This window comes from Electrona antarctica (genome assembly GCF_951216825.1).
Source record: "Electrona antarctica genome assembly, chromosome: 5".
In the NCBI taxonomy this organism is placed as follows: Eukaryota; Metazoa; Chordata; class Actinopteri; order Myctophiformes; family Myctophidae; genus Electrona; species Electrona antarctica.
Window position 1 is genome coordinate 57,857,356 of NC_136810.1, and position 72,089 is coordinate 57,929,444.

Sequence of the window (72,089 nt, forward strand, 5' to 3'; positions counted from 1 at the left end):
GACCGGATCCAAAACTTTCGGGGCCGGGTCCGGGCCGGGTCCGGGCCGGGTGCGGCCAATTAGAATGTTTTCGGATCCGGATCGGTTCTGTTCTGATATCACCGGGTCCGTTTCGGACCGGGTCCAATTTTATGGACCCGTGCTGCCCTCTAATGTAAACGTCTGTGTCCTCATACCAATAAAGCTCCCTTGGATTGAATTGATAAGTCCTGGAAAAGACACGCTGTGATTGGCCAGTAGTCACTTGAGTGCGTGGCAGCGACGCAGCGTGCCTTCCGCACTTCCGCTTGACTTCCTCCTCCCGCTCAAGGAAGTTTAGAGAAGGAAGTGTCATGGTCACGTGACTGTGCTGCGCCGCCATGACACTTTCATGGGAGCCAAATCTCGCACCGGAAGTTACATGCATACAAAGCAGTGAATGGAGCAAGCTTGACCAGCTCATAACAAACATTATTTATGAACCATTGAGACCTATAGTCATATAATCAGGCTCAGGCATATAAAAGAAGACATATCACAGTTGGTTTTCTAATCACTTGCTTTTCGATGTGCACAGAGTGCACAGTAGGCCTACATTATTTTATTTGAGGATTTACAGCAGCAGGTATCGTTTCTGTTCCGGGGGTATCGCGAGATTTGGCTGCCAGACAGGAAACGGTGGACAGTCTCGCGATACTTGGCATGTTCAGAAACGTACTTTTTGCTCTTTAGATACCTCTATAAAATTAGTGTACACATCGCAAAGCAACACAGCAGACAATAATGTGCTACATGTCTTCCGTTATTTGCCAGAAGCGATTACTTTACAAAAGATCTCATTCAGAAATAGTGTTTGTTCATGAGCTGGTCACTGATGAGCTCTCATTGACTCTAGTGCATTCTGCCGAACTTCCGGGTGCAGTTTGGCTCTCATGGTGCGACGAATCTGCCGTCTGGAATTGCGTGATAGCGAAAATGACGTTGGTGCCCTTACCTCCATTTCATATACCTTGCTCCAAGGTCGGTTGATAGAATATTGCCCCATAAGTGTGTAGCCTAAAATGCGCTTATAAAGTTTTGCTAAACGCCGGCCAAAGCCTCCAGAAAAAGCACACAAACAAACACACGTACAGCACCAACATGACATTGGGGGGTTTTATGAAAATACCTTTTTACTAACTACAGTCACCATTATAATAAGTTTACATTCAGCCTCAAGGACGAAAACACGAGAGCACAGAGAACAAGCTGCTTTAAATGGGGAGGCAGAAAACCCACAGTAGAGCATAATGATGTATGTAATTATATTCCTACGCCGCGGCAGACCGAGCGTGCTCAACTGAAAGAATATGATTAATTGCACCTCTCAATTTCAATTCATCACTTTTCTGTGTGCACCTCTCAGCCTGCACGCTGTGTACACTTTTTTTGTTTTCTGGGGTTTCAAATGAGTACAATTATAGTTGTATAAAGCGCTACAGTATTATACACATGTTCTTTTCGAATATCCCTATTTCAAACAGACAGTTTCTGAATATATTACAGTGAACATTATATTTACAGTCATATTACGTCAGAGTCCATGCTGTATAACTTCAGGTGGGGACACTTAGGGCTCCATTTTCGTCACCGCTAAACCCCTTATGTTTGTTTTACTATTTTGCAAAACATTTTTGAATAGTTAAAATGGCCAGTCTACAACCTCACAACGTGTCAATGTAGATTGGCTAGTTGAACTTTAGTTTAGGGATAAGGGGTTTAGCGGTGACGAAAATGGAGCCCTATGGCCTATACCACTTAAACTCTCTTCTAGACTTTAGAGAAACAGACCTGAGTTGGCTCGATCTGTACTTGGTCTGCTGTTCCTTCTACACCAAATCCCCTTGCAAGAAATAGCAGATCTATAGAACGCTTGTATAGATCTGCTAGTTCTGGTGAATGTTCCTCGCCAAAATAGGGGGGTGTTGGGGTTTAAGGGGTTAAAGGTTCCATGACATTCAATTTCATTATTTTATATTTTTCTTTGAGATTTGATGACCTCAACTACGCCCACACGACCTGAACGTTGAACATTCAGTGGATTTTCTGTGGTTTTCTTTCTCTGTGTGTTCTGAAGCCTTTTGAGCTTCAATGAAAACAGGCAAAATCCCTCAACAGTGACATCTGCTGGCACATTGTTATGTCATACAGAATGTGGTATTTGTGGACTCTTACATCACAGTCCACAGGCAAATCAGAGCACTTGTTTGAGCCAGAAAACCCCAGACCACAGAAAATGTACTGAATGTTAAAAGTTCAGGTTTGTTGCGTGCAATTGAGCTCAGAAAACCTAAAAGAAAAGAGAAATGACAAAAACGTTGTATTTTTATGTCACAATCCCTTTAAAAGATATACGCCCTATATAATATTAATGCTAAGAGGACATTCCATTTGCCTTGGACTTGACACGGTGGTTTTTCTGAGCCAACGTATCCTTTTAAAGGGGAAAACCACCCATTTTCAACATTTTACTATGTCATTAATATACCTTAGAGCTGTTGTGTGGAAATAATAAAAAAGGTCCCCCCATTCTGTGTTTCCTAGAACTGTAATTATGAAAAAAATCATTAACATGGTGAAACACATCTTGATGACATCATCAAGATGTGTTTCACCATGTTAATGATTTTTTTCAGACCTCTAGTTCTAGGAAACACAGAATGGGGGAACCTTTTTATTATTTCCACACAACAGCTATAAGGTATATTAATGACATAGTAAAATGTTGAAAATGAGTGGAATGCCCCTTTAACCTACAACGTCACACGGTTTGAAGCTGCAATCCGGGAACGTTTAAGGATTTTCAAGCGCAACGTCCTTGGGGTTCTCCTGTATGGGGCAGAGCCGTGGAAAGTGACACTTGCAGGCCATCTGTCACAACAAGCTGGAAGACGTGTTTCAGACAAGATATCTTAGAGCAGGGGTTCTCAACGTTTTTGGCCGGGGACCCCCGGAAATGCTTTGGCAATGTCTCGGGACCTCCGCCCCGCCCCCCTCCCCACCCCCAATACAAATTGCCCGCTACAATAACCATAATAATAGTGAAAATACATCATGAATAAATACTGAAACCAGATATAATCATTAAGGAAAGTTTATGCATGTACTATGTGTACTATGTAAACTCTTAATTTCTCTTTTCCAGCCATTTAGTTGCAATTTTTATTTTTTTGAAAAAAAATTGGGGACCCCCCAAAATTATTTGGCGACCCCCCGGGGGGTCGCGACCCACGGGTTGAGAACCCCTGTCTTAGAAGGATACTTGGTCGTGTTTGCAGAAGTGCAAGGGTAGCCATGAAATGGACACAGCCGGGGGAGATGAAAGAGACTGGCAGACCCAAAGAGACCTGGAGAAGGAAATTAAAGAGCTTGGATGGACCTGGGTAATGGTAGTATGGTAATGGTATAGTATGTTACTACAATATGACTAGTACATCTGTATGGTAGAGTGTGTTAATACAATATGACTTATCCAATCTGTATGGTAGAGTGCGCTCGTACTAGTATGTACAGCGGCTTGAGGTGCTCTCCCTACTCTTTCATCGAGAGTCATTCATTTAGAGCAGGGGTGGGCAACTTTGACGATGGAGAGGGCCACTATTTTTCGTAGCAAAAATAGCCGATCTACAAGCTCAAAATGCGACGCGTTTTGAGCTTGTAGATCGGCTATTTTTGCTATATTCGAATTGAAATCTCGAATAATCTTTTGCTATCTTTGAATTGGAATCCTGAAAATTAACATTTGTATGTCATTTCAAATGCCTTTAATTATACTTGTGTTGAAGCAATGAGCTACTAATTTAGAATGAAGTAATTACAGCGGGTCATGTTTGCATCTTGTGGAATTGTAACGGCTGAAACCAATATGATATCAGTATTCTGACATTAACCTCAGGGCCACATTAAGTTAAGGTGGGGGCCGCATGTGCAGTGGCGTGCACAGACATTTAGAGGGGCAGGTGCTCAAGGAAAAAAAAGGGCACCTTGTGCAGCGCGTGGAACCGGCCAGTTGCCTAAATAGTGTGAGATTTATAGATTCTGGGGACTAAATAATATATTAGAAGCTTTTTTAAAAGAATTGATCAATGTCACCATGGTCCACATACTGTACAGTGTACACTGTACAACAAAAAATAAAAAATACGTTTGTTTTTGTTTTTTTCCAAAAGAGCACATTGCCAAAAGGGCAGGGGGATGTGCTAGAGCACCCCCTAGTGTCTATCTGTGCACGCCACTGCGCATGTGCGCCCCCGGGCCGCCAGTTGCCCACCCCTGATTTAGAGCCTGGCGTCTGGTAGGACAAAATAAGCACCGTAGGGAGCGCCGGTACTAACTTGTTCTCTCACGTGGGGAAACTGGGGGTTCGATTCCAGGTTGGGACAGTAAAAAAAACAAAAAAAACCTAAAAGGTCACGGATGGCAGCTTCTAAACAAAGTGAGTGGTAAAGGCACGCTCTCTCTGTCTCTCTCGTTGGCGAACAACCGACAGCTGTGCTTTTTCTAGTCGGCTCACTTCACACAGTGTGATTTCCCCGGCGACATCAGCACTATAGTCAGTCAACTCACCGGTGGTGGAGTCATAAAAGCACGCACGCACGCACGCACGCACGCACGCACGCACGCACGCACGCACGCACGCACGCACGCACGCACGCACGCACGCACACCCCCCCCCACCCCCCGTATACAGCTGGGCTGCAAATAAACGCCAAATAAACAGGCCTTTATGAATATCAACTATGTCATAAGCGAAGAGCCGACAGCTGTTGTCACGCCGACATATCCCTCATTAACACGGTTCTTATGAGCTCGGCGCGCGGAATCCATAATGAATGATTATATACGGCGCCGGGAGGAGATCTCCCCGGAGTGGACGGCGAGTGACTAATATGTTAATCAATATATCTGTTTTGCTAACGCGGGGATGAGAGTGATGCGAGGTCAGCCTTTGTCAATCTTCATAAAACACACAATGGGATCCGTGTGTGACCTGTTCGACAGTATACGATATATATTTCAATTATCAACGTCCGTTTCCATTTCTGTACATTATCTTATATAAAAGCTGCCATTGTTTTATGGAAACCTTAACTCAATGGGATCAGCATTTTTTTTCCCCAAACTGGATGTAGGAATGGGAATTAAAAAAAGACTAATAACAGTGAGAGATATACATCATTTTAACTATACAGTAAAATCCAGAGTGTTGATTTAAAGTCTTGAGTGCGTACGAGTGGAACCAAATGTACCCATAATAATCACAAGGGTCCTTTGGTTCCACTCGTACGCTCTCGGAGTCAACTGAACACCCATGACTTTACTGTGCAGCGAGACAGGCTGTGATTTGGACGCAGGGGTCATAATTGAGTCCGTAGGCGGACACATGTGTTTAGATTTTACTTTTTACACATGCACCGTTACAATGTTCTAATTTTGACCATAAGACCCAATTACTGAATGACTCCAGGGGCTCCATTTTCGTCACCGCTAAACCCCTTATCCCTAAACTTCTTTGCCTTTTTTTTTTTTTACTATTTTGAAAAACATTTTTGAATAGTTAAACTAGCCAATCTACATTGACACTTGTGAGCTTGTAGACTGGCCATTTTAACTAAAGAAAAAAAAAGGCAAATAAGTTTAGGGATAAGGGGTTTATCACAAATGTGCACAAATGGAACAAATGGAACACGAGTGCACAAATGGAACCAAATGGACCCTTACGGGTCCTTTTGGTTCCATTTGAACACTCAGAGTTACAGACCTGTTATTCAGGGCTATGTCTATCTCTTTATGTGTTTCTGGTCATATTATTGTCGGCTCATTTTTGTATGTCCGTCGGTGGCATACCGGGGATTCATGGCGATGACCGCTGGGCTGGTGACCCATGCTGTCCGATATGAAGATGGTGTCCAGTGCAGGTCACGATGCCAGGGGTCAGCGATGACCGCTGGGCTGGTGACCCATGTGAAGATGGTGTCACGATGCCAGCGGTCAGCGATGACCGCTGGGCTGGTGACCCATGCTGTCCGATATGAAGATGGTGTCCAGTGCAGGTCACGATGCCAGCGGTCAGTGATGACCGCTGGGCTGGTGACCCATGTGAAGATGGTGTCACGATGCCAGCGGTCAGCGATGACCCCTGGGCTGGTGACCGATATGCTGTCCGATGGTGTCCAGTGCAGGTCACGATGCCAGCGGTCAGCGATGACCGCTGGGCTGGTGACCGATATGCTGTCCGATATGAAGATGGTGTCCAGTGCAGGTCACGATGCCAGCGGTCAGCGATGACCGCTGGGCTGGTGACCGATATGCTGTCCGATATGAAGATGGTGTCCAGTGCAGGTCACGATGCCAGCGGTCAGCGATGACCTCTGGACTGGTGACCGATATGCTGTCCGATGGTGTCCAGTGCAGGTCACGATGCCAGGGGTCAGCGATGACCGCTGGGCTGGTGACCCATGTGAAGATGGTGTCACGATGCCAGCGGTCAGCGATGACCGCTGGGCTGGTGACCGATATGCTGTCCGATATGAAGATGGTGTCCAGTGCAGGTCACGATGCCAGCGGTCAGAGGTTCGTCACTGGCTTCTTGAAGCACCGTCCGTCGCCGATCGCAGGTGTCTGATGAGTCTAAAGAGAGGAGGGCAGACCTTTTAAAGGAGCATTCAGTGATTTGAGTGATTTGGAAAACCACCCAGTCCGCCCCGGTAACAAAATGTGCACATGCATGCTCTACAGTGGGGGGGAAGTGCAACAGGCCAACAGCATGTGCACCAAGGCCCGCCCCCACTCGATCATGATTGGAGGAAGGCCTCTCTCATCCTGATTGGATGAAGGCTTTGCCACCCACCACCAAAACTGAAACTAGGGTTTTTTGACCCCAGGGGCTCACTGGGGACAGGGAGGAACTACTTATATGGTCAGCACACTCTATAGTAGGGAGGATTATCCAGAAAAAAATAAAAAAATAAGTGATATTTAGATTAAGTCAAATCACTGAATATACCTTTTAAAGAGTGTCGCACAAAAGAAGTGAAAATGGAAGGAGAAAAAAAAGGCTACAACGAGACACGAGACGGGCATGTGGCTAGAAGGACACTCGTAGCCTAACCTGGAATAAACAGTTGTTTCATGACTCTGACCGAATGACTCTGATATTCCTATAGGGGGGGGCGTTCTTAATCGTGCTGTCGGGGTGCGATGCGATAAAAAAAATAATCACAAATAATATTCGAAACTCGGGTGGATCATCAACACCACGGACAGTGCCACCATTGTCAGAGATAACAGCCACAGAAGATCCTAAACTTTGAATGGGACCCTATGGCCTCACTCACACCTACAGTATACATCTAGCATACAACAATGTTGCATGGTAGATGTAAACAAAGTAAGTGTCATGGCCACCCCAATGCATGTCACATGGTTTGACAACATTTTTGTTGTACGGCTTTCGGCTGTGTTTCGACTGCCCCCCTCCCCCTCATATAACAAAAATGTTGTGTCAAACCATGTGACTCCAATTGGAAATGAATTGCGAGCTTGCAACAGTCAAACAAGTCTCATGCATCAGCTATACAACAATCTGTTGTGCAGGTGTGAGTGAAGCCTAAGGCGTCCTGTTGCTGGGGGGGGGGGGGGGTATGCAAGGCGTTGCCTAGCAACTGGGCCAGTGTTAAAAGCAGATTTTCGGGGCGCCCGCTGGTCTAGCGGTCCGGGCACATGCCACATATAGGCTCTGGCCTGACAGCGTGTCGGGTGTTCGAGTCCCGTTCATAACAACCTTTGCTGCATGTCTCTCCCCCTCTCTCACTCCCTATTTCCTGCTATCAATAAAGGCAGAAAAGCAAAAAAAACAAAATCTTAAAAAACAAAATCTTAAAAAACAAAAGCTGATTTTCGGCGAAACACACACACATCAGCATGCGCGCGCAGGCCGGCAGCACAAGAACCTCACCTCTCATAAGATGCAATGGAAAAGTTCTAACTGCACTCACGTGTAAAAAATGCCCCATCAAACTTTCAGATGCTGTTTTTCTCTCAGTGTGGAGGAAGAATGATTAGGATTTTTATTGTGATCTCTCACTCTTGAAATGTATATAATCCATTGGTTTCTGTTATGTGTGAACAATAATAGCAATTCAAAGCAGTTTTCCTCAAAACCACACCTCCAGTCGCTGTCATAAGAACGGGAGGTGCGCTCATGATCACGGCAGCAGAGCCTGTTTGTGCACGGCTGCACGTGCACCTGCAGCCCATCAAGTATAATTTATGCTTCGGCAAATATGGACACTAGCAACGATATGGTGAATCCACAGTCGCCATTGTCAGCATGACAATCAAACACATATCCTGCCCAATAAAACAAGTCTAATAACAGATAAATGAATACGATAATAAAGTGCAACATAGGTAAAAACCGCTATGCTAAAGGTCTAGTCTTGTCTACCGTCAATGTACCTGAAGTCGCCCAATCACATGTCATCCTCCAGGTCAGAATGGTGGTTGTTTATCTGAGAGAGAGAGAGAGAGAGAGAGAGCGAGAGAGAGAGAGACAGAGAGAGAGACAGAGAGAGAGACAGAGAGAGAGCAGACAGCAGAGTTAAATGCAGATCTGTGTGTGTGTGTGTGTGTGTGTGTGTGCGTGCGTGCGTGCGTGCGTGCGTGCGTGCGAGAGTTTGTGACCAATTAAGTCAGCCGTCCAATCAGCCAGCCTTCATAAACACAATATAGCTCATCAGAGCTCCAGCTGCATTCATCTCCCCGCTCATTTCCCCCTGGTCACTAAAGTGATCAACTGGTCAATATCACAGCTTCCGCCTCCCCTGTCAGCAAGAGGCTGTTGGCACCATGGATATAGAGCGCCGGAGGCCTGACGTTGTGCACTCGCTCATCCCCAGCTGGTTCCAAAGGGGTTCGCGGAAGTTTTTCTCTGTGGAGAATAACACTGGGCCATCTTATTGTCTCATATATGAATTGTGGTCCAAAATACTGTATTGGCGAGGGAGGTGTCTCTGTATCGTTTATGACAGTCAGTCACTCATATTTGATACACTCTGTTTCTAGCGTAACTAATTCGGCAGCAGTAACATTAGCGTTTTCTCTCAGTCAGTTAATTCTTCATCCATCTTATGCACCATGTCTCTCTGTCTGTCTGTCTATGTACGTACGTGTGTACGGCTGTAACTCGAGAACCGTTCGCCCCACGACTTCAAATTCGACACACACGTTCCACACCCCCACAGGGAGTGCAGTGCCCGGTGTCGAGTCGGTCGGACCCACGGTTGTCCAGAACCGCCACAAAAGGCCTCTGCCCGGACTCTGGACAGGGCCCCTGCCCAGGCTCCATACAGTATATGGAGCTGGCCTGTTCTGACATCACAACACTCCATATTTGGGCATTAACACTCCATATTTGGTCATGCCAGACACAGAACTCCCTATTTATAGATAGCCCATGTCAGAAATGCAAATAAACAGCTTACATTTGGTAAAAGTGGGAGAAAAAAATGGCAATGTGCAAGTTCAGATCGACAGACAGACAGACAGACAGACAGACAGACAGACAGACAGACAGACAGACAGACAGACAGACAGACAGACAGACAGACAGACAGACAGACAGACAGACAGACAGACAGACAGACAGAGGCTTCCTCGTGTTATAGTAGGGTTCAATAAGGAAAATAAGAAAACTAAAACAAAACAACTTTCTGGTGTTTGACACGTTTTTCCTCGGTCTGTTCCCCGGTATATTATAACCTATTCATGAGTTTGAAATGTAGCCCTACACCTGCCATGTTGAGGACCAACACAAGTGTTTCAATTTGTCCGAACATGTAGTCTGATTGGCGTAGAAATAATTGATTCGTTTGCAACGCCTGTTTGTCCCCAACACGGCAGCTGTTGGGACTATACACTCATGGATATCCATACTTTAAAAATCCAGTTCAAAATGAGGAAAGTTTTTGCTTTAACACCGCAAATTTTAACATTCTGTGTGTACAGAATGCAAGACTTTCTCTTTTAGAGTAACTATAGGATGCAACTTAACCCATTCTGGACGGGAAATTAAGGATTGTGTTATACTTTAGCTATTGAAAAATAGCAGACCTACAAGCTCATAGCGCGGCACCGAGTGCCACGCTACGAGCTTGTAGATCTGCTATTTTTTTGAAAAATCTTGAAAATGTGGCGCAAATCTTTGAATATATATTCTTTCAGAGCAAACGTTTTTAACTCAAATCTTTGCTTCTGGGGGTGTTCCTGCCTGGAACAACATATTTTCAGATGGGGGTCGGCGGCCAATTACATATAATTTGAGGGGTCCTTGACATGAAATATTGAGCACCACCGATATAGGAACATAGGGCTTTTCAGAAAACTGAAGAATTTGTTTTTAATATCGACGTCAGGCCTAAATGGGTTAACACTGTAGATACTTGCTGTCTGGTACACTTCTCCTCCCACATCCTCTTTCAACAATGCGAAGAAGGAGGAGGTTGTAAGCAGAACAATGAGGGTGTCTTCTGGAAAACAAAGCCCCCCCCCCCCCCTCTCTTCACGGAGCCCACACACTGTGGTGGCATATTTAATAAACGTCGTCGGTTTGGCAGGGCCAAGCACTTATTATGTCAACCCAGGTATAGGGAAAACCGGCGGCTAATTATATGCAATTACGTCCCCTGTAAAGTGACGGTGGCACAAGAACGAGCTATATAGTCCCCTGTTATTCTGCTGAAGATGTGATAATAATCATGACTAATCACGACCGCTCGCTCTCCCAAGCAGGCCCAACACAACTCCTTATCATTCAGCCAAAGATAGAACTTTTGTGCCGAAACATCTTGCCTGTTGTTGTTGTGCGCAACAGAGGAAATCTCCTTTAACCACATGCACCCCTATAGAGCGTTGCAGTCCCGCCTCCTACCCTGGACCAGGAAATGAAACCCAATGCATTATTCTCATAGACATTTCTTAAAGTATTTATTTAAAGACGGTTACGCCGCGGACAAAGCCAACTCGAGTCGTGACAACTCATGACAACACAAACAATATTTTGGACCAAACAAATAATTACAAAGAAGAAAAACAACAAAAAAAGTGTTGTAACCTGCCGTTTTTTTCTTCTTTCTAATTATTTGTTTGGTCCAAAATATTGTTTGTGTTGTCATGAGTTGTCACGACTCTGCGCAAAAGGACAGTTAACCCATTTTGGGCGGGAACCCCTTTTGGTGTTTTAAACATTATGTTATAATTTAGCTATTGAAAAATAGCAGATCTACAAGCTCATAGCGCGCCACTCGCGAGCTTGTAGGTCTGCTATTTTTGGAAAAATAAATACATTTTGAGGTCAGGCCTAAATGGGTCAAATGATAAGGGACAATATCGGTGGCACCCAACTGTATACCTACTAGAATTTCGCCGCCCTTCGGGCGGCGAATCCTAGTTCCGTGGGCAGCGCAATGGGAAGAAGGAAATAGCGGGATTTGACAGACTCCACTCCAGTATTGTGCCCTTGACATGTAGTAACGGATGGGTATTATTATTATTTGTTGTATTTTCACATCAAAGGAAATTAATGTAAATGAAAATAAGCAGACATGAAACTGCTGTTGACTGTTTTTGTTTGCTTACAATAAATTACTGTTTTTGGAAACCAAAAGCTGTAGAGAATGGAGCAGAACATACTGTAGTATATTGTTTGGGGGACCTTGACTGCATTATAGTAGGGCTACATTATTTTGGATTGCGGATTGCAGTGACCCCACATTGTTTGTTCGGGAACAATATTTGTAGTTACAATGAGGGCTACATGAGCCGAAGGGAGAGAAACACTTCGCCTCTCTCCAGTCCGTGCATATGGTGCTGGTACGGATCGCATCGCTGACTGACATAAACACACCGTTACAATTCAGAGGCACTTCAATAAGAAAACTCAACTAATAACGCTTGTGTGTGTTAATCTGCCCGATGCTGACGTTAGTATATAATGTTTAGATTGTTTTCCTGGCTGAATAACAACGGATCGCATCGCTGACTGACATAAACACTCCAATTCAGAGTCACCCCGCACGCACACACACACAGAATCCATGCGCCTCGGTGCGTCGCAGTTGTCATGTTTCCATGAATTAAACGGGTCGCGCAATTGTCGTGTTTACATTCAGGCCCGCGGGAAGTACTTTACACTCACAGGGGCTGAGCGTCTAGTAGGGGGTGCGCGCGCGCAGCGCGCGCCGCAAAAATGCGCGTGCACGCGCATCATGCACGCGCATTTTAGCGCATTTTCACTCGCAAACGTGGCCTTTACTTTCCCTCTCCACACGCAAGTTATATGAACGAACTGACACAGGCAATTAACCAGGATAAGGTGCCAATACTGTGATACAGCATATTTATTTATCTTTTTTTTTTCTTCCCCTCCTGTTCGAGGGGGGGCTGTGCCTGGGGGGAGGGGGTGCTACAGCCCCCCCAGCACCCCTACTTCCCTCAGCCATGTTTACATTAATGAAACTGGTGGTGCAATTGTCGTGTTTGCATGAATTAAACGGTGTATTTATGTAATCGCGCCGCTGTCCATCCAAGTCCGAATCAGTGTGTGTGTGTCTGTGTGGGACTGTGTGTGTTGTGGAAGACGGGGAACAATGTTGCCAGGGTCGTGAATTGTAAGCGAGTTGTAGTGTGTGTAAGTAGCGTGGTGAAAGGCTTTGTTTCTGGGTCTGTTTGCTTGTTTCTGGGCCTGTTTTGATAGACCTGGCAACAGTGGCCCGTGTGTGTGTGTGTGTGTGTAGTGTTGTGTTCGTGTTGTTCTTCTAATGTGTGTGTGTGTAGCGTGTAACTTCCGGTGTTGCAGAAACATAAAAGCTCTCGTGGGTCACGTGGTTGGCTTTGAGCCAATGGGAGAGGGGATGTAGTGTTGCCAGGTCCGCGTATTGTAAGCGAGTGGTAGTGTGTGTAAGTAGCGTGTTGAATGGCATTGTTTCTGTGCTTGTTTTCATAGACGTGGCAACAAATTAGGCGGGGGTGTCGGTGCTTGTGGCGTGTTTGTGTTTATTATTGATATTGATGTTGTTTGTGAGTCTGGACGGGAGCCGGCTTTAGTGGCAGTGCGATGACAATTTTTACGCGGATGGTGTTCAGTGTGGGCGTGCTGCGCGACATGAGGAGATAGCCGTGGATCGACGCGGAGGGTAAGTGTGTGACGTGTTAGTGTGTTTAGTGGGTTATTGCAGTGTGTGTTGCAGTGTGTCAGACACTCTTGGAGTGACGTAGTAGCTGGTGGCTTTTGTTCCTGGGTTGGGAACAGCGTTTTGGGCACACCTTTTCAATTGTATAATAGATATATGTTCCAGTGTTGTTTTCGTCGACTAAAACTAAGACGAAGAATGTTCATCGACTATACCTTTTTTCCACTGACGAAAACTAAATGGAAACTAAATGAAAACTACTGTATAAGCTATGATGACTAAAACTAAGACTGAATATACTGACAATTTCATCAACAAATACAAACTAGACTAAAAGGTTAGGAAGGGAGTCAAGGGACTAGTGGACAAAAGATCCAGTAGGTCATTTTACACTTGGTTGCATGCTGAAAATAGCCAATCTACAATCTGTAGATTTGGCTATTTGGCTAGATTGGCTATTTTTACCGGTCATTACGATGGCATCAAGGCCCGCCAGAATACATTTTAGTTGACTAAATCAACTGTAGATTTAGTCGACTAAAATCTTATGACATTTAGTCGACTAAAACTAGACTAACACTAAAACATTCCGGGTGACTGACATGTGACTAAAACTAAATGAAAACTATTCAAGAGACTATATACAGTATGACAAAAAAATAAAATCAAAATTTGCTGCCAAAAACAACACCGCTATGTTCCCCACCCCGCAAAAAAAGGTTATTTGTTCCCCACTTAAAACAATGAACCCGGGGAACATAGGGACAGTGAAGTACATACGTACACTTGAGGTATTTGTACTTAAATCGACTATTTCCAATTTCCAATACTATTACTTCTACACCATTATACATCTCGGAGCCAAAATTTTAACTTTTACTAAGAATTTGAAAACTTTAGTTACTTAAAAGTTTGGAGATTTTAGAAAACATACACTGACTAACCACTTCAGCCCTACATACATTTCGGCCATTTGAAAATAGCAGATTCTCAAGCTTTGCATGCAGCAAAAAAAAAAAGAACGGGGCCCAATATAGACCTCGGAGGGACTGTCGTTCAACAAAGAAGCTATGTTTAACCCATTTTGGGCGGGAAGCCCTTTTGGTGTTTTAAATCATTATGTTATACTTTAGCTATTGGCTATTTAGCTATTTTTTTTAAATCGTGAAAATGTAGTGCAAATCTTTGAATATATATATTCTTTCAGAGCGAACGTTTTTAACTCATATTATTTGCTTCTGGAGGGTCCCTGGAACAAACATATTTTCAGATGGGGGTCGGCGGCCAAATACATATAATTTTTGGGGTCCTTGACATGAAACAGTTTGGGAACCACTGACATAGAAACATGGGATTTTCTAAAAACGGTCATGATTTAGAAGGCATTTGTAGAATCGAACTTAGGTCTAAATGGGTTAAGTGGTATAAAGAATACCCATTCATCAGTTACATTTTTGTATAGTGTTCCAGTTCCAATTGTGTCGGCTGTTGTTTTTTATTCTTTTTTTTTTTTTATCACTTCCAATTCCACTTGTTTCCACATGTTTTCATGTAAGTTGGTATAATTTCTATTGTACAGGCCTATGAGTTTCACTGTTTGGGGATTCAAAACCTTGCTCAGTGCCATATTCAGCATGGCTGTTGGACACCATTAGTGAAATATATGCTATAATTAATGTTTACTTATTTTATAATTGTATTTATTATTGTTTCCTATGGTTATGACTGACGACAACATCAAGAGTCGAGTGACAAAATCCATACATATGTTCTATTCCTCAGCTTGTTCCCTGCAAGCATAGAGGTTCCTCAAGTGGGGAAAACTAAGTGGTGCTGATACATTAGTTCTCCAATAGATGGTGCTAGAGTCCTGCTAGAGTCCTACAATCCCCAGACAGAGAAACACTTTCCAGAACAATTTCTGTCAAGGTTCACTTAACTGCGTAAGCCCCATTTGACAAAAAATAGCAACAACAACAATAGCAAACAACAAACAAACAAACACAACGTGTCATATCATGACAACATTGCGAGATTATAGATCTGCTATTTTCACTATCTATGCTTTAACCCATTTAGGCCCGAGACCAGATTAAAAAAAAAACGTCTTCTAAATTATGACAGTTTTCTGAAACACCTGTGTGTCAGTGGTTCTCAAACTATTTCATGTCAAGGACCCGTAATTGGCCGCCGACCCCCATCTGAAAATATGTTGTTCGGGGGACCCACAAGAAGCAAAGATTTGAGTTAAAAATGTTCGCTCTGAAAGAATATAATATTCAAAGATTTGCGCCACATTTTCACGATTTTTCAAAAATATCAGATCTACAAGCTCGTAGCGTGGCACTCGGTGCCGCGTTACGAGCTTGTAGATCTGCTATTTTTCAATGCTGTCGGGAGGAAACCTCATAAGCTCCATTTTTGAGGTTTTTGATTTTGTTTTGGCATAAATCAGTGCTATTGAACACGCCTTACGTCTGTGTGTTGTTTCGAAAATATTGAACCAATGGAAAGTAGTAAAAAGCGCTTTGGACAAAACCTCTTAACTCCATTGGACCCTCAGAATGTCTGCTAAAGCAACTAACTCCACCACCTCTCCCCCTCTCATGGAAGTCATTGAAAATATAGAAAGTCACAACACCAACTTTGATGAGGCTGTATTGCTTTGTTTTAAAAATATAAGGTTTTCTTCATTTCCTGAAAAATGAACATTTTGGAGTTATGAGGTTTCCTCCCGAGAGCAGAGATATAACACAATGTTTAACCCATTTTTGGGCGGGAACGCCTTTTGGTGTTAGCATTATGTCATGCTTTAGCTATTGAAAAATAGCAGATCTACAAGCTCATAGCGCGCCACTCGGTGGCGCGCTATGAGCTTGTAGATCTGCTATTTTTGAAAAATCGAAGAACGACTGACATAGAAACGTAGCTTTTTCAGAAAACTGTCAGGATGTAGAAGACATTTTTAGAACCTGATCTCAGGTCAAAATGGGTTAAAACACCAAAAAGGGGTTCCCGTCTGAATGGGTTAATTTATCCTTGCTCCAAAAATAGAGACTCCAGTAAATTTAAAGGTATATTCAGTGATTTCGCTTCATTCAAATATCACTTATTTTTTCTTTTTATTTGGATAATCCTTCCTACTATAGAGTGTGCTGACCATATAAGGAGTTCCTCCCTGTCCCCAGTGAGCCCCTGGGGTCAAAAAACCCTAGTTTCAGTTTTGGTGGCGGGTGGCAAAGCCTTCATCCAATCAGGATGAGAGGGGCCTTCCTCCAATCATGTGTGGGGGTGGGACTTGGTGCACATGCTGTTGCACTTCCCCCCACTGTAGAGCGTGTGCATGTGCACATTGTGTTACCGGGGCGGACTGGGTGGTTTTCCAAATCATCCAAATCACTGAATGCTCCTTTAAGCACGAAGGCACGCAAAAAAAAGCAACTATAGAATTGTAGTGCTAATAATGGTGGAACCTATACTAATCATCATTATTGTGTTGCTGCATGCATGCAGTAGGTATTGGATTGGATGCTTGCAGGGCATTATAGCAGTGGATGGTTTAGCAGTTCACTGTGTCCTATTACAGTAACGGTAATGCTGATGGTAGTTGCTCACCGTTTCAAGGTGCTAATGGAAGCAGTTATTTGATGATGATGATGGTGGTGGTGCTGCAGCTGAACAGTGGTAATTATTTACCCTCCGACACAGCTTTAAGTCGACAGTGCACGGTGGCAATAGTTATATAGTATTTGCCCCATAATGGTGGTTTTCCCGTCAATTCTTTGTGTGTGTGTGTGTGTGTGTGTGTGTGTGTGTGTGTGTGTGTGCATGCGTGCGTGGCTTTAAAATTCTAAACTTTCCCAGGCCAGGTCAAAAAATTATGACGGGAGCTAGAAGGCTTTATTTTTGTGGTGGTTAACCTATATGGTGGTTTTGGTGGTTAACCTACAGTATATGGTGGTTTTAAAGAAAACTAGAAAACTAAAAAAAAAAAAAAAAAAAACTAGAAAACTAAGAAACTAGAAAACTATAAAAATAAAATAAAATAAACACACACGCACGCACACATACACACTAAAAAATAACTTAAAAAAAAACGTAACTTAAAAAAACTTAACTTAAAAAAAAAATCTTAAAAAAAAATCAGAGAACTTAAAAAAAACCTTAAAGCGGCGTTCGCTTCCCGTGTTCACGCATCTTACTTGTTGTAATGTACAGATTACTGTTGGATGACTATTTCTATGCTGTTGTTGTTGTCCTTTGCTTACTGTAAGTCGCTCCGACTTAAGAGCATCTTGCTAAATGCCTACATTGTTCATTGTAATGGCGCCGGTATAGTTACCCGCTGATGACTGTAGTGGTGGTGGTAGTAATAATGGTGATATCGCGGCTGGTCGTCATCGTCGCTACACGCCTCCCCCGGCTCGGGGCTGTCTCTCTGTCTGTGAGACAGGTGGCTGACGGGAGAGGTGTCCAGGCTGCAGAGCGAACCACGGCGGTAGGGCGGCGAGTCCTCCGCCGCCAGGCTGCCCTCTCTGGTGGGAGGAGGCGACTCTGGGGGGGAGGAGAGAGAGGCGCATGCTGTCAGTGGCGTGCACAGATAGACACTAGGGGGTGCTAGAGCACCCCCTGCCCTTTTGGCAATGTGCCCTTTTGAAAAAAAAAAGAGAAAAAAAAAACTTTTTTTCTTCTTTTTTTTTGATTTTTCAAAAATAGCAGACCTACAAGCTCATAGCGCGCCACTCGGTGGCGCGCTATGAGCTTGTAGATCTGCTATTTTTCAATAGCTAAAGCATAACATAATGCTAACACCAAAAGGGGTTCCCGCCCAAAATGGATTAAGGCAACCGGCCGGTTCCACGCGCTGCACAAGGTGCCCTTTTTTAACTTGAGCACCTGCCCCTCTAAATGTCTGTGCACGCCACTGCATGCTGTAGTGTCGTGTCGGTCATGAGCGACTTTGACCTACTACAGCCAGGAAACTTCATTGCACAATGAATCTCCTCATGGGAAACAATTGTGGTACGTGACCTATGACCTCTGTTCTTTAGATCTCCCACCATTTTGAATTATACCCAGTAGGGTAAAGTGTGTACGTGAGAAATGAAGCCTCCAGGGGTCATTGAGTATTGCACTTTCATGAAAATGATTCCCCCTCTCTCCCTCCACCTCAACTCCAACCCCACACTGGGTCGGTCAGAGAGATTAGACTAGAGGGACATTGTTGAGAAATGAACCAGGGCTGCAATGGTGGATACAGCACAAAACCAAGCAGCAGGTGTCACCACAGGTGCTCCGGGCCTTTGAATTTCAGGCCTGTTATTAAGCTCAGCTGTCAATAAACTGAAATAACATACTTGACCATTGACATAGCAGAGTCACAATTAGAAGAATTTTCAGAAGCATTCAACCAAGCCATTTAATGGTACTATGCCCGGCATGCTCGTTCAAAGCACAGCTAGACGTCTACTTCAACCAATCAGATTGCTTCCCTGAAACGACCGCTCCCGCTGTAATGGGTTCACAAATGGATACATAATTACAATACTTGAACCTATTCAGTGTCACTCAGCTTATTGCTGTCCAGAGTGTTCAGAATTCAGATCCACCACAGGGGAGCAGTTAGAAGGACAAAGGTAAGGTCCGCACAAACCTTAAAGACATAGGGAAATAGAAAAAATATGTTTTTCACACTTTTAGAGCATATCCGTGGTCGTCATAGGCCTAATACTGTGGTGTATTTGTATGTCCATAAAAAGACAATTTGAATTACTTCCTTTGAATAAAAATGTATCTTGATTTCATACACCTGTTTGATTCCCATTTGCTCGTCCACATATGACGTAAATTCTCCTTTCACTGTCGATGGCAAATGTGACACGTGACGAAAAGATGTATATAGGAGGGGCTATTTTCTGAGATTTGTTTGTGTTTCGGACATTAAGGGGTTAATAATTACAAATGCTCAAGGGATATCACTGGTCACCCTCTTGAATTCTTAAGATGTGACCCCAAGCTATAAGAATCAGTTGAGAAAAAAAACAACTTTATCTGACGAAACCACGCTCACCCCCACGGCTCGCGGACTATGATCCAAAACTACATCGTCCATGACTGTATAGTTGTCGTTACAGTTGTGTAACTTGACATTAAAAAGTTTGGGAACCACTGTGTGGCAGGGGGCGGGATCAATGTGTCTGTGAGTGGGGTGACAGGGCTGGCTCTGCCAGCTCACAGGCGCACCTGCAGCACATTGTGTCAATTAAATGAAGGACAACTGCTGTGTATATAACGGAGCTAATGTGCTTGTGTTCTCTGTTGCAGTGAGGGGCTGGGTCCAGACAGGGAGCCACACAAAACTCCACATTCCTGCCTGTTATGGCTGCATGTTTAATGTCACACAGTGACTGTTTAGTTCATGTTATAGGATAAAGCAATAAGCCACAAGAGGTCTCAGGTTACCGTGTATTTTAGAATGGCTGAGAGGCATAGGTAGCCCTCTCAGCCATTTTAAAATCCACAGTAAGCTGGGACCTCGCGTGGCTTATTGCTTTTCTAAAACGGTTACAAACATATAGCACTATTAACCTAATAAAACTATTAAATTCACAAAAGTAGCTACGCTTTGCGACCCACGTACACTTCCTTGTTTTGCTCGGCAAGTAGGCCATGTGACGGTTGAATTGCACTTGATGTCTTTACGGGGCCACCTGGAGCCACACATTCACAGTCATATGAGTGCGGGCGGTGCTTACACGCCCGCACGGCCAGCGTGTGTAAGGCAATCAAGTGCTCCCCTTCCCCAGTTCAGCTAGCTACAGAGCTGCGGGATCAGCTGGAAATGATATAAAGTGATTGAAGGTGTGGATTATCGTGGATTTTACAACGGTAACCAGCCAATCAGAATCAAGTATTGGGACTAACCGTTTTAGAATTCACGTTAAGGTCGCTCTGTGACTTGTTACATTTTAGTTTTGGCTCCTGTTGATGACTGAGGTTTGTTTAAAGGTGTAGTGAAATGAAAAATACGTTTTTCACACTTTTAGACCATATCCGTGGTCATCATATGTGACCAGATTTGACTGAGAGACTGCCATCGCGCAAATTCCAGCTTTTCACCAGAGGAGAAAAACCTTTTTTTATTTTTTTTCCCCAAAATGAGTTTATAGCACAGGCAGACTCATCACATACTAGAGCATGTCTGAAATAAGTATCAGAGCTGAAATCGACATGTAAATATGAAATAAATGCCCAAACATGTAGCTAGGTGTAATGTTGGAGACCACAGAAGTGAACCTTTCAAGCCTGTTTTCTCAACTCACTGTTTTCTGCAAGACATTACTCTATAAGCCATATCTCCAAAACTGGTGGGTCAAACTGAACAACCAATATGTCAATTTAAAGCTATGATTCCCTGCTTTCATATGACATGAAAAAACGAAAATTCAAAAAAATCCAATGGCAGTCCCTCAGTCAAATTTAGTCACATATGGTCATACCTAACAATGGATGCCAAAAAAATGGGAAAATTCTCATTTGTGTGTTTTTATATCAAACGTCCATAAAAAATATATTTTGTATTACTTCCTGAAAACGAAAACGTGCTGCGTGATGACGTGTCGAGGCCAACATCGATAAAAGCCAATAAAAATGAAGCTCACCAGTTTAATTCCCCATATCTCCGCATCCGTCCAGCACAGGCTGCACAGCTGCTACTGATTACAGAAATCTTCCGTTTTTATTCCCATTCAAGATAACATCCAGAGAGTGTATTACTCGGTTTCAACTTAATCATCACGCTAAAAATGTATCTGAAAACATTATAGGGTAGAAATAAGCCACATTAAGAGTAAACTGGTAAAGCTGGACGACTATCTGATTTGTAAACAAACATCCACAGATTCCACACGCTGTCCTGCGTAGCATAGCTACCCGTCCCTAGCTACCGTCCCATCGCCTGAAGGGATGCGACGCTCTGATTGGTTCAGAAACTTCATAGCGGTGTTTCAACTTGAGACTTCAAAATAAAATGTCCACCATTTCCGTTTCACTACGCCTTTAATGACCAATTCCCTGGCTTGAGAGGAATAAACAGCCTACTTGAGAACAGCTGCCTGGGTTGTGACCAGCTTGGTCACACACTGATAGTCAGTGATCGTTATCGCGTGCTTGATGTGAAAGGCTCTTAGAAAACCTTTTAAAACAACCATTGTTCTTTTTTTAAGATTTATTTTTGGGCTTTTATGCCTTCATTGATAGGACAGCAGACTGACAGGAAATGGGGAGAAAGAGAAGAGAGAGAGAGAGAGAGAGTGACACGCAGCGAAGGTCATCGGGATTCAAACCCGTGACATGCACTCTGGCATGTGGGGACATCTGGCCCAAAAGTATTTGGTAATACAAGTACACACACGCACACGACACACACACACACACACACAGGACGACAACAAGATAACTCCTCCGCGTGCCAAGGGATCGCTTCCGAGAGGCCATAAGCCCTGTTTTTATCGCTGTTTACCTCTTTGTCATAATGCACGCTCCGCCGACGCCAATGTTTGTCACTGAAATATGACTCGCTGATGCAACACGATGGCAGATCGGATCCGCTAGGTAAACAGAACCTCACCCCACCCTCTGCATAACCACATTTATTGTTTGGGTTTTACAGCAGCACGGCCAGTTTGCTCAGTTTATTTGACGACAATTTAAAGCGGATTATTTTCAAGGTGGAATTAGTACTCACTCACATTGTGTTGTAGACCCGAGTAAAGTATCGCTACTGCAATGTAGATAATTGCGGGTGCAGTACTTAGTTTAGACAGTATTTGGTTTAAACTAGTCATTGGTTAGACCAGTCTAAACTAAGTATGCACCCCATGTAGATATACTCTGTTACAGGGGTGCATACTTAGTTTAGACTAGTCATTGGTTAGACATGGGTTAAGGTTAGGTTTAGGTGTGCTGCCCCGTGGGAGGTTAGGTTTAGGGTGAGGGTTTGAGATAGGTTGTAGTTGTAGGACTAATGACTGGTCTAACTCTAACCAATGACTAGTCTAAACCAAAAACTGTCTAAACTAAGTACTGCACCCCTGTTACAAGCAGATAAGTCCCAAATTCAAAAGGTACTTGAGTAAAAGTAGGCCTATACAAAGTACACGACTGCACCAGAAGCCGGCGTCTCTACCTGTGCGGTCCTTCCTCTGTCTGTCCATCTTGTCCACACAGTCCAGCAGTCCATCGATCTGCACCTTTATCACCGTCAGCTCTCTCTTGATGGCCAGCAACTCTGCCATCTTCACTGGAGAGAGAGAGAGAGAGAGAGAGAGAGAGAGAGAGATTCATGTTATGGGAAAGTTATGTACTTGCCTATGGTTAAATCGAATGTATACATTTAACAACATCCTCTTCCATTCATTCATTTTCATATGCTTTATGTCTCGTTCTGACTTCCTTTTCAGAAATGCAGACTTGTCTGATATGTACTGACTGTATGTTGACCACATTAAATCTGGCATTGCTATGTTTGGGTTAAATTTGTCAAAATTTCACACAACATTTGTCCAAAAAAAAACATTGGGGGGAAAAGATGGCCCAGCACGTTCATGAGAGCTCCGTTGAATTGAATACAAATTCTGTGACGTAGATGCAGTGGTCCTAATAGACCCCCAGGTGTTTTGTATGCGTCTAGTTAACATTACTCTAATAGACCCCCAGGTGTTTTGTATGCGTCTATGGAGTTAACATTACTCTAATAGACCCCCAGGTGTTTTGTATGCGTCTATGGAGTTAACATTACTCTAATAGACCCCCAGGTGTATTGTATGTGTCTATGGAGTTAACATTACTCTAATAGACCCCCAGGTGTTTTGTATTCGTCTATGGAGTTAACATTACTCTAATAGACCCCCATGTGTTTTGTATGCGTCTATGGAGTTAACATTACTCTAGTCTCTCAAGACAGCGATGGGATTCTCAGATTGACATTACTCTAATAGACCCCCAGGTGTTTTGTGTGTGTCTATGGAGTTAACATTACTCTAATTATCTAATAGACCCCCAGGTGTTTTGTATGCCTCTTATCGCGTTAACATTACTCTCATAGACCCCCAGGTGTGGTTATACTATTCAAATCATGTCTTCCCACATGTGTATTTTTGGTTTCTTCCTGAAAGCCTTTGAGTCAAATGAAGGCCCAATCGAAATACACCACTTTAGTGACATCGTAAATTCTTAATCATAAGCCCTCCCCTGACCTACTTAACATAGTACCTGATGATTATGTTTTCGGAGAGAGAAATCACTGCACTCCTTTCTTTAAAAAAAAAAAATACCCTGACTTCGCTCAAACAGCAGACTGCAAATCCATTTATATATGTATTGCTCGCTGCAACAGGGATGACTGCATCAGGGTAATTCATATCAATTCAGGAGGGCAGATGTGAGTGACAGTTTATATGCCACATTTCAAATGACTTCTTAGACATTCAAATACCTTCCTGTGATTGCCTAAAAACCCTGCTTGGCAGCTCATCATGTCCTCTGTGACAAACGGCACCCATAAGACACCGAATAGTGTGCAAGAACAAGCCGTGGGAATGATTTGGTCTCCGTCCACAGGAAAGGAAAACCTCATTATGATTCAAATACAAAAATAGCTAAAAGATCTACGTACGTAGGCCTACAAGCTCAAAACGTGCCGCTTCGCACGCTGCATTTCGCACCACATCTGCTACTTGACGCTATGACGTAGTAGAATTATTAAGTAGGGCGTTGATTTACGAAAGAACTAAAAGAATGTACGCTTGTGTTCCCTTCCTTTCTGCCTGGGCGTCAAATCAGAACCTAGAATAACTGAAAGGTACCTACAGGTTTTTATGCTCAGCCACACCCTTAGTCCAACCCCCAGATTCTTAGCCACACCCCTAGAACAGACCAACAGAACTGGACTGTATAGTATGTAGATTTTTCTGCCCGACAGCGACGATTTGCAACTGCTATGTGACAGGACTGGCAAGATATCCATAAGGGGCTGAGTCCACACAAAGCATTTTTTTGTTTTTGTTTTAGCTTTGGATATATCATGTCCAAAGTCCAGAGCTCGATAGAGGGTAGCACAGTCCAAGGAAAATGTCCAAATTGCTGGACCCGGTCAGAAATGGACCTGTGGATTTAATTGGACCCGGCTCGAAGCGGGACTGTGACAAACTGGACCGGGTCCGAAACGGACCGAGGATCATTCAAATGCATTATTAGACCCATGTCCGACTGGGTCTCTCTAGACCCACACTGCTGGGTCTCTCTCTAGGCCCACACTGGACCCAACGTTTCCCCGTGGTGAGGTTCAGACCAGCCGCGTGTGTCCGTCACCTTCACCCCGCACCAAACAGAGCTAGATAACGACCACAAACAAGATGACGGGTGCATATCTTTGGTCCGACGTATACTCTGTCCGACACGCGTGTGTCTTAACTTTATTTTGGGCGGGAACCCCTTTTGGTGTTTTAAATATTGTTATAATTTAGCTATTGAAAAATAGCAGATCTACAAGCTCATAGCGCGCCACCGAGTGGCGCGCTACGAGCTTGTAGATCTGCTATTTTTGAAAAATCGTGAAAATATTTATTTCAGAAAACTGGAGGATTTAGAAGAATTATTTAAAATGTTGAGGTCAGGCCTAAATGGGTTAACCCGGCCACGCATGTGGGAGCCACGGGCGAGTCTTAACCCGGCCACGCATGTGTCTTAACTGAAACCGATCCGACCCGTGCCCGAGGGACAGGTCAATGTTTTGGACCCGGCTCGGTTCTTGGTTTTGGAGCTCGGGTCTTTGGGTTCGGGGCAGACCTGTGCTACACTCTACTAGTTAGGCACTGAGCCAGACTTCATTGATTGTGGCCGTGTCTCTCCAAGCCTTTGCGTAGCAAAGTGACTCAGATGAGTGGCGTTCCTTCCCCCAAAACGTTTTCTGCTGGTTAAAAAAGCTGGTTGCAAAAATAACGAGATGCACGGTGCTATGAAGGATGAGGAGCGCTGCCTCCAGCACATCTTTACCATAGAAATTATGCACGCTGGGACGACGTGTGGAGCATTCTCCCGGTTGTTTTAGGGAAGGCCGGACTGAATTCTTGTGTTGAGCTGATCTAAGTGAGCGAGAGGGGTTGTAGTATAGGGTTGGATCACGTCCTGAAGGCATGATGGGTGTGCGTCCATTCACCACAACACCACTCCCACCCTTTCCTTGAACTCCTGCCATCTGGTAGGAGGTTCAAGAGCCTAGGAGGAAGCACCTCCAGCAGGCAGGCTGTCCAACAGTTTCTCCCCCCAAAACCATCAGGACAGACTGAATGCTCGCCACATATTGCCCCCAAGGCCAACATCCTGAGAGATGGACAGCAGTTTACACATATGCACTTTGAATGCATCAGCACTGTCTCCTGCCAATGTTGTCTGCTCCTTTTTACCCTTTAATGTTTTTAAATGTGAAGCATCATGAGCCATGGAGAACGGCATTTTGCTCCCCTGTATGCCCAGTGTATATTGTGGAAGTGACAATAAAATCTGATTGATTGATTGATTGATTGAATACTGTACTGTACTTCGTACTGTACCTTCTCATTCGCTTCAGAGTTCGACCCTGAAAACGTACTTCACTCCTAAAAGCTCCTCGACCTCGGCGGGCTATAGGCAAAGGCAATCTAATTTCCTTTCCGATGGGGGTGGCAGTAAAAACTATTAAGGCTTGTAATAAACTAGTCTAAACAATTCTTATTTGCCATGCGCTATTAACTTGCTATAATTGCGGGCCCTGATAGGCTCGGATGGGTTATAGCGGGGAGACGGGCCCCGCGGTGGAGAGGCTGTTAATGAAGAGACCATCTGCTGCTTCTACCGTGCATGCGGGCCCCCCGGGGGCCTCTGTCGCTGCCTGCTACTATACCCACCAAGACAAGAACATCACACGGCCACGAGACCACCATGCAGTCGTCACGAGACCTCCCCGCACGCACGCACGCACGCACGCACGCACGTACACGCACGCACGCACGCACGCACGCACGCACGCACGCACGCACGCACGCACGCACGCACGCACGCACGCACGCACGCACGCACGCACTCATCTTAAGACATTGATTGTTTGTGAATGGATCTCATGTGCCCTCATCCCAAATCCTGCTGTATCTTTCATGTCATGTTGACTTGAGCCCACTTGTCCCGTGCCCTCTCTGCCCAGTTTAGCCTTAAAGGGGCATTCCACTCATTTTCAACATTTTACTATGTCATTAATATACCTTAGAGCTGCTGTGTGGAAATAATTAAAAAAAGTCCCCCCATTCTGTGTTTCCTAGAACTGGAGATCTGAAAAAAATCATTAACATGGTGAAACGCATCTTGATGACATCATCAAGATGTGTTTCACCATGTTAATGATTCTTTTCATACTTACAGTTCTAGGAAACACAGAATGGGGGGACTTTTTTATTATTTCCACACAGCAGCTCTAAGGTATATTAATGTCATAGTAAAATGTTAAAAATGAGTGGAATGCCCCTTTAAGTGGCGCCCCACGTGATCTTTTCTCTCTGTGAATAACAGGTTTTGGGACGCAGGCTCCGTTAATCTTTTGCCTTTCTAATAACAACAGCTGTGACACTCACCATTTGTAAAAATCTACCAGTCACCATTAGTAAATCTCCCATGCTGCAGATGTCGCTATTATTCACTTTTGCAAACCTCTGACCCCAAAATAGAATACTTCCTGATGTCAAAAGGTTGTTTTGAACGCTGTACTATTTAATGCTGCCACTTATGTCATGTCAGTGGAAGACCTCTTCGATGTTGTTTTGGACGTACATTCCTTCTCCCCCGAAAATATAATTGTCAATATATAATCATTTGAAAACGTTGGCGTATGGACTCCTTTCATTGTGTGGTGTAAAAGCTTCTTCTTGGTTTTTCCCAGCCTTAAGGTAACTGTACTCTGGTATACTTTTCCCCTTCTCTCATTTTAAGTATTGTAGTCTCTCTCTAAAAGTATTTCTTTGTCACTTGAAGTGGTGTATTTTTCGAGTGGGACTTTTGACTCAAAGGCTTTCATCTTTCAGCAAGAACCCAAAAATACACAAGACAAGACATTATTTGAATATTACAACAAACACCGGGGGAGGGGGGGGGGGGGCTATTAGAGTAACGTTAACTCCATAGACACATCCAAAACGACACAGTATACCATACATGGGCAATTGGCGGCCCGCGGCCCCCACCTTCACTTAATGTGGCCCTCAGATAAATTTCGGAATACTGATATGTCATTGATTTCAGCTGTTGCAATTCCAAACATGCAAACATGACCCGCTTTAATTACTTAGTCTAAATTAGTAGCTTGCTGAGTTATTGTCTTTTTTATGTCCAATATATTTGTATTTAGTTAAAATTACTTTGCAGGTTCCAAATTAAAAATAGCAAAAAAATGATTCAGGATTTCAATTAAAATATAGCAAAAATAGCCCAGTTCAAAACTATAAACGGCTATTTTTGCTACGACATGCATGCAATATGTGGCCCTCTGGAGTGAGTATGGAAATATAATGGCCCTCTCCATCGTCAAAGTTGCACCACCCCTATGCTGTATATCACCTCTAATACTAAGCATGTGTTGTATGGAGAATATAGGTTGCTACCTTCAGGAAGGAGATACGGTGTACCAGCATACAATAAGGTCAGACTAAAGAGGTCCTTTGTCATCCAATCGACTTTGAGGCTTAATCAGGAGTTGTAGTAGCCACGGGGTAATCTAAGCGGTGGACATTGCTCTTGTCTTCATGTCTTTATGTATGTAAATTGTCTTGTTCTTTGTGTTTATGTCAAATGTGTGTATACGTGTTCTGCATACGTGGCTGCATACGTGAACTGACAATAAAGTACTACATCATATATCGTATACTGTACGACGTACACTTAGCCTGTGCGGCGGGTCCCGTGCGCGCGGCGTCGCTGCGCCTGCTGGCTGGCCTGTTGCTGCTCGGCCTCAGGGCCGCCGTGGAGGACGAGGAGGAGGAGGAGGAGGAGGATGAGCGCACGCGTTTCACAGGACTGCTCTCCGCTGCAGGGACCGACATCACGGAGGCTGGAACGCGCTGGTAGTCCAACACCCTGGAGGAAACGCACGCACGCACACACACACGCACACTTTATGTATGGTAATTACTACTGACACCTCGCTATACAGTGACAGCAGGCTATAAGTGTGCCCGAATGGCGTGCGTTTATACCTCGACTGTTAATTTAACTGTTAATGTGGTCCTGGAATGACTTGCAGGCAACAACAAAAAAAACGTATAAAACCTTATTTTACTGAAATTGTATTCGTGGTGAAAAAAGGACCCGAGTTTGGCTCTGTGTACATGGTCCTGTGCCAAATCTCTGCGCCGAAAATAGCAGATCTACATGCTGCTCACAAGAGTTGTGAGCTTCCATGTGAGCAATTGTTTTTTTGGGCCAGGTTTTTCGCCACGGGTTCAAATTAAGTGGTCAAAATGTGATTTGACTGCATGTGTGTTTTATATACCTGGAAATCAACACAGCTTTTGTCTTGTCTGCCCCCTAAATGATTGGAACTGTAGGTGCCAAAATCCCCAAAACGCGTTTAAAAAAAAGATCAGTCCACTTCCAAAGTACATTTTCTTAATTTATTAAAACTAAGAAATGTTTCCAAAGGGAACAAAAACGGTAAAATAATTGTTTCTGGTCTAACCTCAATGCTGTCTTTCCACTTAGAACCAAACTTGTACTGCCATGAAGTCACTGTGACCCTGGCTCATTTATACAGGCCTGTTCTCAATTAACACAGCTGCTCTAAATATCTTGATTAAAGCAGATCCCTGCACAGATCAATTATGCCCAGCTCTACTACTGGGCATAGTTGAACAAACACTGGACAATACAAACCTATTATAAAACATTAATTTACAAACAAAATTGCAAATATACAATTCTCACAATTCACAGGTACAGTATGTGTTTTCAGATACACTCCCACACAAACCTTTCCATTGAGTATATAGCTTCGAACCAGCTTCCGTCGACTATAATACTATGACAAAAAATGTCCGTCGACTACCTTTTTTCACTGATGAAAACTAAATGAAAACTAAGCTACGGTGACTAAAACTAAGACTAAATATAATTGACAATTTCATCAACAAATACAAAACTAGACTAAAATGTTAGGAAGGGACTAGTGGAGAAGAGATCCAGTATAATTCATTTTACACTTGGTTGCATGCTGAAAATAGCAGATCTAAATGGTAAATGGTGCATTTATATAGCGCCTTTATCCAAGGCGCTTTACAGAGATTGTGCATTACATTCACCCATTCACACACACATTCATCCACTGATGGCAGCGGAAACCATGCAAGGCACCAATTACCTGCACATCAGGAGCAATCAGGGGTTCAGTGTCTTGCTCAAGGACACTTCGACACTGACTCTGGGGGAGCCAGGGTTCGAACTGGCGACCTTGCGGTTGCCATCCAGCCACTCTACCCCTGAGCCACCGCCCGCCGATCTACAAGCGCACAACGCGCCGCACGGAACGGCATCAAGGCCCACCAAAACACATTTCAGTCGACTAAATCAACTGTAGATTTGGTCGACTAAAATCGTATGATATTTAGTCGACTAAAACATTCCAGGTGACTAAAATCTGACTAAAACTAAATTAAATAGTAAAACATGGCAAATTAGTTTAGGGGTAAGGGTTAAAGGGGTGGTGCAAGATATAGCCCTATGACTAAAACTAAAATCTAAATTTGCTGTCGAAATCAACGCTGCTTCGGGCAGCTGGTGATGTTTTAATGAGGTGCCGGGAGGGGGGGTGGGGGGGGGGGGGGGTTGTCAGAGAGACCTTTGTGCTCGGCGGGGCTCTGCACACAGAGTCCACTCGCCCCGGCGTGTAATTACTCTGTTCGGCTCCCAGATGAGTCGGTCGGGGCCGGAGCGGACTAGCGGAGCGGCGCTTTTCAAGGAGACACTTAAGCCATTCTGGACGGGAACCCCCATATTTGGTGTATTAAGCGTTATTTTATACTTTAGCTATTGAAAAATAGCAGATCCACAAGCTCATAGTGCGGCACCGAGTGCCGCGCTACGAGCTTGTAGGTCTGCTATATTTTTGAAAAATCTTGAATATGTGACGCAAATCGTTTTTAACTCAATTTGTTTGCTTCTGGGGGGGAGGGGGGGGGGGGTGTCCTGGAACAACATATTTTTAGATGGGGGTCGGCGGGCCAATTACATATCATTTCTGGGGTCCTTGACATGAAATACTTTGAGCACCACTGATCTGCTGTATAGAATTTCCAGAAAACTGATGATTTTGAAGACATTTTTTAATTTGATGTCAGGTCCTAAATGGATTAACAGAACACCTGCCTGTAGCCATGGAGCTGCCGCTATAAAGGTTATGCATGCCAATCAAATGAAATGGAGGGGGGGGGGGGGGGGGGGGGGCATTTTATAAATATAAAATCTTTGTAGAGCAATATGAGAGCTAATCCAATTACGATTGACCCTGGAAGTCCCCCCGAATTCTAAATAGGCCTGAAGAGGAAACGTGGGGGACATTTTGTACTTGGCTTTGGACCAAGCGGCTAACAGTAACACACCCCCCCCTCCCACACACACACACACACACACACACACACACACCCCCGGCTGTTGTGTGCGAGGGCTGAGGTTAACTAGGTTGAAGACAGGGGTATCAGTCATCCTCCAGCGCCGTCCCATCTATCTTTTCCAAGAGCAACGCATCACTTCTGATATAGCACTGATACGGGCCCCGACAGGGAGTGTGTGCGCGCGCGCGTGTGTGTGTGTGTGTGTGTGTGTGTGTGTGTGTGTGTGTGTGTGTGTGTGTGTGTGTGTGTGTGTGTGTGTGTGTGTGTGTGTGTGTGTGTGGTATGGATGCCTGATCTATTATGTAGTTGCGTGGCCGGCGTGTATAGTGTATATGTATACGATTGAGCATGAGTGCGTTTATGTTTATGCTTCCAGTGCAAATTAACGCACACACGCGCACACAGACACACGTGCACACACACACACACACACACACACACACACACACACACACACACACACACACACACACACACAGACGTGCACACGCATCACGCTCCATTCTCCGTCTGCTCCAGATGGTGAGTGTGATAGACAGTGAAGTCTGACAGAGGGAGACAGTGTTCTGCTCCTATCAGCTCCTAGGCCTCTCTCTCTATCACCTCCACATCAAATTGGACCTGTCACTCAGGCCCTCCAACTCACCACCACACCGCACGCAGCAAAAGGAGAGTTCCTTGTATCAGAAGATTGTCTCCCAGTGGAAAACATGATATAGTCACTGTCGGGCAATAACCTATTATCTCAAAAACTTTACTTGGTTTGTGTTTATTTATTTATTTATTTTTGTGATCCAGAGCCATAGAGTTCAGACTTGGATGGTTAGAGCGGCGCGATTACATACAAAGTCAATGCAAAGACGAGAATTGCGCAAATGGGCGCGGCGCGACCTGGCGCAGCACAAACTGAACGAACCGAGGCCAATATATATATATATATACTCAGGTCTGAACGCAGCTTAAGACAGAGTTCTGACAACTCGGTTCACTTCATGGGGCCAGTCCCTTCTACATAGACTTCTATTGGTGAAGATTATTGCGTCCTGGACCGGAAGTTGGCAGAAATGCACTCAGGCTCAGGCAACAGCCCAGCTTTAATGATCATTGATCTTAAATCCCTTTATTTTAGATTGTTTTTTTTAGTAATAGTACAACATAAACATTACACAGACTTTAGTTGTTAACTTGTTACTGTACAATACTTTAAAAGCATGTTGCACACATGCCTAAAATTGCTCTTATTTGCGCCGCCCTCGTTGAAAACAATGTATTTCCAACTCCAGCTTGTCTCAGTTCAGGCTGCATGGACAGCGTTCGAGCGCTCAGTTTGCTGCCCCCTCAATACCGTAACTCTTGAGCATGTGACATCGTTGAAAACAAGTGTATAGTCCAGGAAGGAAGTGAGGTTTTTAGGTTTTTGAAATCCAATGTTTAAGCCAGTCCACTTACCGAATTAAAAAAACATGGAATCCAAACAGTATATTGACCCCAACCTGGCTGTGTCCGTCTCCCAAATAATCATTGTTTTTTTGTTGCATGGCGGTCTGGGAGCACTGTGCTTAAATGTTTTTTTTTTTATTCTATGATTTATATCCCACGATTTTGTAACCCATTTTTCACCCCTGTGTCAATTATCTAATGTGATCCTGGGCTCTCCACACCCTCCGCCAACCTAGTCCCCATATATGGGGGACATGGGGAGAGCAACGGACTTGAACTCATGCTTCCTTCATGCATGAGTGTCCAAGTTGCTCCTTTTACACCTGACAGGGGGGAGTCTCCCCTGGTTGGACGTAGCGCGTGGAAGGAACACGTTATTCCTACCAGTTCCTTTCCCCTCCATCAGGCGCCCCGGCTGGCCAGGGGGAGGCAGTTTAGAGACCAGGATTACTGCATGTTTCTTGTGAGGGTACCTACCCTAGGGGACACGGGGAGAACATGCAAACTCCACACAGAAAGGCCCTTTCGCCAAACCCCGCCTCGGGTATGGGCGCTGATGACGCGGAGGAGAGGGCACGCCGCCAGCGCCCACAGCGTCCCGAGCGGGAATCGAACCCAGGACCTTCTAGCTGTGAGGCGACAGCACTACCGACTGTGCCACCGTGCCCCCATGCTTAAATGTTATTGAAGGAAAGGCTTTATAATGAAAGTCCTCCCGGATGACTCGCTTGACTCTATACGTGACAACGAGTCTCACAAGACATTTAGAGCCGTCGGAACACAAAGCAGGGCTGAATAAAGGTTAATTACGGATGGCGATGCGCGGAACCTTCCCCTCTGGGAGCGTGCTGTTGTTGTTGTTTTGGAAAGGGAGGCAGCAGAACAGAAAGACTAAGGCTGAGCTCACACCTTTCATGCAATTCTCTGTGCTCGTTGGGTGTTGTGTCATGGCCGCCCAGCGGCCCAATGCATTTCCAATGGAGGTCACATGGTTTGACCCAACATTGTGTTGTGTGAGGGGGAGGGGCGCAGTCGTGCTACCCTCCCCCTCACACAACACAATGTTGGGTCAAACCATGTGACCTCCATTGGAAATGCATTGGGCCGCTGGGCGGCCATGACACAACACCCAACGAGCACAGAGAATTGCATTAACCGTGTGAGTGCACCCTAAGAGGTCTGGATTCATACAAATGGATGAAAGGAGCAGTGGTGTAAAGCAGTGGTTCCCCAAAGTGGGGTCCGGGGACCCCCAGGGGTCCTTGAAGGAGTTCCAGGGGGTCCACAGCTAAATGATAAGTTTGGAACCAAATGGACCCTTATGGGTCTGCAATTTTACAATATAAATCTGGGGGTCCCAGAGATATAGAAATGCCATTAAATGGGGGTCTGTAGACTAATATGCATGTCAAACTGGGGGGTCCTTGAAATTAAAATTGGTTGAAAAATCACTGCATAAAAACCTTCTCGTGGGGGGGGGGGGGTCCCTGGCATATCTCTTCAAATGGGGGTCCGCGGGCTAATTAGTGTCAATTTGGGGGTCCTTGACATGAAAAAGTTTGGGAACCACTGATGTAAAATAACCAAGTACATTTACTCAAGTACTGTACTTAAGTACAATTTTGATATATTTGTACTTTATATTACTTATATTTCCAATGTCCAGTACTTTTACTTCAACTCCACTACTCACTACTATCTCAGAGCCAACATTTGTACTTTTACTCCACTACAATTATTTGAAAACTTTAGTTACTAGTTACTGTACTGTGGAGATTTTAATTTTGATTACAAAACATACAGTAACCACTTCAACTCTATATACAGCTCCATCTCAACAAATTAGAATATTCTGCTTATTTAAGTTAAGTTTATTTTCTTCCGTAATACAATTCAAAAAGTGAAACTTTCATATATTCTCAATTCATTGCACATCAAGTGAAATATTTAAAACCTTTTTTTTGTTTTAATCTTGATGATTATGGCTCATGAAAATATAAAAATCCTATCTCATTAGTAATAATTTACGAGACCACTAAAAATGATTGTTTTAATCCAGAAATGTCAACCATCTGAAATGTATATTAATGTATGCAGAGAATCTAGGTTGTATTGTCAAGAGGAAGGTTTGAGACATATACTGTAAGACTGAACAAAACAAATGCATTTACGGCTGTTATCAAAGCAAACCTGGGCTTCCATAACACCACAACGTTGCCACAGGCGGATCACCTCCATGCCACGCCCCATTGATGAAATAATGTGTTCAGAAGCAGCCCAGACCAAGTATTGACTGCATACATTAATATAGGAGTGGACTTGGTGGGACGTAGGAGAAGAACAAAAGACAAATCAAATAGAATATAAAATCTTAAAATAAACTTTAGATTTTTCTACATTTAATTTGTGTACGCAAAAAAAGAGTATAGGCCCGCTATGTATTGATAGATTACTTTATTAACAGGCTTTGGGCCAAGCACCTCTAGGGCCCCTATAGGCTTGTTTCCATTGTGGTCCTCTGGAATCGGTCAGAATTGTGCACCCCTAAAAAAAATGCATTTTCAGAAAGCCATCAGCAAAAGATCAGGAAAGCGCGAACAGTTGGAATGGCCCAACTGTGTATATATATACAGTTGGAGGCCATCGATATTGTCCTTTTCTTTTTGCTGAGGTTTGCGTGATCTGCGCAAAAGGACAGTTAACCCATTTTGGGCGGGAACCCCTTTTGGTGTTTTAAACATTATGTTATAATTTAGCTATTGAAAAATAGCAGATCTACAAGCTCATAGCACGCCACCGAGTGGCGCGCTACGAGCTTGTAGGTCTGCTATTTTTGAAAAATCGTGAAAATATTTATTTCAGAAAACTGGAGGATTTAGAAGGATTTTTAAAAATGTTGAGGTCAGGCCTAAATGGGTCAAATGATAAGGGACAATATCGGTGGCACCCAACTGTATATATATACACCTATACAGAAGGCATATTCACACAGAGACAACCCTCCAGCTCCAGCACTGAGTATATCTGTGAAGATGTGGTGCTGAATAATGCATATGATCAGAACTGTGTGAGGGGGGGGACGGGGGTGGGGGACGGGGTGGGTGGGGACGGAGGTGGGGGGACGGAGGTGTGGGGGGGGGGGGCTTCTCATTCTCTGGTGACAAAAGGCAACTCCATGAAGGAGACGGTGTTAGCGAGAGCGCTACTGTACCTCGCTAAGCTTATAATCCTCTGCTGAGCAGATAAACTGCCAATAAATATTTACCCACAGCTATAGGGAGTCCGTTCGTTCATTGACATCGTGGCTGTGCTCAAGGAGAAACGCTGTGTGTGTGCTGTCGGGCAGAAACCTCGTATCTCCACGTTCAGTGAGTTTGTTCAAGCTAGACCTGTACGTGCCCGTCGCAGTCGGCCACCGGCCTACTTGGGAACGATGCAACTTGGGAACCTGATGATATACGTTGTCATAGCACCCGTTTTAACTGTCAGCCGGTGTCCCACATGGAGATCTGTGTATGTGCCTGTGTGTGAAGACTGCAAACTGAAAAGTGTACCACTGGCAGAGCCTCAATTAGCTGAGGCAGAGGCTGGGAATTGCACAGGTGAAAGGAGTTGGCCTCATTAGGTCCACTGGCAGAGCCTGGCCCAGGTGAAAGGAGTTGGCCTCATTAGGCCCACTGGCAGAGCCTGGCCCAGGTGAAAGGAGTTGGCCTCATTAGGTCCACTGGCAGAGCCTGGCCCAGGTGAAAGGAGTTGGCCTCATTAGGCCCACTGGCAGAGCCTGGCCCAGGTGAAAGGAGTTGGCCTCATTAGGCCCACTGGCAGAGCCTGGCCCAGGTGAAAGGAGTTGGCCTCATTAGGTCCACTGGCAGAGCCTGGCCCAGGTGAAAGGAGTTGGCCTCATTAGGCCCACTGGCAGACCCTGGCCCAGGTGAAAGGAGTTGGCCTCATTAGGCCCTCTGGCAGAGCCTGACCAGAGCCTTTTGTGGTGGTTCTGGAGAACCGTGGGTCCGACCGACTCTGGGCCATAGGCTACTATACCGCACTCTGTCGCATCATGCAAGAGTGTCACGCAAATGCATAGCGAAACACTTAAGTCAGCGGTTCCCAAACTTTTTCATATCAAGGACCCCCAAATTGACACTAATTAGCCCGCGGACCCCCATTTGAAGATATATGCCAGGGACCCCCTATAAGAGAACATTTCCACGGCTCTAGCAGTGATTCTCCACCCGTTTAATCGCAAGGACCCCCCAGTGTGACATGCATTAGTCCACGGACCCCCATTTGATGGCATTTCTGTCTCTGGGGACCCCCCATTTATATTGTAAAATCAACGTTAATTTAACTCTGAGAGTGTACGTTTAACTCAAATCTTTGCCTCATGGAGGTCAACTGGCACAACATGGTTTTGAGATGGGGGTCCGCAGCCAAATATATATACATCATCGTGGGGGTCCTTGACATGAAAACGTGATATAGACTGTCTTGGATATAGGAGGTTTCCACCAGAGACGTTTATTATTGTGTATAATCTGTTTTTTTTTCTGCGAGGCTGCGGCTTTACAGGAACGCCCACTGATGGAGATACGGTTCAAAATGGAAATTCGGTTCGTTCTCCACGAGACAATAAAACACTATAGATTGTGGAAAGAAATTAAACTTTGTCCTCTTTTCGACGTGAGGGTCAAATGTTTGGTTGAGTCTACAGCGGACAAACAGTCCTTTTGCAGTTGCAAGGTGTTCAGAGGCAAAACATATTAAAAACAGGACAAGAAAGCGCAAAGTAAATGGGGGAAAAAAAACCCAAACAATTTATTTGGGGCGCTTTGTGTCCCAAAAAACATAAAAGGCAGAAATATAAAAGTAATCATGTGGCATCCTCCCAGCTTTTATATTTTGTTCCTTGTATGCCTGTGGGACACAAAGGACGCTAATAAATTGTGTGTTTGGTGCAATAACTGGTGGCTTGCTTATTCCGTCTTTTTTGTTTGTTTGTACTTTTGAGTTTCCATTCCAGTCTCCAGTAGGCTACTGTAGTGTATTATCCCATTTCGAATAAAAAAAACATTCGCTCTGAAAGAATATATATTCAAAGATTTGTGCCGCATTTTTACGATTTTACAAAAATCTATTTTTCTAGCTATTAGCTACTTTAGCTATTTTTCAATAGCTAAAGTATAGCATAATGCTTAGTTAAAACACCAAAAGGGGTTCCCGCCCAAAATGGGTTAAACTACAAACTCCATGTCGGTTTCACCCAATACAAACCTATTCATTCACCAGCTACAAAAATGTGGATGGATGTGGAACCTTGTGTGTGCAAAACCTTACGTTTCAAGAAACTAGACCATGTGCCCGTCTGGCCTGCACCGGCCTAATGCCGGAACAATGCAAGTTGAGAACCATACAGTAGTATGCAATACCCTTTGTCACAGCACCCGCTTCAACCATCTGTCTGTGTCCTTTTTGTGCCCATAATGAGATCTCTGTATCTGACCGTCTGCCTGATGTGTCTGAAGAGTGCAAGACTGTTAACCGTTTCCGTCCGTAGGACGGCTCCACACGTCCTAGGGAACCCAATCGACGCGTTCATATAGGACGTGTGTACACGTCCTAGCGCATTCTCAATGATATCAGGCCAGAGAAGAATATTCTGAATTGTTTCCTTTTTTTAAATTTTTGACTGAGACTCTAAGGCACCCGTAGCTTCGCTCTGCCTTCATATTAGCTTACCGTTCGGTTAGCTGTTAGCGCGGCAGAAAGAATGCCTCGTCTCTCCTAATCCAGGGCGCTCTCCGTGGTTTTGATCTGATGGATATACTACGCGCTTCATTTCTGACTTCAACGTGCCTCTCGTTCAAAATATGAATGCTTTGGAGCTTCTAGCGATATAATAGACTCGAGACCAAGGTAAGTAAGTAAGTAAGTAGCCTTGCCGAGCCATGAGGCCCATAGGGCAGGAGCCTATCTCCTGTTTCTGTAGCGTGAGGCAGCTTGATGTACAAGTACACCCCCTGGACATGACGCTAGTATGTCGCAGGGACTTACCCCCAATCCAACCCTTGATGCTGAGTGTCAAGCAGGGAGCCACTGGGTCCCATTTTTTAGAGTCTTTGGTATGACCCGGCCGGGGATTGAACCCCGACCTCCCAGTCTCAGGGCGGACACTCTAACCACAAGGCCACTGAGCTGGTGAGACCAAGGTAAGCTAACAAAATATTTCTCCGGTTGTCTTCCGGATTGTTTCCCGGGGGGGGGGGGGAGCGGCCATGTCTTTCCGGCACCCCAGTGCTTCTATTTTGAAGGAATCCCGGCACTGATTGTGTTAAAAGTGGACAGCTGTCCACTTTTCACAGTCTTGCACTCTTCAGACACTCTTCAGACACTCTTCAGACACTATAGGTTAAGCAATCAAAATGGCAGGTGTAGGGTTGCCATGGCAATCAATTGACTGAGGCAGAGGCTAGGAATTGACCGACTCAAGGGGCCGGGCACTGCACTCCCTGCGGTGGTGTGTGTCAAATTTGAAGTCGGTGGGGCGAACGATTCTCGAGTTACGTGGATTACACACACACACTTTACTTGCTTACTTTATAGATAGATGGGAAAAAAAGATGTCCAATGTAGATATAATTTATAGTCACACAAAGCTCGGGTGAAATATTTATAAAACACACAATCCCACAAAACTTTCGATTTTCAAACACGGCACGAATAGAAACTAAATATCATTTGGTCAGCTGACTGCCCAGTGGCGTGCACAGATAGACACTAGGGGGTGCTAGAGCACCCCCTGCCCTTTTGGCAATGTGCCCTTTTAAAAAAAAAAAAAAAAAGAAACTTTTTTTTTTCTTTTTCTTTTTTGATTTTTCAAAAATAGCAGACCTACAAGCTCATAGCGCGCCACTCGGTGGCGCGCTATGAGCTTGTAGATCTGCTATTTTTCAATAGCTAAAGCATAACATAATGCTAACATCAAAAGGGGTTCCCGCCCAAAATAGATTAAGGCAACCGGCCGGTTCCACGCGCTGCACAAGGTGCCCTTTTTTAACTTGAGCACCTGCCCCTCTAAATGTCTGTGCACGCCACTGTGACTGCCACATCAGTGAATGACATGTGGGGTCTTGCAAACACTGTATACACACATAGTAATGCAGTGTATCAACCTCTCAAGTATATCTGAGTGAACTAACTCCGCAAGCTACGCAACGTATCATTTAAAATATCAAAATGACCCTACAGAATCTAGACAATACATCATTCCTCCATAAACATGCATTCAATCAAGAATAGGATTCTAGGGTAGGTACCCTCTGGCCAGCCGGGGCGCCTGATGGAGGGGAAAGGAACTGGTGTTCCTTCCACACGCTATACGTCCAACCGGGGAAACTCCCCCCCCTGTCAGGTGAAAAGAAACGGCTTGGACTCCTCAAGCATAGAAGGAATTACAGCCCAGGATTACATTAGACAATCGACACTGGGTGGAAAAGATGGGTTACAAAAATCGTGGGATTATAATCATTAAAATAGAATTAGAATATATATAGAACAGCATGAAACAGAAGGGGGGAGACGAGAGGGAGGGGGTGAGATGAGCGGGAGACCGAATGCAATGCTTATCTAAGGTGGCGGAGCCGGCTGCTCGCTGGAAACATGCTCGTTTTTCATGCTGTCAGCCTCTTTCTGTTGCCTCTCCTCTCCTCTCCTCTCCTCTCCTCTCCTCTCCTCTCCTCTCCTCTCCTCTCCTCTCCTCTCCTCTCCTCTCCTCTCCCCTCCCCTCTCCCCTCCCCTCCCCTCCTCTCCTCTCCTCTCCTCTCCTCTCCTCTCCTCTCCTCTCCTCTCCTCTCCTCTCCTCTCCTCTCCTCTCCTCTCCCCTCCCCTCTCCCCTCCCCTCCCCTCCTCTCCTCTCCTCTCCTCTCCTCTCCTCTCCTCTCCTCTCCTCTCCTCTCCTCTCCTCTCCTCTCCTCTCCTCTCCTCTCCTCTCCTCTCCTCTCCTCTCCTCTCCTCTCCTCAGGCTCAAGCCCCGCTCATGCTTTGTCAGAAATACTAGACCTACAGTAGAGGGCGCTCTCACACATGCACGACACAGCCAACGCGTCTGAGACCCACGCCGGAGCGCGGGCGGTTTTTGTTGTGTACTGTAGTTTGTTTGACTTGCGTTGCCACCGTTGGCTTGCTGCAAAGAAACCTGTTACAAGCCAAAATGGCTGCCAGTATCTATACTTTGACTCAAGTATGTGGGTTGACTATACTTTGTCCACCACTGCCGCCCGCCCACCCACTCCGAGCTGTGCTTTCGCGCGGCGGTGCGGAGGGAATCGGAGGTCGCCGGCGCCGCACCGTCAGCCAATCAGGGGGCGGAGCGCGGCCCAGCGGGCTGTGAAATCACCACCGGCGTTTGTCGACAGACACCGCGGCGCCCTATCTCGGGTCAGCCAAATACACTGTGTGGGTCAATAGACTGCAACAGAAATGGAAGCAGAACCCAGACAGGCCCCCCGGCCGGCCTGTGGGAGGCTATACGGCAAGGCCTCCTCGCCGCTCACTTTATGTGATAGAAGCTGAAAGGTCTTAGGGGACAGTATCGGAGGCATCCGGAATGGATGCTGGTCATCTTACAATAACCCATTTTGACCTGGGAACGATTCTATAAAATGTCTTCTAAATCCTGACAGTTTTCTGAAAAAGCTATGTTTCTATGTCAGTCGTTCGTTTTCAAAAATAGCAGACCTACAAGCTCGTAGCGCGCCACTCGGTGGCGCGCTATGAGCTTGTAGATCTGCTATTTTTCAATAGCTAAAGCATAACATAATGCTTACACCAAAAGGGGTTCCCGGATAAATGCACCCTACGTGTGTACGTGTGTACGACTGTGAATCCACGTAACTCGAGAACCCTTCGCCTCACCGACTTCAAATTCGACACACACGCACAGGGAGTGCAGTGTCCAGCCTTGAGTCGGTCGGATACACGGTTCTCCAGAACCTTTTCGCAGTCAGTTTGCACTCTTCAGACACAGGCGGACAGACATACACAGTGCAGTCAGAGTTCTCCATATTATGGGCACAAAAGGTAGACGGATGGTTAAAACGGATGCTATGACAATGGGTATTGCATACTAGGTTCCCAACTTGCATCGTTCCCAAGTAGGCTATAGTGGCTGACGGGCACAGGTCTAGTGGTGGTAAATGGTGGTAAATGCATGGGATCGGGCACCAACGCTTCGGGACATCCCTACCAATAACGATACGATAATGATATATTGTGCAGCCTTAATTTTAACACGCATGCGCACACACACACACACACACACTTGTGGGCGTTTCTTGAAAATGGCCTGATCCTCTGTAAAGGAAGTCCACACACACACACACACACACACACACACACACACACACACACACACACACACACACACACACACACACACACACACACACACACACACACACACACACACACAGTCACACACACACACACACACACACACACACACACACACACACACACACACACACACACACACACACACACACACACACACACACACACACACACACACACACACACACACACACACACACACTTACTTTAAGGTGGTGGTGTAAACACTTTTTTAAATTGTTTACGCAGTAAAACTAGATTAGCAGCTTGTGAGATGCCTATAGTGTAGGCAATTCCTTGCAACTTCCTCAAAAAGAGACTTTTCTGTAAAAAAAAAGAAAAGAAAAAAAGAATGGACCAAAAAAAAAGAAAATAAACTCTTCCCCGGGGATGAAGCAAGCGAGCTGTAAAATGTCAGGACTTGTACAGTTGTACAAATCCATATCTGTGCCACCCCAGCAGCCCAGACTCACAGCATTTCATCAACCTGACTTCACAATGTTGCTTTTTCTTTTTTTTCTCTCTTTTTTCCCCACTACCGACTGCAGTCATGTAGCGGTGGGAAGGAACTACAGTTGGGTGCCACCGATATTGTCCCTTATCATTTGACCCATTTAGGCCTGACCTCCAAATTTAAAAAAATCCTTCTAAATCCTCTGTTTTCTGAAATAAATATTTTCACGATTTTTCAAAAATAGCAGACCTACAAGCTCGTAGCGCGCCACTCGGTGGCGCGCTATGAGCTTGTAGATCTGCTATTTTTCAATAGCTAAATTATAACATAATGTTTAAAACACCAAAAGGGGTTCCCGCCCAAAATGGGTTAACTGTCCTTTTGCGCAGATCACGCAAACCTCAGCAAAAAGAAAAGGACAATATCGATGGCCTCCAACTGTATATTGTTGCTGTCGGAATTAACCCCCATGAGGGCTCCTGGGCCCGGTAATAATATTTGCAGGGCCCCCATAGCGTGCACGCGTGCACGTGACATTTTTGTGTTTTTCCGTGTTTTTATCATCTTTTTAACCTAAATTGAACAAAATCAACAGCCAATGAAGGGCCCCAGGAGCCCTTTTCAGTGCGTCAAACCTATAGTACCTCACGGTCCGAAGGGCCCCTGAGAGCCAAGGGCCCCTGCTTGCCAACTGGCCCAATGGCTAATTTGTCCCTGGTCGGAAGAAACCTCCAAATACCCATATTTGAACCTTTTTTTGTAATTTAAAATGTCCTACTTGATACTACAACGCCACACAAAAGTCGCGAAGTGATGTGTTTTGAGCTTGTAGATCTGCTACTAGAACTTTTACTTGATAGATGTTATAGTAGGCTATTGCTATCATGAAGGTTCTACAACATGAAATTAAACTTTTCAACTTTTTGCGCTGTTTTCTATCCCCACAAATACGATAATTGTGAACCATCAGGCTTTCTCATCATATAGGGGCAATTACGGAAATGGCTCTCAGATAATTGATAACTGATTTGGTTGCACACGTGATGTCATCAGTATATCGCCCTACTTTGTATAATTCCTCCCCCTCTTCAGTCTTCAGTTCCAAATTTGCATGATTTCCACTTTGTTTACAATGTCCGCCATTGTTGCTTTTCCAAGCTGGCATGGAATGGAAACAATTAAGCCTGGGGTTATCTATAGCATCAGTATTATAATGACTCAAAGATAATAATAATTTGCCCCTATATACCACCTCAGGACATTGTGGTAATGCAGCTGAAACTGCTTCAGAAGCCAGACAGAAACGACATGGACTGGTTATATCGGAGTGGTGATTTAGGCTCAAACCATTAGAAATACGTACGTTTGAGGGACATATAAACAATATGATTTTAAATATTAAAACGCCTGGATTTGAACCTGGTTTTCCTACCTGCTTGCTCAGGGGATACAATTCAATCTTGACCATCGGGTCAGATCCTGTGTCTATAGGTGAGAGATGACCTTTGACACCATCTAAATGTATCAATAGAAGAGCAGGAAGACACAACCACCCCAATAAGGGCCTTTCTTGGCCCCGCCCGTCTCCCATTTTTTATATTGTGTTTAGTTTCCAAGATGGCCGCATGCACCAGGAGGGGGTGGGGTGGAGGTGAGCGGGCATGGTCGACATATGCCCTTACTGGGCTGCATTCAAGACACTTATTGCCATGTGTCTGACACCTGACTTGTGTCTGAACACAGCTTTGATGGATGTGTTCTGCCCCCCTCCCCCCATCAAACACAATGTTTGGTCAAACCATATGGGCTTCCATTGGAAATGCATTGGAGCGGCCTTTAAACACAGACACAAGACAGGTGTCTTGAATGTGTGAACGCAGCCCAGTAAGGGCATACGTATGTCGACCCCGCCCGCTCATTATAGAGGGTATGCGTGTGACATCATCATCAAACCAGGAAGTTATGCAGGAACGCCTACTGAGTGGCAAAAAACTACTTTCCTGGCCTTGACAGCCCATACATCCACACAGACAAGTCCTATCTGATTGCATTAAACAACATTAAACAATGTTAAACTCACTTTGCCTGTTGCTTTGCCACTCGATGTGCCACTCGATGTGCCATTCACTTTAAGCATGCGCATACTCTCTATTGTGGGGCGGTGGTGGCTCAGGGGTAGAGTGGCCGAACCCGGGCTCCCCCAGAGTTAGTGTCAAAGTGTCCTTGAGCAAGACACTGAACCCCTAATTGCTCCTGATGTGCTGGTTGGTGCCTTGCATGGTTTCCGCCGCCATCGGTGTATGAATATGTGTGTGAATGGGTGAATGTAATGCACATCTATGTAAAGCGCCTTGGATAAAGGCGCTAAATGCACCATTTACCATTTATTAAGTTATATCGTATATCAACATAACTCTATACCATAGAGATTGGACAAAAGAACATTTTGTTCATTAAAATAAAAGTTACATAGTGAGGCTTTCACTTTAACCCATTCTGGACGGGAACCCCTTTTGGTGTTTCAAGCATTATGTTATACTTTAGTTATTGAAAAATAGCAGATCTACAAGCTCGTAGCGCGGCACCGAGTGCCGCGCTACGAGCTTGTAGATCTGCTATAGATCTGCTATAGGCCTAAATAGGTTAAAACCGGGTATACTTCTTCCACTGTACTGTAGAGTCGCGGTGTTCGCAGCATCATCAAATAAAAATAAATCCAGAAGCATTTGACTCCGCAGACGCAGATATATACAGTACCTGAGGCTGCGGGGAATTGTGTTTGAGAGCTTATGATTTATAACCAGCCCCAATTGCCTTTTACTGAACTGTCAACAATTTCCACACTAAACTGCGCGGTGGCACATTTATTTCCCCGGGTAAAACGCTCATTTTCCTCACCTTATACGGTGTATTTTTTTCCCTTTTTATATCATCTGAAAAGTGCTGAGAAATCTCCCTCCCTAGCTGTGCACACAAAAGAAAGAGAGGCGTCACCTTCAGTATCCCTGAGAGAGAGCTTAGCCGTCAATGCTTGTTTGCAGGCTGTGAATACGCAAGGACGTACAGTACGCACCCAGGGCCAGTTAAAGAAGAAAGATTTGGCCCTCCAAACAGAAAACACAGGAGGAGTGCATTTCCGCTTGTTTATCATTTAATCGATTTTCTTCACTCAGTCAATAGGCCTATCTCACAGCCCGCTTTCCACGCCCACTTCCGGTAAATAGTGGTGTCTTTAACATGAGCATTTACATGTTTTTTTCTCTGGAGAATCTAAGTACATTTTCTAATGTAAAAATGTGACAGACCAATATTATTATGAAGCAAAAGATGGTAAATCAGGTCGAACAGATAGAACAAACCTTACCTTGAGAAAACAAAAGTTGTAGACTTCTTAAATTACCTCTGTTAACATGTAGCGTCTATGGAGTGACGTCACGCTATCACCACTAACCCCGAAAGGGGGCGTATTTAGGGGGGCGGGGAAATTCTGTGAGATAGGCTTATTGGGCTTGTTTGGAGGGGGGGGGGGGGGAGCTTAGGGGGGGGGGGGGGGGGGGGGGGGGGGGGCTAATCCTCCACCAGAGGGGGCTAAAGCCCCTCAAAAAAGAAAAGAATACGGAGATAAGAGGTTTTTTATGCCCGACAGCAACGATATACATCGGCTATTGGAAGTATAGCCGATCTGCAAGCTCATGCGCCGATCACGACCCCCTACATTTTCTTGGTCAGGGCCCACTCGAACAAAAAGCGTTTGCAGCCCACCCATCTGACCACATAACAGAACACGGCATTATTATTATTTATATTATTCAAATCTTTCTCCCTGCCTCCATCCTTTCATCCTTCCTTCTCTCTCTCCTCTCCTCTCCTCTTTGCCTATACCTCTGTCTTTCACCTCTCATTTCTCTCTCTCTGTATATTCTCTTATCTTCCTTCTCCTCTGCAGCCTTGCCGGCGGTATAGCCTTCAGTTCAGAAAGCCCCCTCTCTCTCACGCACGCAGGCTCCCATCAAAGCCAAGCTAATTAGCCCCCCTGTTCGTTCAAGTGGAGCCCCGGCAGTGTGCAGGGACCCTCTTTATGAGGACCCCCCCCCCCCCCCCCCCCACTGGAACAATGCCACGGCACTTCACTTCCAACACGAACTTCTTTTCTTTTTTACGCTCAAGTCAAATCACGCTGTTATCACGCACAGCTACACAAGCGGGGAGTGTGAAGCCAATCCGTTGTTGTACTGTACAGTACGTGGTCCTCCGTCTGTGCAGGGATGAGGCAGGAGGGAGATATGGGGGTGTTTGGGGGAGCAGGGAAGCACTACCAGGGAGATATGGGGGAGCAGGGGGAGCAGGGAAGCGCTACCAGGGAGATATGGGGTGTTTGGGGGAGCAGGGAAGCGCTACTATATAGGGAGATACTATATAGGGAGATATGGGGGTTTGGGGGAGCAGGGAAGCGCTACTATATAGGGAGATACTATATAGGGAGATATGGGGGTTTGGGGGAGCGGGTAAGCACCACAAGGGAGATATGGGGTGTTTGGGGGAGCAGGGAAGCGCTACCAGGGAGATATGGGGGTGTTTGGGGGAGCAGGGAAGCACTACCAGGGAGATATGGGGTGTTTGGGGGAGCAGGGAAGCACTACCAGGGAGATATGGGGGGTTTGGGGGAGCAGGGAAGCGCTATAGGGGAGATATGGAGGTTTGGGGAAGCAGGGAAGCACTACCAGGGAGATATGGGGTGTTTGGGGGAGCAGGGAAGCACTACCAGGGAGATATGGGGGTTTGGGGGAGCAGGGAAGCACTACCAGGGAGATATGGGGGGTTTGGGGGAGCAGGGAAGCGCTATAGGGGCGATATGGAGGTTTGGGGAAGCAGGGAAGCACTACCAGGGAGATATGGGGTGTTTGGGGGAGCAGGGAAGCACTACCAGGGAGATATGGGGGTGTTTGGGGGAGCAGGGAAGCACTACCAGGGAGATATGGGGTGTTTGGGGGAGCAGGGAAGCACTACCAGGGAGATATGGGGTGTTTGGGGGAGCAGGGAAGCACTACAAGGGAGATATGGGGTGTTTGGGGGAGCAGGGAAGCACTACCAGGGAGATATGGGGGTTTGGGGGAGCAGGGAAGCACTACCAGGGAGATATGGGGTGTTTGGGGGAGCAGGGAAGCACTACCAGGGAGATATGGGGGTTTGGGGGAGCAGGGAAGCACTACCAGGGAGATATGGGGTGTTTGGGGGAGCAGGGAAGCACTACCAGGGAGATATTCCATTTAGAAAGAAGAAGAAGGTGAAGTAGAAAGTAGACAAAAGTACAGATATGGCCTCGGAAATAATAATACAATTTCTGAAGCTCCATCAACACCTTCCCTCTCAGCTGTTGTACTACTAAAACTATCTACTATCTAAAACAAATACAACTAGAAAAAGTGCCCTTCTGGGCACAGGTCTCCACCAGGAGGATAGGAGTGTGTGTGTGATGTTTGGCAAAATGTTTAGGAGTAATATAAACATGTTTTTTTGTTTGTTTGTTTCTTGCAACAATTTTCTTCATTTTGTTGAGGAAATGCAGAGCCAGATCACTCATAGCATCTCTGACTGAGGATAGAATTCTGGATGAGAAGGACATACATAACGGGCTACTCCTGAAAACAAGGCAATCTTAGCTAATCAGTGTAGAATCTGAGAAATCCAACAGGCTCGTCTTGATCACATGACTACAGAGATCATGTGTACCGATTTGCGTGAGATTTGGTTGAAATCTGTGCGACTAACATAAACAATGTGTTTTGCAGAAATCGGCCTCATGGTGGCACTATAACCGGCAAATGTGGAGGGATGTAGGGAAAATGTTTTTCCATGGCCTCTAGGGAGTGCACATACATAAGTTGTCGATGCAGTTACAGGTAAAAACAGGAATTGGCCTGTTATAGCGCCACCGTGAGGCTGATTTGTGAAAAAAATAGAGGCATGTCGTCCTCGGCCTCGTGGAAATGTGCGTGTATAATTTCATGGAAATTGGACACTGTTTGTGATTTGCGGCATTTTGTTCGAAACGGACCAATCATGTGAGCTTTGGAAGCCAATCTTAGCCAATCAGGATGGAAGATGGGAAATTGTGCAGATCTGTGTTGATCACATGACTATGGAGATAGTGTATACCGAATTGTGTGATGTATGGATAAAATGTGTACGAGTTACCTACAGAAATGTGTTTTGCCTAAATCGGCCTCATGGTGGCGCTATAACAGGCCGATGAGGAATATTTGGGGCAGAGGTTCGTCGTTGGCATCCAGGGAGTGTGTGTGCAAAGTTTGGCATGGATCGGCCCAACGGTGCGTGAGAATAGCTGATAACGGACGGACGGAAGGACGGACGGAAGGAAGGAAGGACACACACACACACGGACGGAGTGCAAAACATACTCTCTCCCCATGCCTTCCTTCGGCCTGGTGGAGACAATAAAAACCACCAAGGGATAAGAACCCTCTTCAAAAACACAGCATGTGGTTGTGTTCTCATCGTGTCTACTGGAATATAGCCCTTCAGTATGTGCTGTGTCGTTTAAAACAAAATCTGGATGATGTCACTGATTGACGGGTTTCTGAACTGCCCTCCTATGAGATACAGATCGAGTAGAAAACAATGGAGGTATTTTATCATGAACATCAGTGAGTACCAATTATATGAAGATAGGTTGAAAAGTGGTGAAGTGGTGAACAATATTGTCAGATCCTCGAGCTCCCCTCTCTCTATCTCTTCATTCATTCATTAATTTCTTTAGACTGCACTGAAACCAACTGTACGTACCTGTCACACTGGTCATCATCAGGGTACGGGTCATACTCCTTCTCATAGTCACATCTGAGAGGGAGAGAGAGAGAGAGAGAGAGAGAGAGAGAGAGAGAGAGAGAGAGAGAGAGAGAGAGAGAGAGAGAGTTTCGGACAAGTTAGGTTTCCACCCGACAGCAACAACATATGAAGTGTAATATTCCTCCAAAACGGTAACGTTTCACTTCTGTCTTGCAGGAGAAAACTCTAAAGTAAGGAGAAATTATCATTTATTAGGGCACTTTTCTGCTAATACTACTTGAATTTGCTTGCATCTCCCTCTATCTCTCTCTCTCTCTCTCTCTCTCTCTCTCTCTCTCTCCCATAGACATATAGAATCTACAGGCTTGATGGCGCAAGGCGGAGTCTCCGGCATCGTTCACCGGCAGCCATCTTGCTGCTACAGTGAACTTTCCAGTACTTTCGGTTGGTTGGTTTATTAATACAAACGTTATCAACGTGGCTATTATGATTCAGGATGCTTATCTGCTTAATGTTATTTTATTTTTCATGAAAGTCCATTATAAGTATGCAGTATCATCTGACGTTTATAACAAGCCGTTTTAAAATCAGTTGGAACATTTAGCAAGTTATGGCTATTTAAAAAGTACATGCCCCATAGACACAATGTTAGGAGTGGGCGAGCTACCTGTAGCAAGATAAATGGTAAATGGTGCATTTATATAGCGCCTTTATCCAAGGTCCTTTACATAGATTGTGCATCACATTCACCCATTTTATTTTATAAGTCCATTATAAGTATGCAGTATCATCTGACGTTTATAACAAGCCGTTTTAAAATCAGTTGGAACATTTAGCAAGTTATGGCTATTTAAAAAGTACATGCCCCATAGACACAATGTTAGGAGTGGGCGAGCTACCTGTAGCAAGATAAATGGTAAATGGTGCATTTATATAGCGCCTTTATCCAAGGCCCTTTACATAGATTGTGCATCACATTCACCCATTCACACCAATGGCGGCGGAAACCATGCAAGGCAGTATAGGCACCAACCAGCACATCAGGAGCATTTAGGGGTTCAGAGTCTTGCTCAAGGACACTTCGACACTAACTCTGGTGGAGCCCTGGGGTTCGTACTGGCAACCTTGCGGTTACCATCCAGCCACTCTACCCCTGAGCCACCGCCGCCCCATGTTGCGACGTCACTCTCCATTGGCCAGCAGCGCAGGCGAGCCATCAAGCCATTCTTGTATACATCTATGCTTTCTCCTCCCCGACATGGTCGAGGCAGATGGCCGCCCAACCCATAGAGCCTGGGTCCGCCTGACAGTTCTTGCAGTTAAGCGGTAGATTTCCGTTGCCACTGTCGCAAAACACGCTTGCTCAGGGTGAGACAATGTTGGGTCATGCAATAAGTATAGTAGTAAGTAGTACTACTTACTACTACTAGCAGTATATAGTACTACTACAGTTGGGTGCCACCGATATTGTCCCTTATTATTTGACCCATTTAGGCCTGACCTCAACATTTAAAAAAATCCTTCTAAATCCTCCAGTTTTCTGAAATAAATATTTTCACGATTTTTCAAAAATAGCAGACCTACAAGCTAGTAGCGCGCCACTCGGTGGCGCGCTATGAGCTTGTAGATCTGCTATTTTTCAATAGCTAAATTATAACATAATGTTTAAAACACCAAAAGGGGTTCCCGCCCAAAATGGGTTAACTGTCCTTTTGCGCAGATCACGCAAACCTCAGCAAAAAAAGGACAATATCGATGGCCTCCAACTGTACTTACTACTATGTAGTTACTTACTGTCCCAAACATGCATGTTCAGGTTGGGACAATGTTCTGTGTTGGGTGTAAATAAAAGTGGCTTGAGACAACTTGTTGTGATTTGGCACTTGAATCAAATGTAATTGAATAGAGAACAGTGCAGTCAGACTGTGATAATGATGGAGGTGAAGGGAGGGAGGGAGGGAGGGAGGGAGGGGGTTCTTTTGTCCAAGCGCAGTGATAAATCTGAGCAAAACATCTCAAACATCCATACTGTAAAACATCCATCTCGCAATTGACTTTTCAGAGATGCAAATGATCGATTTGCTGCTGTGGAAGAAAAAAACAAATCCAATAGAAATGAGAAACAAAGCGTGCCAGTTGTCTTTGGGATTTAGTCTTTTGTAATGAGTATGTTGAACGTCGTTTGATGTGTTTGTATATACTATTATCTGGCTGCAAACCAATATCCCGCAAAGGGACAATGAAGTTAACCTTGAACCTTGTCGTTGCTCATGCCTACATAAATCTGGAACAGTTACAGCAGTGGTGCCCAAACTTTTTCATGTTACTGTATATGGACCACCAAAATTACAATTATAATTTAAGCATTTAGCAGAGTCAGGCGCTCTTAATCCAGAGCGATTTACAGTAAGTAAGAACAACACAAGGTAATGCATCAAATACAAAGAAATAGTTATCTAGGATAATAATTAAGTAAACTAAGTGACAAAATGTATTTGTATTTGGTTGTGGACCCTTGTCTCAAACATATTTTGTGTCAGGGATCTCCAGAAGCAAAGATTTTAGTTAAAACAAATTATATATTCAATGATTTGCACACATTTCTCAAGATTCTATATATAATTTTTTAATGAATGACTTTGAACAGCCAAAGTATAAAATATGGTTAAATAGGTTCAAATGATTGTGACGCTATTACACATTTTGCTGGGGACCCTCTGGTACCGCCCCAAGGACCCCTGGGGGTCCCCATACCCCACGTTGATAAGCAATGTTGTAGGTGTCCTCACACACGCACGCACACACACACACACACACACACACACACACACACACACACACACACACACACACACACACACACACACACACACACACACACACACACACACACACACACACACACAGTGAGAATGCATGCACAGTTGAGTTGAACGTATGCAGGGAAAAGTCCTGCACACAGAACAGTTGTTTTGTATGACAGTGATGCTTTATATCAACCAGCCCCACAAAACAAACACACTGTATATGTGTTGTATTTATTTACTGTATACGCACTCACATACATAGACACAAGCACACAAGCACGCACGCCGGCATGCACGCACGCACGCACAGAGTGAGAGATGGATGGAGTGGGATGTTGAGATGCAGCTCCAACTGTGGGAACTATTTACAGAGAGAGAGGGAAGAATCGATGAGCATCTACAACAACCACCCCCACCGCACACAGTGCGCACACGCTGCACGCACACGCACGCACGCGCACACACACACACACACACACACACACGCACACACCGACAGACCACTCTTTCTGAGGAGACATGCAGGCTAATAAAGAGAAGACAAGGGAGAGAGATAGGCTACACAGAGACAGCTGGCTCGGTGTGTGCATGTGTGTGTGTGTGTGTGTGTGTGTGTGTGTGTGTGTGTGTGTGTGTGTGTGTGTGTGTGTGTGTGTGAGAGAGAGAGAGAGAGAGAGAGAGAGAGAGAGAGAGAGAGAGAGAGAGAATCATTGAGTGATAGAACACAGAAGGGAAGGACAGAGTGGAGGGCAGATGGGAGAGCATGAGTGAGAGCGTGCTTATCGCCATTAAGCATGCACGCCAAAGCCCCCTACCTACCTCCATTTTTCCCTCCTCCATCCCTCCCTCCGCCTCCATCAATACTGAAAGAGTGTGCGCGCGGGCGAGAGATTACTCTCTCTGTGTGCGTGCGTGCGTGCGTGCGTGCGTGCGTGCGTGCGTGCGTGCGTGCGTGGCGTGGCGTGTTGTCATTAAAAGGCGCTGCGTGCCTCTGGCACCATTCGTCTTCATCAACTCTAATGAGTATTAATCAGCGTTTAACTACAGCATTGATCCGGGGCAGAGCCCAGAGCCCATCAGACCCCGGCATGCTGGGGCTTATTGAGCCTCCTAACCACAATGCATTGTTTATTGAGCCCCATGTATAGCTAAGCCTTTAAACATGACTATTGATCTGACTGAGGATAGGATGGGTGGGGGGTGGGTAGGGGGGAGGGGAGGGGTCCTCTGCCACGCAGAGGGACACTAATCACAGCTCTTTACTACTGTACGATGTTTGGGCTTTGGAAAAAATGTGTTAATTATAGAGCGTCGCAGTCCCGTCCCCTTTCATGACGACGCCATGAGGCCCAGGAAATAATTCCCGATGCATTTTCCCCCATAGACTTTTCAAAAAGTATTTATTTAAAGACCTTTTAAGCGTCGTACGAAGCCAACTTGAGATAACAACAAACACAATATTTTGGACCAAACAAATAATTACAAAAAAATTGTTGTAACCTTGCCGTTTTTTTCTTCTTTCTAATTATTTGTTTGGTCCACACACACATTGTGTTTATTGTCATGATTTGTCACGACAAGAGTTGGCATTGTCCGCGGCGTAAACATCTTTAAATAAATACTTTTTGAAAAGTCTATGAGGAAAATGAACGGGGAATTATTTTCCGGGTCTCTCGAGGGGGCGGGACTGCGACGCTCTATTGTGGTTGTCTATTGTCTCACCCAAGCACGGATTGGCAATTCCGGGCATGAGGCATGGGACCAAGGGGCCAGTGAGGCTATTCAACGTTGAAGCTCTCCTCCCTAGTGGTAGGAGGAGGGACTACAGGCGGACCCGTGGATTCATGACCGGGAAACCCTGTGCAGCTGGGCTTTAACATTGAGCGCTCGGTTGCACTTCCGCATTTGACCACCAAAATTTGGTGGTCAAATGCGGAAGTAGACGTTCTGAGACGGTACTTCCGGCAGTCTTCCGGGTGCTTCAAAACGCCACTGAGCAACTTCCACTGACATGAATAGCTGGGGGGGCGGAGCACGCGCCAGTTCAGTCTCTATCCTTTTATATACTCATGGGACATGAGGCATGGGGCTGAGAATATAATATGTTTTCATTCCAACAGATAGCTGTTTTAGAGTCATTAAATCAGGGGCGCCCACACTTTGACTTGAAAGCTACTTTCAAAATGCCCAGCTGAACGAGATCTACCCACCAAAACAATTGTTATCCCATTGCTGAAAATAGTTTAAAAGAAAATGTTTCTTTGGAATAGTGGCACTGATGTTACATAATAGAAGGGTGAAAACTAAATTGCTTGTGGGTTTGACCTGACAGGACCTTTTTGATGTCACCTTAAAGGGATAGTTCAGATTTTTTGAACTTTTAAGCTGTATTTAGCAGACGCTCTCAATCCAGAGCGACTTACATTAAGCAAGAACAAAAAGCATGGCAATACATACATAAAAAGTAGTTATCATGAAACATGCGTAAGCTAAGAACGTAACAGTGGAATATAATGAAACTATACATAGAAACTATACATATATGCTACATATTACTACATAAAATGCAATTCTAGTGCTGTCTACGTAACATGCTATAAGTCTATATAAATGCTATCTAAGTCTACATAAAGTGCTATCTAAGGGGCTCGGGCAAGTGCTATACGGGCCATGATGGAGTCTGAAAAGGTGGGTTTTCAGACTACGGCGGAAGATTGGGAGTGATGCTGCAGTTCTGATTATAATGGGAAGTGCATTCCATAGTTTTAGAGCTGTCTATATGTACGGGCGACCCTCCGTCACAGTCTATGTATGGGCAGGATTTCAGTGCAATGTTGGGGTTTTATATAGGCGTGTATGTACAGATTACGGAAATGCCAAATCCATGCTATTTCACCGTGTTTGGGGGAGACCGGCGGGTGACTCAAAGAGAGACACTTTCCAACACAAAGCCAAGAGCAGACATGGAGACAGGATTCCCCCATGTCTGTCTGTCTGTCTGTCTGTCTGTCTGTCTGTCTGTCTGTCTGTCTGTCTGTCTGTCTGTCTGTCTGTCTGTCTGTCTGTCTGTCTGTCTGTCTGCCTGCCTGCCTGTCTGTCTGTCTGTCTGTCTGTCTGGTGAGCCAGCAGGTTGCCAGTTCGATTCCTGGCTCCTCCTGGCTTTGTGTATAGAAGTGTCCTTGAGCAAGACACTGATGATCAGGTTGGTGCCTTCCTTTGCCTGGCATGGTTACTGTCTGTGTGTGTGTGAAGTGGTGAAGCACTTTGGATAAAGGCACTATAGAAATGCAGACAATTTACAGTTCACGCACGCACACACACGCACGCACGCACGCACGCACGCACACACACACACACACACACACACACACACACACACACACACACACACACAGACTGACACACACAAGGGATTTATTACATAAGTTCTTGGCTGCTCCCCCTCGTGGGAATAATTAGCAGCTTGAAATGCCAATAACGCCGCGGACGCAAACATTTAGAGAAAACATAAATAATCCTCTTGCTGCTTTGTTATGAGCTCAGGAGAGAAGAGGAGAGGAGAGGAGAGGAGAGGAGAGGAGAGGAGAGGAGAGGAGAGGAGAGGAGAGGAGAGGAGAGGAGAGGAGAGGAGAGGAGAGGAGAGGAGAGGAGAGGATTCAGCGACTCGGCTCTCAAACATCAAGGTTGTATTTTTTGTTTTGCTTTTTCCGTAAATGAATGAATGCCCTACTCCTTTATTCTTTAACCTTTATTAATTCAGGGAAGTCAGTTGAGAGCAAGCTCTCTTTTTCAATAACGCCCTGATTACAGTACACATAACATAGGAGAACGGGGTAAGATGAACCACTTTTTGCTTAAGTTGTCCTGGAAGCAAGGCAAAATGAGATGGCAGTAAAATCTAATGATCTACCCATATTTCAGGATGTCTTCTATCAATTGAAATGATGAGTAAGCATCTATGACAAAGGGCCATGAAAATATGACCTTTTTTAAAAAAGTGGTCATGTGGCTCAATTTGCCCCAGGTAAGGGGTAAGTTGATCCAAGTCGAGGGGCAAGTCGAACCACATGATATTTTAATGTTAAAAGCTTAAACTTGAACAGATAATGTATTCACTTATCAATAATAATATAATAACAGTTTTCCCTTTTGCAAATAGTCTTATTTATTTGTTTATTTATTATTTAAACAATTAAGACAATTAAATAAAGTTTGTTATTCAGAACCCTATATTTGCAATAGTGTTAATACAATATTGCAAACTTCTCTTAAATGAGTATGTACATGCAAATTAAAGGTCATTCAGTATAATTTGAGTAGCAAAGACTTAATAAAAAAATATGAATAGTGATTCCCATTGACTCAATTTACCCCCGGACATTGGCTCATCTTACCCATAGCAACCATTTTAGAAAACAATGACTAGAATAAGTTACTTCAGACAATTTAATTGCTAAATGATTCACATGGTTCTATCCATTGGCAAATCATCAACGTGTATGATATTACATTTTAGACCTAGGTACCTAGGTGCTTTGTATAACAGTCATGTTACATGATGTGTCAAAATTTTACTTTGAACGGAAAAATGTTTTTGTGTAAAAGAATGTTTTCTACTTTCCCCATGTGCTTCCCAACTTCACAGCCAGGTGTAAATGATGGATGCTTACTAGATTTAAGGTCACATGGCAACACAGTTTTCTAGTTTTCTAGATAAAGGGCCGGGGTGGTTCAACTTAAAAAACATAAACACAGATACTGTACATTGCAGGATACGAAACAATTCAGAGTGAACAAGTAGATCTCAAATGGATCCTTACAAGTCTTTTAAAACGTTCAAGTGAAATCAAGTTGTTCAGTTTTAAGATTGATTGTAGACAGTTTCACATGTGAGGGAGGGTGCATAGTAACGAACGGTTGTTTTATCCAATTCGGAATTCAAAATGGGGACTTCTAACATACGGTAGTTTTGGGAGCGGGTGTGATGTTGGCCAGTTTTGGGATGTAATAGGCTGCTAAGATATGTAGGCATTTCTTTTAAGTAAGGTTTTGTAGATAAAAACAGTGCAGTGTTCTCGTCTCTTAGCCAACTTGATCATACTACAGCCTCACACATGAATTTGCAGATCTACAAACTCACAACGCGTCGCAGCGCGGCGCGTTGTGGGCTTGTAGATCGGCTATTTTCAGCAAGTGAAAAAAACAGCCATTACGAAGTCATCAAGGCTACTAAGGCTACTAAGGCTAAAAATATTTTTTGTTCGACTAAATCAACTGTAGATTTAGTCGTCTAAAATCTTATGATATTCAGTAGACTAAAACTAGACACTAAAACATTCCAGGTGACTAAAATGTGACTAAATTAAAACTATTCAAGAGACTAAAACTAAAATCAAAATTTGCTGCCAAAAACAACACTGGTGCCAGGGAATCCCACACAAGATTTGTATATATTTGTTAAAAGATATGCGATATTCGGGGCTTGATTAGAGCTTGATTTGACTTAGATATAAAAATAAACGATGATCGCTTAGCATCCCGGACAGATGACTGTGTAACACAGTGCAGAAAGATAGCGGATGTTGATGTTCCGTTTAACCGGAAATGACATCGCCAGATTCGCTCTATTCGGTCAAAATCGGCATAATGGTGAAGTTACCGCCACCATGGGTGGCACACTGGGTGTCTAATACTATATGATTGCCCCGTGAAAATGAGATATAGTGTGTATATCACGTGGATTTTTCTATTGGCATTAAAATGATGAATTAAAAATATGAATATAGCTGGCAGAAGGCACTGAAAAGCTGGTATTGGGGTGGCAGTCCAAGAAGAACAAGGATAGCATTGGAGGGGTAAGCCGCCAACGAGTCAAGTAAACATGGATGAAGCCGCCCGGTGGTGTACTGTATATATATCCCATTTTGACCTGAGATCAGATTCTAAAAATGTCTTCTACATCCTGACAGTTTTCTGAAAAAGCTATGTTTATGTTATGTTATGTCGTTATTAGATTTTTCAAAAATAGCAGACCTACAAGCTCGTAGCGCGCCACTCGGTGGCGCGCTACGAGCAAAAGGGGTTCCCGCCCAGAATGGGATATATATATATATATATGTATATGCAAGCACCTGACGAAGCCAAATGGCGCGCTAACACCAAAAGGGGTTCCCGCCCAGAATGGGATATATATATATATATATATATATATATATATATATATGTATGTATGCAAGCACCTGCGACGGCGAAACGCGCCGTGCAATAAAACATGAAGCATAAGTAATCTTGTCCTGAGCGTCTCTGGAGTGTGCGGTCTATTCCTCTCCCTGCAGGGGAAGTTCTCTTTGGCCTGCAATTACACCTTGCCTACCAGCAGCCCCTCCCCCACCTGGATGTGCTGCTGTACACAATGTGGTATATTAGAATACCAGCACACAGCCGTAAAAGCCATGGCTGAAGATAATGACAACGAATTAGCATTTATATAGCTGCAACTCAAAGCGCTGCTAATGACAGCATTCAGACATGCTAGAAAAACCCTCCCTCATCTCGCGTGCGTGCGTGCGTGTGTGCGTGTGTGTGTGTGTGTGTGTGTGTGTGTGTGTGTGTGTGTGTGTGTGTGTGTGTGTGGCTGAACAATGGCTGTTGTGCCTTCAAGGTTGTATATCTGCGTGCCCAGCTGGTGCAAATATGTGTATGATTTTACAGTTACTAGCGGGAGGCCACATACAGTATAGCATCTCATCTCTGTTGTGGTGAAAACCTACATACATACTTCACTGGAGTGGTTCCAATATTCATAAAACACACAAGTAGCCTATACTTTAAATGATTCTAATTGTGCGCGCGCTTGCGTGTGTGCGCGTGTGTGCGCGCGCGTGTGTGTGTGTGTGTGCGTGTGTGTGTGTGTGCGTGTGTGTGTGTGTGTGTGTGTGTGTGTGTGTGTGTGTGTGTGTGTGTGTGCGTGTGTCCGTCCGTGTGTGTGCGTGTGTGTGTGTGTGTGTGTGTGTGTAATCATTTCACTTCATCCATTTCTGAGAAGTAGAGAAAAAAAGAATCCCGCACACTGTCTTCACTTGAGTTAGCTTTATTGAGCAACTTTTCGGTCGTTCAGACCTTCATCAGGCATCCTTTTCATCCATTTCAACATTGGAAAAATATTGAAAATGTTTGGACAGATTTGAATAATTGACCTTTTTTAAAAGATAAATGTTATTTTCCGGAGGATGCAGGGGTGTATAAGACCAAGGTGTTCCTGTCTGACTTACACAGACCCCCCCCATGCCATCCCCCCTCCCAGCCAGGTGGTCTGTGTCTCTCTCTCTCTCTCTCTCTCTCTCTCTCTCTCTCTCTCTCTCTCTCTCTCTCTGATACATTCATTGTGATTCAACGGTCACCTCTCACAAAGTGTGCTGCAATGCCATAAATCAGGCTCTGCGTAGCATGACGCCGGTTAATGGGCCACCGCCGCCTTGATTCCAGGCTGCCACTTCAGGGCTGGGGCTGAAATGGAAGGGAAGGAGCCAGCCAGCCAGCCAGCCAGCCAGCCAGCCAGCCAGCCAGCCAGCCAGCCAGCCAGGGCGAGACAGACAGCCAGCCGGCAGAAAGCAGAGGTGGAGGCAGTCTGCACACTGACTGACACAAAAAACATTCTCCCTGATACATTTAGGGACACATTTAAGTGGTGAAACCACTTCAATAAACAGCAATGTCCGCCCCTACCTGTGTATGTAACTATGTATGCGTGTCTGTTTAGGGTACCAACTGGTGAAAAAGTGGCGCTGTTGAGCTAGAAACAGAGAGAGAGAGAGTATAGGGAGGGAGGGAGTGAGCCAGGGAGAGAGAATACCACACTGTTGTGCAGAGAGAGCTCACACCAAGGACCAAGGACAGAGCCAAAGGTCAGGTTTACTAAGTATTGACATGTTTAAAGGTCTGAAAATACACATTAACATGATTCCAACATACTGTATATACTTATTGCAGGCTATGCGTGTTTAGAATTGGAACACTAATGACATTAAAAGAATAAGGAGCAGGAGGAGGCCAGAGGACACTACATTTTGTTTTTAAATAAATTAATACATTAAATGAAAAAACACGGCCCCCTCACGTATTAGGAGGGCAGTAGCCCTGTTCCAAAAATTACACATTATTTTAAAGCAGGAGAGCAGATGAAAAGAGAAGAGAGCTGCATGGGTGCAGTGTGTGTGTGTGTGTGTGTGTGTGTGTGTGTGTGTGTGTGTGTGTGTGTGTGTGTGTGTGTGTGTGTGTGTGTGTGTCTCAATGAGGACATTATCACTTTTACAGTAAAAGCCAGGCTACAGATCCTTCCCGCCAAACTCAACCTATCCCTCTGGTTTCCCTCCACCCATGCACCTCATTGCTTGCATCACACCACAGAGCACGCCACGACAGAATAGTTGATCTCATAACAAAGGACATATCTACACATATTTTGCACTGTCTGTGAGAATGTACAAACACTCCTGTGTCAAAAACCTTCCATGTTTCTTCAACTCTGTACTGAAAATACTGAAATTGTTGCACATCTCTTTGCTAACACACCAGATGTTGTTGTGGTCAATGAAGAGAACCGATCAGTTTTCATTCTTGAAGTGGCCTGACTGCACCTTTGATTCTAGCTTAGAGGAAGCCTTTATGACCAAAGTCATTAAATACCAGCCGCTCCTCCAGACCATCATTGAACTAGGCTACAGGTGCAATCTACTTGTGTTTATCTTCGGCAGCCTATAGGACACGTATACACAGTTTGGTTGTAAGAGGCTTCCAACAACTTGGGATGCCAAAAAAAGCAGCCAAACGGCTTGCGGAATTCTGTGCAATCTCTTCCACTATCGGTAGCCGCCAAATATGGCGAAGGCGCTGTTACTTGTACCCCTGAAGAAGGGTGTGTGGGTATTTGTCCGGGATTTGCTGATTGTGCTCTGTACAGCACCGTGTAAACGTTTGTGTCCTTGTATTGTATCTCTTATGTGGACATAAATAAATGATTAAAGTGGGTGCGTGCGCGTGCGTGCGTGCGTGGCCATGCTGGAAGCAGTTTAGATGGTTTCCACGCGACAGACAGCCTCGTTATTGAACTGTTCTTCAAAGAGATGCTGATTCATCTCTTTCTATTAAACACGCTCATGTCGGTCGCACGCACGCACGCACGCACGCACGCACGCACGCACGCACGCACGCACGCACGCACGCACGCACGCGCGCACGCACGCACGCACACACACACGCACACGTCTCAGCAGTATAGGGAGCCATCAGGGGACAAGAAGACATAATTACAGTGTGTTCCATGCCGTGTTAACAGCCTCCCCCTCGCGCGCACACACACACACACACACACAAACACACACACACGCACGCACACTCACACTCACACACACTTCATCATTCTTTTTCTCCTCCAATCCCTTTCATTCCGTCCTGTCCTCTCCCACTCTCTCTGTTCCCAGTTGTCTGTAGGCCTATAATGTGCTACAAGTTAAGTTGCAAAACATGCAAATCAATGCATTAAAAAATAAAACACTAAAGCTGCCCGGAGATTAAAAGAACGATCCTCTGCCAATTAATTGAACACTAGTAAAACACTAATAATTGTGAGCAAATCGTTGCTGGCAGGCAGAAACCTCTTTATCGCCATATTTTAAAGATGGAGTGACGTGATTTCCCCCCCCCCACCCGGCTAAAACATGATCATCATGTATTATTATTATGTAAGGAGGAAGATATTTTTCTTAAAAGTGTACAGCATTTGTTAAAATGATGTTTTTATGTGGACACGGTGGACACAGTTCATAAAATTTAAAGGGATATTTCACTTTCAAAAAAGCTTTTGGTCTACTTATGCCTGGCTTATGTGAACACCCCGGGCAGTTCTTAAGTTGCTTGATTCAGTAATTAGATATTTGATATTCATATTAGCTGCCCCACCCCCTTCCTATACAAACCCATTATAACTTAAAACTCCATTTTAACCATGATAGATTCATCAAAAACACCAGACCTCTGGGCCGTGGCTCAGCGGTCCAGGCACCTTGGCCGGTAATCCAGTCTGGCAGTGTGCCGCGGGTTCGACTCCCGATCCCGACGGCCTTTACTGCATGTCTTCTCCCCGTCTCTCTCCCCATTTCCTGTCAGCCTACTGTCTGTCCCTCCATAAAAAAATATAAAATAAAGGCGAAAGCCACAAAATAAAACGTAAAAAAACCCCCAAAAAAACCCCACCAGACCTATTTTCTGTTGACTGCAGTGTCTCTAATTTATTTGTAAAATCAAAAATAATTATTACAAATAAATGAAAACAGTAAATGACAAACCACGCCCCCTCAGGTATTAGAAGGACATTAGTTTTAAGTTATAATGGGTTTGTATAGGAAGGGGGCAGGGCAGCTACAATTAATATCAAATAACTAAATACTAGGCTACACTACAGCAATGCTTTGTGTCAAGGCTGCAGTACATAGACAGTAGACACACAGACACACACAGACTCCTATACGCCACTGCAGTGTTGTTTTTGGCAGCAAATTTGGATTTTTAGTTTTAGTCATAGTCTCTTGAATAGTTTTCATTTAGTTTTAGTCACATTTTAGTAGTAGTAGTAGTGTTTTAGTCGACTAAATATCATAAGATTTTAGTCGACTACATCTACAGTTGATTTAGTCGAACAAAGTGTATTTTGGCGGGCCTTGATGCCGTCGTAATGGCTGTTTTTTTCACTTGCTGAAAATAGCAGATCTACAAGCCCACAGCGCGTCGCAGTGCGACGCGTTGTGGGCTTGTAGATCTGCTATTCTGCTTATAGGTGGTTCGGGCATCTGGTTAGGATGCCTCTCGGGCGTCTCCCTAGGGAGGTCCTCGACGCACGTCCCACTGGGAGGAGACCCCGGTCGCAGGGATCCCCCCAGGAGGAAGTTACTATAATGTTACTCTGGAGAGGAATGTCTGGAGCTCTCATGGTGGAGATGTTGCCCCCGCGACCCGACTACGGATAAGCGGTTGAAGATGGACGGATGGATGGATGGATGTGCACACTCGCTCATCACAGTGCTGTATACCAACCAATACGTGAGCTGAAAGGTCTCTGGTTGTTTAGACCAGCGGTAGGCAACCTTTGCCACCGGTGCCAACATTGGCACCAAGGATGGTGATTACTAACCTGACTTCGCCAGATGGGGTTAGGGCAGGGATGTCAAACTCAAATACACAGTGGGCCAAAATAAAGAAATCGGTCGAGGTCGAGGGCCGGACTGTGTTTCAACACGCGGTCATGAGGACGTCCCAGGCAAACAGCAAAAAAGTAAATGCATTTAAAACTGAAAATGCATTATTATTAAGCTCAGTTTCCTGTTCTATGATCCTCACTAATAATAGTAGTATTATGGTGGTCCATGCAATATACCAGAGGGCCAGTTCTAATACTAATTAAATATCATCCCGCGGGCCAAAGATAATTCATCCACGGGCCTGATTTGGCCCCCGGGCCTTGAGTTTGACATATATGGGTTAGGGAGTACAGCAGAGAGTACACTGGGTTCCCCCCTCCTGCTCCCATCTGGGAACTCTCAGGCAGACTTGATGCCCGGCCACAAAACGGCCTGGCCAATCAGCAGCAGCTAGTGGCGGGATAGCTGCTGCTGATTGGCCAGGCCGTTTTGTGGCCGGGCATCAAGTCTGCCTGAGAGTTCCCAGATGGGAGCAGGAGGGGGGAACCCAGTGTACTCTCTGCTGCCCCATCTGGCGGAGTCAGGTTAGGTGATTACTGGCACACTGGCATAAGTGTGAGAGACAGGCTTTTAGGTAAACTATTTAAAAAAAAAACATAGTCAAATAAATAAAGTCCCTCACATTTGTATGTAAATTACATCCTGCACATAATTATTCTACATTCATTAAAACTCTGAACTCCGACTGCATGGGGAGAGAGTCGAGTTATTGCTCTGACTCTAATGGTCATTATAAATAACAATGTGAGACAACATTTTTAAAAGGAAGGGAAAAGGTTATATTTGTGTACAATCAAAACATGTTGGAATTTTCTATGTGGTGTCATTGGAAAAATAAAGGGAAGCTCCGCACACTCAGATCTGCGCACAATCAATGTATTTATTTAGCAAGCTTTCGGTCTATACTGACCTTCTTCAGGCATCAGCTTTTTACATTTTTGTCTATAGTATGTGGTGTCATTAAAATTAACGTTGACAATTATTGACACGGCGCACTGCCTACTTAGAAAATACAAACATGGCACTTTGTTCCCAAAAGGTTGCAGACCCCTGGTTTAGACACTGCAGGTGAAAAGCTCCTACACACACACACACACACACACACACACACACACACACACACACACACACACACACACACACACACACACACACACACACACACACACACACACACACACACACACACACACACACACACACACACACACACAAATATACAATATAGTTACAGTGGCTGCCATGGTAAGTGCTCAGATGGTTGAGAGCCGCAAACATTTATGACATTTTCAAGTGTGCCATAAAAGGTTGAGAACCACTGGTATACTGTATACACGTTCCTGTTTCATTCCTAAAACCTGGAATCAGAAAATCAGTAATTTGCAACCATCATGTTTTGTGTGTTCTGACCAAAATAAACTAAGGCAGGATTCGTGCAGCATTGGGAGCATGCTGCACACTCAGCCAAAAAGTAATTTCGCCCACACAAAGTCGTATTTTGGACCAAATCCGGCTGATGACCTAAATTTAGTCTGACAGCCCCGTACTAGAGGGCAGAAATATCCCAAACATGCCTGGTTTAACCTTCATTTAAGTACACACAAATAGAAACATGCCTGGTTTAACCTTCATTTAAGTACACACAAATAGAAACATGCCTGGTTTAACCTTCATTTAAGTACACACAAATAGAAACATGCCTGGTTTAACCTTCATTTAAGTACACACAAATAGAAACATGCCTGGTTTAACCTTCATTTAAGTACACACAAATAGAAACATGCCTGGTTTAACCTTCATTTAAGTACACACAAATAGAAACATGCCTGGTTTAACCTTCATTTAAGTACACACAAATAGAAACATGCCTGGTTTAACCTTCATTTAAGTACACACAAATAGAAACATGCCTGGTTTAACCTTCATTTAAGTACACACAAATAGAAACATGCCTGGTTTAACCTTCATTTAAGTACACACAAATAGAAACATGCCTGCTTGTTCCTTCACTTAACCCATTTAGACGTAGAAAAAAAAGAAAAGTCTATATAAGTTCATATCAGTGGTTCACAATGTTTCATGTCAAGGACCCCCGAAAATTACATGTAATTGGCCGCCGACCCCCATCTGAAAATATGTTGTTCCAGGGACCCCCCCCCCCCCCCCCCCCAGAAGAAGATTTACAAAAAATAGCTAAAGTATAACATAATGCTTAAAACGGGGTTCCCGCCCAGAATGCGTTAAGGTTCATGCAAATAGCACCGGAGCACCAAGACGCCGTTTGCTCGTATAGATTTCACCTTTTGAGAATGACACGTTTGCTTATTTGCAGTGGCGTGCACAGACATTTAGAGGGGCAGGTGCTCAAGTGGAAAAAAAGGGCACCTTGTGCAGCACGTGGAACCGGCCGGTTGCCTTCATAGTGTAAGATTTATAGATTGTGGCGCCTAAGCGCCTAGCTTTTTTTTTCAATCAAGAATTGATCAATGTCACCTTGATCTTACTTGGTAGAAATACCTCCAGAACATGTTCTCTTATATCAAAATGATGGTGAAAAAGATTTACAGCCTAAGCAAAGTTATATAGTCCAAAACGTATAGGTCCAATTGCAAACTGGCGGCCATCTTGAAAAATGGAGGAATGCTGCGTGGCCCGAGGTTGATTATCAATTAGGGTCATATGAAGGTCATCTCTGCCAAAAGGTCATGCTTTTATCACCAACTGAACAATCATCATGTCAATTTCCCTCCTGGCTATACTCCAATGTAATAATAAGCATAAGCGGTGTGAGCCGACTAAGGCTGTACCATAGCCCTGTTTTTAGGACTCGAACTTCGGCAGGAATTTTCGAGCGAACCTTCGAACCATTCCTTTCTAATTAATTAGAAAAATAACCTTCGAGCTCCGAACCTCGGCGGGGGGAGCACGTAACTTTGGGAAAGTTTCATAGTAGCTTGTTTACAACTGAAATGCCCCTCTGATTATTAATAACATCTAAACATGTAACATGCAGAGCCGGACTTACCGTTGGGCTAGGGTGGGCTGAAGCCCAGGGGCCCCCGACTAGGGGGGCCCAAAAAAAATCCAATTCAAGTGAAATGTGTGTATTGTTATTGTATTTAGTTGTATTATGGTTAAACTATTGAGAGCTTCTGCCTGCCTGCCTCTCTTTTTAGGGGCCTGGGTACCCCAAAATGAAAACAAAATAGCCCAATTTTTTTTCGGCCTCGACGCTACGCCGCTCGGCCAAATCGCGGGACGCGCGGCTCTGCCGGGGGCCCTCAGCAAGGTAAATCCTGCTCTGGTAACATGTAAACACAACATGAACATAGTACTCTTATTATGCATATCGCATTCTCGCCGAGATATATTTCCGAGTTAAAAAAAGGGAAAAAAGAAAAAAAAGCCAAAAAATGCGATTAAAAAACGGCTAAAAATGAACGTTTTTTAGACATCTATTCTTAGATTAGACGTTGATTAGCGGTTGTTTAAACGTCTATATATAGACAGTCTATATATAGACGTTTAAACAACTTTAATTTTTAGCCGTTTTTTATGGAATTTATAGACGCATGTCTAATAGCCGTATCTATTGCTCAGTGGGAAGTGGATGTCAGGACTTTTGCAGCGCTCTTTTATCAGACACCTCAAAATGTCTGCCCGGCCCCCTCGCTCCTCCATCGTCCATGTCCATGCTTGGAGAATTATTGTGTAAAAGACAGGGCCGAGTTCATGAGACTCTGGCACGATGAAAACAACTGTGAAATTGCCTGTAAAGCCTTCTGAGCCTATACTCCATCAGTGCCTCGCCGCCTAGCTGATCTTTAAAAGCTCTGCACCATTTGTTTTTATAGAGGTAAGGAAGGCTGGCCAGGCTGTAACTCAAATCAACTGGAGGGGAGCATTTCTTTCTTAAAGTGGAACGGAAGGTGGCTCTCTGATGCGTTGAAAATGGCCGGTAAAAAAGGGCCGGAAAATGGTGATTCAAATAGGAAAACTAGTGGAAGTATAGTCAAGTACTAAGTATACACTTTTGAGGTAATTTACTTTAGTCACTACTTTACTTTGAAGATTTAGATTATTACAAGACGTGCAGTACATTAGGCAACACTGCGCACAAATCATGGAATACGGATGTGTATATTACAGGAAACTCCCGTTAAACTTTCCAACAAACTCCCGGTAAACACCCGAATTGTACCATCACACCTGTATATTACTGTATATTAACTGTATATGCCTGTATATTCACACAGTTAACCTATTTTATATTTTTGTCTCAAACAATAAGCTTGTAGATCTTCCATTTTCAAAAACAAATTGACACATTTTGGAAGATGTGACCATGTAAGTACTTATACATGCTGCTTTAAAGGTATATTCAGTGATTTGACTTAATCTAAATATCACTTATTTTTTCTTTTTTTCTGGATAATCCTCCCTACTATAGAGTGTGCTGACCATATAAGGAGTTCCTCCCTGTCCCCAGTGAGCACCTGGGGTCAAAAAACCCTAGTTTCAGTTTTGGTGGCGGGTGGCAAAGCCTTCATCCAATCAGGATGAGAGAGGCCTTCCTCCAATCATGATCGAGTGGGGGCGGGCCTTGGTGCACATGCTGTTGCACTTCCCCCCACTGTAGAGCGTGCATGTGCACATTTTGTTACCGGGGCGGACTGGGTGGTTTTCCAAATCACTCAAATCACTGAATGCTCCTTTAAATATATATTCCGATGCCAAGTAAACTTTTGAACGCTTTCAATGTATACACTTTAACCTTTTTACACTACAGTAGTAACAAGACCTGAGCACGATCTTCCTCCACGTACAATTTCAATTTAGGCATTTAGCAGACGCTCTTAATCCAGAGCCACTTACATTAAGCAATAACAAAAAGCATGGCATACATCTGAGAAAAGCACAATTACTCAGGCACGTGCACACATAGACATCAAACGGGGCTTCAGCCCCTTCCCTTTATACCTGTCTGTAAAACAACTGCCCTTAAACCAGACCACGAATGCAGCATTTACTACATGGTGAAAGAAATGCAAATGCCACTCCTTTCCATGCCATAGCGGAAGGCAGCATTCAGGAGAATTGCTCCAGAAAGTCTCCTTGAACTTGAACGCAGCATTTTGCATTGAACTAATTCGTTCGTGATTGAACCCTACAAACCCTGCCGCGCACTCAGATCAGCCAATGCAGGGAAGCTGGAAGTACCCTCACTAAAAACGCCGGGACAACGCTCCACACGTCCCAAACTCTTCTCCCTTCTGGCTCCAAAACTGTGGAATGCACTCCCCGTTGCAGTCAGAACTGCAGCATCACTCCCAATCTTCCGCCGTAGTCTGAAAACCCACCTTTTCAGACTCCACCATGGCCCATAGCACTTACCCTACCCCCTTAGACAGCACTTTTTAGACTTAGATAGCATTTGATACAGACTTATAGCATGTTATGTAGACAGCACAATAATTGCATTGTATGTAGTCATAGCACTTCATAGTATATATGTACAGCATAGTATAGTATATATGTATAGTTTATATGTACAGTGTCATTATATAGATATGTTCTAGCTACGTTCTTAGCTTACGCATGTTTCTTGATAAATGCTTTTTATATATGTGATGTATTCCCATGCTTTTGTTCTTGCTAAATGTAAGTCGCTCTGGATTAAGAGCGTCTGCTAAATGCCTAAATTGTAAATTGTCTCGTTACACCTGCATCTCCGGTAAATAAAGAGGGTCGTGCCCCGAAAATAGCTGATCTACAAGCTCACAACGCGTCGCAGCGCGACGCGTTGTGAGCTTGTAGATCAGCTATTTTTGTAGATCAGCTATTCTTGTCCAAAAGTGCCCTCTCTTTTCAGCCCCTGCCTCTCTAGCACTCTCTAATCAGAAAGGCGCCTCGCTACGCGGCCTGGAGCCGGGGGAAGAAACAAGGCCTTCATGTGGTGCAGTACAACCCAAACAAGAACTCTCTACTTCAGAGAATTGTTTCTCTCTCTTTCCCCCCCCCTTCTTTTTCTTTTAAGTCCTCAAGGACAACCCCCGAACCACGAGCCGAATGCTCTAAAAATGACTCCATGAAAAGCAACGACTTGCATCTCATAATGACTAAAACACAGCTTTCCCACCCATAAGTTAGAATCCAATTTGCAAAACGTTTTTTTGCGTTCCGTTTCTGTCGCACATGCAGCTCCCGCCGGTAAAACCTTTTAGGCAGACGTTCTCGTTTTCTGTGTGTTCCGTTCAGAAGGCATTTTGGTTTAACTCATTAAGACCTGCATGATGAGAACCAGATTAATGTCTTCTGAATCATAACAGTTTTCTGAAATCAGTGGTGCTCAGGACCCCCAAATATGTATTTGGCAACCGACTCCCGCATCTGAAATTATGTAGTTCCAGCAGGGACCCCCAGAAGCAAAGAATTGAGTTAAAAACGTTCACTGTAAAATAATTCAAAGATTTGCATGAAGTGAGTGGTGCAACTCTGTGTGTGTGTGTGTGTGTGTGTGTGTGTGTGTGTGTGTGTGTGTGTGTGTGTGTGTGTGTGTGTGTGTGTGTGTGTGTGTGTGTGTGTGTGTGGGTGGGGGGGGGGGTGGTCCAGACCCACAGGAACTCACCCAGGGTGCCGGTCCGGTTCCGGCGAGCCGCCCCGCGTCCGAAGCGGTTGAGAAATGACAGAGTTACTGTGTGGGGGTCCCTCTACTGTACCCTCTACTGTACTGTACTGTACTGTACTGTACCGTCACTGTACTGTACTGGGACACCCGGAATCATCATATATACAGTTAATTTGTGCGTGTGTTTGTGTGTGTTAGGTTGCGCACAGGTGGTGAAAAACAACCATGCTGGTTTCGTGCTCAGCCAGCCAGCCAGCCACACACACACATAGCTCCGTAAGGGAGTGGTTGCACCACTCAAAAATACCTAATTTTAAAAGTTTAAAATAATGGTTAAAGTTGTTAAAAGCTAAGGTGACATAGCTGCGTTCCAGGTCTTGATGGCTTAAAGGGGCATTCCACTCATTTTCAACATTTTACTATGTCATTAATATACCTTAGAGCTGTTGTGTGGAAATAATAAAAAAGTTCCACCATGCTGTGTTTCCAAGAACTAGAGGTCTGAAAAAAATCATTAACATGGTGAAACACATCTTGATGATATCATCAAGATGTGTTTCACCATGTTAATGATTTTTTTCATAATTACAGTTCTATTGAAACACAACATGGGGGGACTTTTTTATTATTTCCACACAACAGCTCTAAGGTATATTAATGACATAGTAAAATGTTGAAAATGGGTGGTTTTCCCCTTTAATAGCTGGGAAGTTCAATGAAGCCACCGTTAGCGCGAGCTATGATCAAGTGTTTCGTCGCTGTCGGGTAGAAACGTTGTATTTCCAAAAATGATACTTTTCAGGTAATGAAAAAACATAATCTCTATTCCAGTCAATGGATCCAATGTAGTCGTACGTTTTTTAATAGCAAAAATAGGAAATCCACAAGCTCAAAATGCATCGCTATATGCATTGTGAGATTGTAGATCGGCTATGTTTTGCTAGTGTGAGACGATAGTATGAATTTACGAAAAAAAACTAGATAAAAAGTTGAAACGTGGAGATACAAGCCTTCATTCTGCCCGATTCCATGGCGGATAAAACTCAACAGAAGTCAATTCATCATCATCCATGCATTTCTTTAAAAACAAAACAACACCAAAAACCATGTGGTATCATTATGTTAACCATCAAACCATTAAAAGCTCATTTCCTACAGTATGTTCCCTTTGTTTGTGAAACACAGGAGTAATGGAGAGAGAAAACACTTTGTTTTCATTGCACTGCACTTACTTGATGTTTCAACCGGTCACAAAGTCACTAACAGAAATGTCAGTATTATCTCCAGCGGTGATGTGTTTCTCTATAGTTTTTGTTAAAAATGTGTCTATACCGCAGGGGTTCTCAACGTTTTTGGCCGGGGACCCCCGAAAATGCTTTGGCAACGTCTCGGGACCCCCGCCCCGCCCCCTCTCGACCCCCAATATAAATTGACTGCTACAATAACCTTAATAATAGAGACAATACACCATAAATAAATACTGAAACCAGATATAATCATTAGGGAAGGTGTATGCATGTACTATGTGCACTATATGTAAACTCTTAATTTCCATTTTCCAGCTATTCAGTTTTTATTTGGGGACCCCCCAAAATAATTTGGCGACCCCCCCGAGGGGTCGCGACCCACGGGTTGAGAACCCCTGGTCTACCGAGCAATCTTCGTTCAAGTGTGGGTCATGACCGAAAGAAAAAGGCAATAGCGGCCAAAAAAAAAGTACAATAGCGGCCAAAATGAGTTTTCTCAGACGGGTGGCCATGGCATCTCCCTTAGAGATCGGTTGAGAAGTTCTGCAGTCACGCGAGAGAGAGACTCGGAGAAGAGTCGCTGCTTCTTTGCTTGGAAAGGAGCCATCTTAGGTGGTTCGGGGCATCTGGTTAGGATGCCTCTCGGGCGTCTCCCTATAGGGAGGTCCTCGACGCACGTCCCGCATGGGAGGAGACCCCCCGCGGACCAAAGATGAGTTTTGTGATCTCTCGCCCTTGAAATATATAATCCATTGGTTTCTGTTGTGTTTGAACAATAATAGCAATTCAAAACAGTTGTCCTCAAAACCACACCTCCAGTCGCTGTCATAAGAACGGGAGGTGCGCTCATGATCACGGCAGCAGCAGAGCCAGTTTGTGCACGGCTGCACGCGCACCTGCAGCCCATCAAGTATAATCTATGCTTCGACCCGCAATGGTGTCGCGCACGCAGACCTCTACGCTCACAACAGTCGCATCTGCGATGCGATGTGAGCTTGTATATCAGCTGTTCTCTGTGCGCAATACTGTTGCGCTTTGAAGTATAAATGTATCCTAGGGTGCATCTCACTTGGCAACACACAGGAGAGATTGAAACCAGCGCTCGACAAAACAACAGGTTTGGAGATCTGTTGGGAATTGATTACATGAAACAGTCACCCGTGCGCCCATAGTCC

General features: G+C 44.6%; 1 protein-coding gene across 1 annotated transcript; it reads right to left on the bottom strand.

Moving 5' to 3' along the window:
* Nucleotides 1–4,163: 4,163 nt before the first annotated feature.
* LOC306923550 (uncharacterized protein) lies at nucleotides 4,164–28,994 on the bottom strand. Its single transcript, XM_079501724.1, has 6 exons — nucleotides 28,966–28,994; nucleotides 28,168–28,364; nucleotides 22,396–22,509; nucleotides 17,551–17,762; nucleotides 8,479–8,531; nucleotides 4,164–6,648 (listed from the first exon to the last, which is right to left on the bottom strand). Exons 2-5 carry the CDS (start codon nucleotides 28,328–28,330, stop codon nucleotides 8,493–8,495), a joined length of 528 nt encoding a protein of 175 aa, XP_079357850.1. The 5' UTR covers nucleotides 28,331–28,364; nucleotides 28,966–28,994; the 3' UTR covers nucleotides 4,164–6,648; nucleotides 8,479–8,492.
* Between the last annotated feature and the right edge of the window lie 43,095 nt (nucleotides 28,995–72,089).

Bases quoted from the DNA above. Each gene is read 5' to 3' on its own strand.
- LOC306923550 (XM_079501724.1), bottom strand. From the start codon at position 28,330: ATGTCGGTCCCTGCAGCGGAGAGCAGTCCTGTGAAACGCGTGCGCTCA. The intron at 22,510-28,167 runs GTACGTCGTACA...CTCTCTCTCCAG, and splicing joins ACCCGCCGCACAGGCTAAGT to TGAAGATGGCAGAGTTGCTG. The intron at 8,532-17,550 runs GTAACTATACCG...TCTCTCTCTCAG, and splicing joins ACCACTACAGTCATCAGCGG to ATAAACAACCACCATTCTGA.